We start from the raw sequence: 72,089 nt of genomic DNA on the forward strand, positions 1-72,089 counted from the left end.
ATAACACTACAATTCTTCCAGTTACTTCCCTGGGGCATTGTTTGGTCTTCATAGTAGTCATCATATGGTTTGTGGTCATAAGAAACAAGCTGTATACACATTCTATTTGCATCTATTTGAGTTTTTATAATCAAGTGTTTTCTTCATGGAGCTGCTACACATCCTATAAACTAGATGCTATAAAGTAAACCTACCATTTGAAAATGGTCATTCTGACCCACACATATCTGCACATACTGTAGCTCTAGATGACATGATGCAGGAACATATCTTCTTTAACCACAGAAATCGTCCGTTTTGTTGTAATATTGAATCTTATATTATGCCATGTGCCCATTCTTTATGTAGAAAAAATAGGGCTAGTTGGCCATAAGATTAGGTTCACACATCAAAACAATAATATTCAACAAGGAGAAAGAGAAGATGATGTGCCCATTCTGCTCTTCTAGGTGCATCACACAGGCCGATCTGTATAGCATTAGCATAATTATTCAGGCATGTAGTGTGCCGTCCCACCTGTCTGGAGCTGTCCCGCCTCTTGTGATGTCACCAAGCGCTCGGGATCTGTGTCACATTGTGCATCGCATCTTTGAGATAGTACAAGACTTTGTCAGTAGTTTGCCGCTGCATGAACTGAATGCGTGATGCAGGAGGAGATTGCAGAGGTGGTTGATTATAATTGTAGAGGGGCCACTCCACTAATACCAATGAAGATAAATGTTTTATTGAGCAAGAACCCTCTGACACTAACGATTTATATATATATATATATATATATCATTGTTGTCATGGGTATGTAGACATATGCATATGCAACGCCTCTGCCAATACATGGGCAGAGAAGTAAATGCGAATAAGGCCCTCAACCTGTTAGAACCCATCTAGTGAGTCTGATCAACTCATAAAGAGGTAATGCAGTAAGTCTCAGGCAATCAGCAGCTGTAGATTCTGCCCGAACAGGCAAGAGTTAAGTGGATGTGATTCTGTCTACCAATTGTATTGCAACATGTACACTGGAGTGTGATTGGAGAGTTAGCCACCACCTGACCAGGATAACAAAACCCCTGGACAGGGAGGGGCTAGGTCTCTTAGGCCCCAGGTCTTTCCAGAAACCTCTGAGAGCACAAGCTCATACCACAGGCCTCTTAGGCCCCAGCTCTCCCCTGAGAGCACATCCTGTCACATAAACAGAGAAAGGAGAGAAACAGTGTCAGTCCACCATCATGGCTGATACTCAGCTAAACCCAGGACAAAAGCTGCAGCTTCCACAACTGGACACAGCTCCATCCCAGCATGCATCTACTACCAGACTGGTGAACCAATTCCTGAGGACCACTCTTCATAACCACTTCAGTAATCCAGAATCTCCAGTAATCCAATAAAGAACCATAAGTTATTTTGCACAACATTGCCTCCGTCTGATCCCTGTATATGGCTGCCTACCACCACGGGCGCCCTGTCCGTTACCCAGGGACCTATCTTACAGACACTCAGGGGTTGCCCCAGGGGGAACCAGTACATCAGCCTCTCCCTTCATATTTCTTGCACACACCACCTGCTGGAGACCTGCTTGGCTGTTGGACAGCCCAACGGTCCCCAGCCCTCCGGTCCCTCTCATTGCCTGGAAATCAAGGTGACTCACCAAGCTCCACCCATGCATGAATGGTGCGAACCCCGCCTGCTAGCTCAGTGGCGCAGGAGAAAATAGAGCCCGCCACAGCTCTTGACAGGAAGAACTTTGACTCCATCCTCTTGCGCGAAATGGACTTCTTGCCACACCTTAACACAAAGCCAGAATTTCTGTGGATGCTGAGCAGAGAGGTCTTCAGGATATCTGGTCCAAGAACTTTCCCCTCCTCTGAGGAACCGGAGTTCCTGGAAGCACTGGAGACTGTCATCATGACCTGACCAGGGGGAGGGACCCTCCACAGATGCTCAGTGGGAAGACGTTGAGATGCCGGCATTCAATGCCCCCTTTGTGCATCAAGATGCCCAGAAAGTTTAATCCTTGCCATCTGAAACAGTGCCTGTTACGCAACAAGAAGAGTCTACGCCACCTGCAGAAAAAGATCTCTGGATGAGTCTCCAGGCTGATAGCCACGCCACAGGAGAAGTGATGGACTATGTAAAACTCTGAGTATGCATCAGGACCTACTAAACTGGAGAAATCTAGATCCCATTACCTATGACCGACTGTACCAGATTGAGATCCCCAGGAAGGATGCAAAGATAGCGCTGGATATGTGTCACGACCAGTCCGGGCACTTTGGCACTCAGAAGACTGAAGCTACCCTCTGGAAGCACTTCTACTGGTTGAACATGAAGCCCGACATCGAGGCCTGGTGTCGGGAGTGTCCAGACTGTGCCATCGCCTGGGGAGAGCGACACTATCAGAGGGCCCTACTTTTGTGAGTCAACGTCCTCTGGAAATTTTGGCCCTGGACCATGTGAAATTGGAGCCCAGCAGGTCCATTCATACCTATGCAATGACTACACCAAGTTTGTAGTCGCAGTGCCAGTCAGAGACTTGTCCACCAGTGATCAGGTCAGAAGTATGACCTATCCTCTCAGTGTGGGAGATCAAATTATGTTATGTGTCTGTGTGCATCTGGAACTACAACAACCAGACAAAGAGACGGTTATCTAGTTCCCAGACACTCGCTGTCAACAAGATAGCTTAGTTCCTTTATTCAGTGCCTCTTATAATAAGCATATAATAAGCATAAGCCTATTGTGGTTTCCCACGTCACAGCACAGCAGATATTATCTAAAAACAATTCTTAGTGTTTTGCATCTTTAATGTTCTTCACTTCTTTATTTCTGCAGCTGCAGACTAGGGGGAAGTATGTGGGGATCCTGTCGTCTCGCAAACTGTAGCAATTTGAACAACATCCTCAAACAAACCAAAAAAATAAAATGATTTGCAAAGAGATAAGAAATATGTTTTCTCTCATTTAAAGAGTAACCCAAGCATATAAACTACACTAGAGGTTCTTGGTCAGTTTATCAATATTCTTATGACTCACCAGGACCACCGCAGCAGCCCTGTGGAAGAGCTTCATCCTCCCCTATGGCTGTCCGGATAAAATCCTCATGGACCAAGAGCTGTTTACCCTTTATGGCTGTAAAAAGTTGAGGACCACAGCCTACCATCCGAAGGGTGTGACAAAATGAACCAGACCCTCATCAACATGCTGAGAACCCTGACCCCTGCAAAAAGGGCTGACTGGCCGAAGCTTTTACCGGAGCTAGAGTATCTAGCAACAACATTACCCATTGCTCCAAAGGATACGCTCCCTACTACCTGATGTTTGGGAGACATGGCCATCTCCCCGCGGATATGGCATTGGACATGGAAGCCCCCAACTCCCAATCTCTGCTCCCCCAAACCGATTGGGTTCAGGAACACTGGTGGTGCCCGCTGGATGCCAGGAAGATTGTGGATTTTCAATTGGAGGAAGCCCAAGACAAGCAAAAGAGAGACTTTGATCACCATGCCTGTGCAGAGCCTCTTGCCCCTGGGGAACGAGTGTGGCTGCGAAACAGCCATCCCACCAGTAAATTAGATGGGCTTTGGGAGCGTTACCCATACCTAGTTAGGGACAGTCTCTCCCCTGAAGTCTACAAGATTTCAAGAGGAGACCATCCACCACTCCGGGTACATAGGGACCGGCTGAAGAGATGTCTAAGATCCTTTGCCCCTGTGTTCAGTCCTCTGACCCAAACTCCCAGTCCAAGAGACCCTCTGTGTTTGTCCACCCCCAGTTTTCTTGAACTTGTGACTGTACCTCAGTTTTGTGTGTGATTGTTTCCACCCAGTGAGAGATACTCCAGAGAGGTCACCATCCCACCCGTAGTCCCCGATACTGCTGCCCTTGGAGGATGACCCAGTTCCAGAACCTGTTGCCCCCATCGCATCTGAGGGACCTGGGACTCCAGCTCCAGTGCCTGATTCAGGAGAGGATGATGAGGAGACTAATTTTTTCTCAACAGGAGCTCCGGAGGTCTCAACGGGAGACAAGAGGGAAGACTCCTGCAGCTGTCCCAGTAGAAAGTACCAGCTGTCCCAGTAGAAAGGTCGCAAGCCGAAAAGGGTGCGCTTCTCAGACCCTGAGGTCCTCACACCTGTGATAGTGATAGTGAATAACCCCTGATGGGCTGTTGCCCCTAACAGGTACTTTGCCTATTGTAAATATTCTGTCTGCTGCTTTACTCCCAGTTGGGCTGCGCCCATATACTCTAAAAGAGCCAGAGACTTTTCTGACCTATTCCCCTATTTGTTATAAGTCAAGATACTATCCTTAATTTTCTTCTCATTGTGCAATGCTAGCACCACCACTGCTGAAGCAGAGTCATCACACCAAAGGATTCTGTGTCGGATCATTCTTGTACTGTGTCTTTTTGAAATCCTGAACGTAGGCTTACGTCTAGAACCTGAGCTCAGTCATTGTGTGGCCTCTGTAAGCCGCAGGTCCTTAGGAGACTGGGGTGTTCGAGTAAGTAGCACCTAGACGCCATACACCAGGGTACGACCGTCGGACAGCAAGTATACTATGTCTCATGTGTATTGCATGTACCATTTATGTCTATCATATTGTCACCTGAAGAAGAAGAGTGAAGAGTTTTCGAACAAATTTTCAGGCCTTGGTACAAGGAGTGGATTACAGGACATGACACCACTGTAAACTTAATTTATTGACCAGAGCCAGGCAGCTGCTGCTAAAGCAAATAAAATAATGGGATGTATCAAGAGAGTAATAGATTCTCATGATAAAGACATAGTTTTGCCCTTATATAAATCCCTGGTCAGACCACACATGGAATATTGTGTACAGTTTTCGGCACCAGTGTATAAAAAGGACATAGTAGAGCTGGAACAGGTGCAGAGGAGAGCAACCAAGAATATTACATAATTTGGGATTATTCAGTTTAGAAAAAAGACAACTGAGGGGAGACCTCATTAGAATGTACAAATACCTGAACGAATAGTACAAGGATCTCTCCAAAGATCTTTTTACACCTAGGCCTGTGACCAGGATAAGGGGGCATCCTTTACGCCTAGAGGAGAGGCGATTCTACCATCAACATAGACAAAGGTTCTTTACTGTAAGAGTAGTGAGACTATGGAACTCTCTGCCGCAGGAGGTTGTTATGGCGGACTCTATGTACATGTTCAAGAGAGGCCTGTTCAAGAGAGAAAATATCAAGGGTTATGGGAATAAAACATTTATTTAATTCTAAAAGGTTGGACTTGATGGACTTGCGTCTTTTTCCGGCCTTATATACTAACAAGCAGTTGGTTTAAGGGCATTAGCTACCAACTGTACCTTATTCATTCATTTTTATGTACCTAGTCTGACACCAAGCCAGGTGCCTGTCTCCAGGACCGTGGGTGGTTTGTCTCTCCTACACTGCACATAGCCCGCACTTCCATAAAAGTGCAATTTACACCCCTACATACTGTAATGTGCATGGACCATCTGGAGGCCATGTGCTGCTGGCCAGCTTTGGTTGTCTTTTCCCATCCGGTACATAGCAGAGCCATGGGCGGCTCTTTCAATTACCTAGGGGGTATAAAACACCACTGCCAATATATGGGCAGAGGAGTAGTTGCGAATAAGGCCCTCAACCTGCTAGAACCCATCTAGTGAGTCTGATCAACTCATAAAGAGGGAATGCAGTAAGTCTCAGGTGTAGATGATCAGCAGCTGTAGATTCTGCCTGAACAGGCAAGTGTTAAGTGGATGTGATTCTGTCTACCAATTGTATTGCACCATGGACACTGAAGTGTGATTGGAGAGTTAGCTACCACCTGACCAGGATAACAAAAACCCTGGACAGGGAGGGGCTAGGCCTCTTAGACCCTAGTTCTCCCCTAAGAGCACATCCTGTCACACAGACAGAGAAAGGAGAGAAACAGTGTCAGTCCACCATCAGGACTGATACTCAGCTAAACCCAGGACAAAAGCTGCAGCTTCCACAACTGGACACAGCTCCATCCCATCTACTACCAGGCTGGTGAACCAATTCCTGAGGACCACTCTCCATGACCACTCCAGTAATCCAGAATCTCCAGTAATTTGGAATCTGTTCCGAAATTGTATAGACATATATATATATAAATCATTGGTGGCAGGGGGTTCTTGCTAAATAAAAGATTTATCATCATTGGTGTCAGTGGAGTGGCCCCTTTCGTTGGTGGGATAGTATGAGACTTGGGCAGTAGTTTTCGCAGGTGGCTGCTGTGCGAACTGAAGATGTGATGCACAATGCGATACAGCTCCCGAGAACTTGGTGATGTCAGCGGCTCACTGGAACAAGGAGGGAAGGGTGGGGGGAGGCGGGACGGCACACTATGGGGCAGATTTACTTACCCGGTACAAGGTGCAGAAACCTCAAGTATAACTAGAAGAAGCAGGGCCTCATGGCAGACTTCTAAATGGAGACCCCCCTGCCCTATCAGAAAATATACTCATTTGTATATACATATATATATATATATATATATATATATATATATATACACACACACACACAAATCTGTCTCAGTAGCTGCTGACCACATGGGAATAAAAAATGAGAGATCCCTAGTCCTGTTGTTCTGCTGTCCCCTCCCTCTCCCGCAACATTTCTTATTCATCCTATACTGTGGAAGACGTGCACTGTTATATACATATCATGCTGTGCAATGTGCACCATAATATGTGCATTGTCCATTCTTTAGTGTGTCATTTTGGATTATGGGGCCCATAGCAGTGGCTATGGCTGCTACCCCTGTAGGTACATCCCTGGTGGAAGCCAATAATCTTCATTTCTTTCACCACAGAAGGAGATGTAAGGTTTGAAGTAGGAGTAAGCGAGTGTAGCCTATTTCCTGCTTGAGCCCCACACTCTGTCCCCCACACAGTGATATACAATCCACTGTGTGGCCCTTCTTCTATTATTTAAAAATATATTAAAAGAAGCTCCTCTCCCCCAATTTAGTTATATACTAGTCCAATAGTTTAATAAAAATCCCACCACTATATAGAGATTCTCCCACATGTTTAACTATATACAGAACCCTATACACACATGTCCTCCCAGATGCCCCTATATACAGCTCCCACTCACTTCAATTACATATAGTACCCCCTTCATTTAATACAGTCTCCTCCTATATTTATATTATATACAGCCCTGTCCCATATTGATATAATGCCTCACCCTCAAGTTATATTATGTATAGCACAACCTGATTATATAATAAGTACTTAAATATGTTATGGCTAAATTACCAAAAAAAAAACCACCCTGGGTTATATAAGCCATATTAGCCTCCCTTATTATTTAATATGCAGTCCCCTTACATTAAATACATCTCCCATTATTATATCATATACAGCCCCCATTATTATATTATATACAGCCCCCATTATTATATTGTATGCAACCACCTTATATAATATACAACCCCCTTATATTATATACAGTCCCCTTATTATATTGACCACATTATGGTCTCATATTTTGCCACCTTCTCAGGACTCGGACATCTGCTGCCTGAGGCGAGATTCTCATCTTGCCTCATGGCAGATGCGACCCTGGTAACACTGAAGGAACTTTTGTGTTTTCAGTTACAGAAGCTAGGGTCACCCACAGGGCGGTCAAAGACAGAAGTAGATGTACCAGTACAAGGAAGACAATTCAAGTTTAAGGGACAAGTCAGGAGAAGTGGCAATAACAAAGTAGAAGTCAAATTCAAAGTTGATACAAATGTATCCAGTTCTGATAGTAGTTCTCTACAATACTTTCATTTGGAGTGCCAGCTTTTAAACTCACAGAGCATTACTTAGACTCAACATAACTGCGATTTAGCAGAAAAAAAAAAGAAAAGTAGTTGAAGGAAAGCTGTCCCGATGATTTCGATTTGGCAAGCTCTGTGTAGCGCTGCGTAATGTGTGCGTATATAAATAAAGAATTATTATTTAGAACCACACACTTCCGCCAACATATTGTGCAAGATTACAGCCCCCCTTTCACATTGTAGCCCCATTGTAGACACCTTCACGCAACTTTGTAATCTGAATGCAGGTTACATCTGTATTTTAAACAGTATGCTTTATTTCATATCTCCCAACCGTCCCAGCAGTAGCGGAACTTGAAGCTGTCTGTGTGTTGTTTCGATAGGGTCATAGAATGAATTCAAATAAACGCATACACCACTAGATGGCAGTGCACAGCAAGACAAAGAAACTTTCTCTTACCATTGTAGGATATTACTGGGTAACCCAGCAAGGCAAACAGACCAAAGGGCAGGTGGAAAAAAAGCTGTGGTAGGCATTTTTTACTAGTTATACTTACATCTACTAGTTGGCTTTTAGACATATGTGTAATAGATCTTCATCTAAAGACGTGAAGGATGTCTAATTCGCCTGCCCAAATCTCCAAAGCCAAAGGTAGGCCTTGTTTGTAATGCCATGTGTTACGGTGGTATAAATGTACAACACCAAGTGGCTGTGCAGGGAATTCCAGTCTGTGACATCTGAGCTGCCCTCTAAGATTCACACCAGGCGCAGATAAAATTAGCTCTGGATATTTTAATCAGAACACAGCTTTTCAGGGTATTCCCACCATGGTCATTCTTGTTTTTGACAAAATTTGAATGGGTAAAAGATCATGAGTTCCAAAATGCTCAGTATGTATATGGCTCAGTTATATACATAGAAAACAAAAGCAGTACGGGCAAAATTGGAACTTAGGTTCATCCAAAATATTGGTGATTTAATCTTGTGATATAAAATATTATAAAATTAAAGTAATTCGTTCAGCCTAATGCATTAACTTTGGCCCACATTTATCAAAAGCAAGGAAAACTGGCTGAGGCCGCAGTCACACCTTCCGCTAGCGTTGCGTTCGTAACGCGAAGCTAGCACACAGGGGGGTCGGCCTCGGCTCGATTGCATATGCGTTTCCAGAGAAACGCATGTGATTGGGTCATGGATCGCATGCGTTTCCCAGGAAACTCATATGTGATCGGGCCAAGGCCCGCCCCCCTGTGCGCTAGCTTCGCGGCCTGAGGGTGCTGCTAAATAGGGCGTTCTTGGACCGTTTTTAGACAGACTGAAAACACAGGCATTTAAAAACGCCTGCGTTTTCAGTCCGTTTAAAAATGGTCCAAGAACATCACGTGTAGCAGCACCCTTAGTCCAGTCTGCTGCACAGATGTGTAGGGTGCCCCAGATAATTGATTACTGGTGCATGGTCTTCAATTATCTGGCGCACCATGCACTCTCACCTTTTTTTCGCTGCTCCTAGAATGCACAGCATGCAACACGATTACGTCAAGTCACTGTAATAAATGTGTGGCAAACTCCAACTAAGCACTATCACGCCCCTTTTAGGAGCACAGTCTTGTCAGATAAAGTGCAGCCGCAACACAAAACTTCCACAAACACTCTCTAAATACATATTCACACAGATTACATGTTCTTTCCAGAGCAAAGTCAGACAGAAAAGTTTACATAGCTCTTACATGGAATTTACACTAAACGCAATGTTAATATAAACCCATTGTAACCGCTATTTAAACGTTGTGTGTGAACGTGGCCAAATAAAACGCACAAACTGCAATTGTGGCAAAACTGCTTCAAAATTGTAGGGGGTTGGGGGATCTGTATTTGCGGATCAATTACTAGGTAACACAGAATGAAGTGACTGGAACAAGCCAATGACATAATTTGCCACCCTTCTGTATTTTATATGGACCGTAATTAAGTCTGACATACAGGTGACAAAGGGGCCCTATTTATGTCCATACGGGGGAGAAACAGGACACATACAGAGGACGGATAGGATCATCCCTTACATTGTTTCAATGCTGAATTTTATCCATTGACAAGTCATGTGCCATAGAAAAACATACTACAACAGGCATGAGCACATCTTCTGCATCCCTTTTTAATTACATATTTATACACATATATATGCATATTACATATTTTACATATACTTGTTTATGTGTATTACTATTTTTTATGGAATGGTATCATCTATTTATCTTGAATTTTGGATTTTCACAACTCTTCCCTTTTGGGGAGTGTGTTTGATATATGGGCTTATCAGGGTCCCATATATGGGTCTTAGGTAACATGTACTTTGGTACAGTTTAGGTGTTTTTAATGTTTGGAATTAATTGTGAGGTGTAATTATCAATGAAATAAAGTTGTTATTGTTTTTAGTGTGTTGGCTAAAATTTACATTGAATAGCACTTTATATTCTGCAGATGTGCAGGTTCCTCTGGTCAAGAGTTGGTATTTATACATCACACATAGATACCTTGAGAAGAGGAAAGAATTTAGTCATGGATTGTATTTAACCAAATGACCAGCAGATGGCGATGCTGCTCCTTTTCGCTAGCTGACGTTGTAAGGAATATAAGCTGCTAACAAGGACCTGGGATTTGTGCAGTTATTATTGCAGCCTCTGCTCGGGGATAGATTGAGCGTGTCTGTCTGGGGTCCTTGCATAAGGCAGCGAGGCAAGTGAATGAATAGGCAGAAGGTATTTATGGCTTCTCCGCAGCAATGTGTTGTGTAACTAGTCCTGGTTGTGCTGTTATGTGGAGGGTGACAGAAGGTTACCCTATACAACATGTATTGTGCTGTTTCTCCGTGTGGCATTATAAACTACAATTCTGGACATGGACCATATGGAGTAACGTATAGATGACAACAATAGTAAATGAAAGGATACTAACAATAGCCCCTGGTGAGAGAGCTGATCATGCTGGAGAAGTTATATATGTGTGTGAATGGAGACTATGATGGAGCAAGATGCACTACATGTACAATGTCTACCCAAACATGTCCCACAGTCTAAATACACAGCAGCATATATACACGCACCATTGTATCACAACTACACACAACGTATGATACATTTTGTTTCCAGGTCTAAAGTTCAAATACAGTCAAAGGCGATATGAGAAAATGCCCCCAAATCGCCCAATGTAAACACACACTTAATAAACTATTGGGAAAATAGATGGAGTATGTTACCTAGGATTTGACATAGGCTGTGTACTATAAAGGTGCCCCCTGATCTAGTCACAGCCATGTTGTCCGCCAATAAAGTGGTATCTACAGTTAATCTATTTTGTCTTTGTGCCATAATAAACATTTTGCTATCTGTATTATGACTGTACTGTAACCTATTGGAATAATATCAACTTTGGATTCTGTATTCACATCTGTTTGGCTCAGTATAACTTCAGTGGAGCATTTTGAGCATTCGGAAGGTATTAAATATTATATTGGGAAAAGTACATATTCTTTCTGGTTTTGTTGTCTAGACAGCACCTTCATGTCACTGAAGGTCAAAGTGTAACAAAACTTGCTAAAAGCCAAATTACATAAGTAAATTGTATACATAGTAGTAAAAATTGCAATATACCGTACTTTGTCCAATTTTTCCTTTAGGCTTTTAACCCCTTAACGAATTCCAACAATACCTTCATGTACACAATACCTACAATCATGTTGCTGGCTATCCTATCCTGAGATTTCGCCCCCCCCCATAACCTGTGTTATTTTTTCCCTCCTGAAAGGTATGCAGGCCTCTCTTACCTCCAAAAAATACCCCCACCAAATATGTTTCCCCTAATCCTGTCCCCAGCCCCTTTTATATTTATTCAATTTTTATTAAAATTTGTGTGTGCAAACTTAGTTTTAATCGATCCGACCTCTTACCAAATAAGAGGTTGGATCATCGTACAAGTCTCCTAGCAGTCGGCCGTATTCATGAGGGGACCGGCCGACACACCCTCTTCACGCCCCTGTCAGTCTGGGTCCTGTAAGAATCGCCGGCTCGCGGCCGGCTCTATGCGAGGCGCTGACATTGGCTGCAGAGGGGCTTATTCACAACCAAACATTCAACCGGCATTGTAAATAAGCCCTTCTGCAGCCGCTGTCAGCATGCCGCATCGCATAGAGCCGGCAGCGATTGCGCAATCCCTTCCACTGCTTGTCTTAATATGCATTAGCTGCAAGAAAGCAGGACAAGGGTTAAATCTCTGGACCTGTTGTTTCAGTTAACTAAAGTCACTAATAAGGAGGCACATGAGCTGTAGAACCTCCCAATACAAGTGACAGCCGAAGCAGAACCGCCCAATACACTCGCCAGGTACTACAGAAACCCCCCCCAATACACGCTATTTGCCACAGAACCTCCTAATACACGCGACAGCCGCTGCAGAACCCCCCCAATACATGCGCCAGCTACTACAGAACCCCCCAATAGACGCGCCAGCCTCTGCAGAACCTCCAAATACATGTGACAGCTGCTGGAGAACATTATAATACACAACTCAGAGCCCCCATTTATCAAAGTTTCTGCGTCAGGTTTCTGTCTGACTGTCCACTAGAGAGAACGTCTTTGGATCTTGCACAGGTATTTATTTATAAAGTGTCTGCATCAGTTTTGTGTCGCAGCTGCTCTGTGTCCAACAAGACAGAAAAATGTGTACCTATAGGGGCTGTTACTGCTTAGTCTGACCTGCTATTACATATCTCAGCTGCGGCAGAATATTAAAATTAATGCAGAAATGCAGTGGTGGGAGAAGATATGTGGGGATGATGCAGAGAGGGTCTGTATGTGTTTTAAGGACAAAGTCGGGAGAGCTTCATAGCTGCTCCTGCACATAGGACACTAAATGGTTAAGGCAGGAAGACACTGGGGGGGTGGGAGGACTTATCTCTGGCTGATTCTCAGTGGGGCTGCTTATGTGTAATGTGTCATTCGTGAACGAGCCAGATCTAAGAGCCGGCTCTTGTTTGTGAACGATGTGAGCTGGTTCACTTAATCCCGCCCCTAACCGTCTCACCACGCCCCCTTAAACCAAATAGAATTGGCTTAAAAGTCGAGTGGTGTGGGGTCATTGACTGGCCTGACGCTCCCCATTATATATTTAATAGGGAGCGGTTCAGGATCCAGCAGAGCTGGCTTTTCTTAGTCAGCAGAGCCTATTGAGCCAGTTCACTAAGAAGAGCTGTAATTCCCATCACTTCTGATGGGAGTGGCTGCAGGCAGGCAGTCTCCTGGTCTCCCTTTCTCTCTCACATGGAGAAAGGAGAAGGTGCCCTCCCCAAAATTAACCCTCAGTACCCCTGCGCTGTCCATTACATTCAGGGGCATAGCTACAGCTGGGGCCACAACAGCTGCCCGGGACACGCCGACAAATATGGGCCCCTGTTCCTTGCGGGCCCTGTAGCAGTTTTGCTATGGCTGTAGTTACGCCCCTGAATGTGAGGGTTGACTGTACACAGGACAGAGCCGACCTGCACCTCAGCTCCTGCTTGCTAACAAATCTGCTAATTACTGAGCAGAGAAAGGAGTGAGCATGGTGCATAGCTCTGCCCCTTTACCTCTTGTTCACCCTGAAGACCGTCCTGATATCTTCTGTTTGACTCTCCTGTTTTGCCTTCAGAGTGCAGGGCTGAAGGGGCTGAGACAGGCCAAAAGCAGAGAATTACCTGGAAAACATCTTCAAAAATGTAATAAATGTATATTAAATAATTGTTAGTTCTCAGCTATTGCAGCCATAGAAAAAACTATATAAATTTTACAGTCACGCTTCAAATAGCAGCATACAAACCTTGTACTGTCTGATTTGGAAGCCATAAAGCCATTTGCCTAAATTTTCTTTTTATTGATGTGTGACTCCTTATATTATCTGTGCTTGTTCACAGACATGAACTACGCACGTTTCCTGACAGCTGTGAGTGCAGCCAGGCGGGCCTCGCCTATAAGAGCAATGAGTAAGTATATATATAAATCAATAGCTTAAAGGCTTTAGGCTTCATTCATATGTCACATAGAGAATTGAAGACAAGCCAGACAAATATGTAAAATGTACAGATGTTCCCAAATTCAGTGGTCTATACACCATCTTTGCTCCTAATTATCTGAATGTTACAAACATAAAACCATAACATAAAGTTCTACTGAAAACCCAAAATGAATTTATAGGAATTTCACATCTGAAAAGTAAAGGGAACCTGTCAGCAGAAATTCACCTTAAAGCCACTACCAGTATGTTCCCAAGCAGGTTAACGCATTCCAGATCATGGAAACTTATGACATCACAGTGGAACTTTATGACATTACAATAGGGATGAGACTATGGCTAAGAAGTGGTACACTTTGAAATGCTGTGTTAACTGGTTTTATTAACATAATAAAGGAGTAAATATTTAAACACACCTGTGAACATGTTGCACAGGAAGCACATGGAATGTTTGTATGATATTGTCCAAGTGGCTTCAGGTCTGCAACAATGCACCAAAGTGGATGCTTAAGTGGTTGGGTCGAGCTGTGCTATTTTTCCTCGGCCAATGCAATGTTATGGTGGAACCCTATGATATGACATTGGAACTTTATGACATTCCAATGGATCCTTCGTACAACACAATGAACATTATGCCATCATAATGGAACGTTATGCCATTACTATTGAAAATTAGAACTCGCAATTGAACCCTATAACATCAGAGTTCTGACTTGATGATGGAACATTATAACATCACAATGGAACACTATGACATCCCAGTGGAACATTTAACATCAGAACAGAACATTGTGACATCACAATGGAACCCTTTGACATAACATTGTAACCATATGAGTTCACAATGGAACCCTATGACCTCACAATGGAGCACCATGATATCACAATCAAACAGTTTGACATTACTATGAAACCCTATGACATCACAATCGAAAGTTCTGATTTTGCAATGGAGTATTATGACACTAATAAGAACATTATGACAGTGGATCATTTATGACATTACACCAGTGGAACATTTATAACATCACACCAGAATGTAGTGTCATAACATAGGAACCCTTTGACATTACTTTCGAACCCCATGACCTCACAATGGAACCCTATAACATCACAATACAACCTTGTGACATCATTTGGAACATTCAGACAACGCAATGGAACAATGTGACTTCGCAGTGGAACATACTTGGAACCCTATTACATCACAGTAACTGCATCACAATGTAACTTTATAACATCACAACAGAACCCAGAAACTTCATGATGGAACCCTGTGACATCACAATGGATTTCTTTCCGGAGAGCAAAATTATCATGTGTTATATGCAAAAAAACATTTGTTTAATGTCGTAGTATGGGCTTGATGGACCTACGTGTTTTTCCAACCTTAAATGCTATGATATTATCGATGGAACCCTATGACATGATCATGAAACATTATCACATCACATTGGAACACTATGTCACCATGAAATATTTTGACATTTCCATGGATCATTATTACATCACAATGGAACAATATGACATCACAGTGGAACCCTTTGTCAACACAATGGTACATGGCCCACAGCCTATTATTTTTATGGGCCAGTGAGGTTCAATCATCTAGAAAATCAACTTTGAAGTGATATATATTAGTTTTATAAAGTCCCAGAAGCAGAAATCTCAGTGCCAAAGTCAAGCTCTCCCTACCTTAGAATGCCCCCTTGTGTGTGCCTCCCTTGCATAAGGGGACATCAGTAACCTGATCTCCTAGAGTTGGGTGAATTATGTCAACCAAAGCAGAGTGGAAAATCTAGGACAAGGAGATCTTTACTTCAGAGGTGAGAAAGCCTCCTCTCTGTTTCCTTATACAACCAATTTACATCTCACTTCAAAATTGAATATCTGGATGATGCCACCACAATGAAAATAACATTATCTCCTATTATATTGTTTGACTACTTACTGGTAGTTGTTTATTAGGTCAATTTCTGCTGACAGGTTTATTTCAAAGTTATATCGCTATCCCCGATCCACAGGATAAAGGTTAAAAATGTGATCGGTGGTGTTCTAACTTAGTAATGGAGCGCCACGACGAGCATGTATCCTGCAGCTGCTTCAGCTGACAAGGTACTTTACAAAACAGACATTACTTTGCCATCTTGTCACATAAGACTGTTAGAAGAGCTGATTGATCTGCTCTGGAGAAATACAAATCCACCGGGTCACAGTTCTTAATAGCTCCTGCAGTATCTTACACTTTTATGGGACGTTGTAACTTTTATTGTATGAACATAAATGTAATTTGTGGCCCTGAGATAAAGACATTTGCTCAAAAAAATTGACCATTGGGTATTTAATAACAGAAATAAATGGAAAGTGGAATGAGATTTGCATTTTCTTTTTATCATTTATGTATATAAAAATCTCAAGATGCAAAAAACATTGTTTAGAATTAAAGTGTCCTCGTAAGAAATACCATGGAGGTATATGGGGAAAAAGAGAGAAAAGAAAAAAGAGATGGTAGTGCTACCTAGTGCAAGGTTATCCTTTTAGGAGATGAATATTTAGGAAACATAGAGGTATCAGACTAACCTTCAAGAGTTGTGCTGATCATCAGGCACACCTCTGGTTTTCCCTTATAATAGCCTCGTCATACCGCTGGTGTGGCTTTTGGCCCGTGGGGTATATTACACTGAACCAAATGTATAGTGGTGCTTTGTGTGGCGCACCGCTATTGGGAAAAAATGGACGTATATGAATGGTGCTGGCACATTCTTTTAGATTAAAGTAGGATCCGTTTATTTCCAGAAGACAAGTAAAAACAAGACAATGGGTTTCGCACCGTTTTTTGTTTTAAAACTCTTTTTATTAAACTTTTTTTTAGACAATACAAAGCAAAATATCATTATTGTTACTTGTTCTGTACATGTAAGATAATATTGGGAACTGAAACAGGTGGGTGGACCCCTCCTTAGGAGCCGCTCATCCACCCATACTTCTGGCTCCAAGCTTTTTATTTCGCCGGGGGGGGTAGACATTTCCCCACACACAAGTCGGACTATCATGTCCATAGAAACAAGTTACTAAAACATAGAAGGTTTCGCACCGTTTTTTGGTGCTTCCTCAGGTATGTATCTGATGATGTATGGTGGCTGGTTTTTTATTTATATTAGTTATGTATTTTAAGCAATTTTTTTAATTAAAGTATAGAATTTTGGACCTGTATACTCTTGATTTTGTTTGGTTTTGTATCATCAGATACAGACCTGAGGAAGGTGCGAAACTCGTTGTCTTGTTTTTACTTGTCTTCTGGAAATAAACGGATCCTACTTTGCGCCGTCTGGTCTATATGCTGTCCGTTCTGGGTAAGGTCCATTTTTATTATGGGCTTGCCACAGGGAAGCAATTTCCTTGCCAGGCACAGAATAGACATGTACCTGCCAACCTGAAATCTGGTGAACTAGGCACACAGACTAATCTTCACAATGATGGTCATACATCTTTAACACATATGAGTTCCCCCATTCCCCCTCTTTGCTGCCCCCTTCTCCCCCACTGCTGTTTTTTTCTACCTTTTCATATCTCTTTTCTAAATCACCCCCATTTTTTCTTGTTTTACTTTTTTTCTTTATTTTCCCCTTCTCAATTTCTAGGGAGGGCCCATACTTTTTAAAGTGAGTGGAAGCAGAATTTTTTATTTATTAAAGCACATTGGTAATTGGTATTAAAAGACTATGGCTACATAAGGTGTAAAAGGTGTGTTTTGATGACAGGTTCCCTTTAAGAGCTTTGGGCCAGCAAATCTGTGGTACTCCTCTGAACCTGTAAGAACTCTAGCATTGCAATTCCTGAATTGGAAAGCTTTTCACTTCACTTCTAAATTTCCACTGTTTCAACTTATTTTGCAGCTGATTTATTAATGAGGTCTCCGCCATCAGTCATATCACTTGCAGGGGGAGCTCCAAATCCAGACACGTTTCCTTTTAAATCAGCTAGTGTTGCCTTGAATGATGGGACATCCATTGATATTGGGGAGACTTTGATGAAGAAAGCGCTACAGTATTCTGCAACACCTGGGTAAATTCATTAAAAATTATATTCATTATTTTATTTATATATTTATTTTGTTAATTTTTATACTTCTCAACATTCAAATGTCAGCACCATGCAATGGATTGGGGCTATGTGAAATTGAGGAAGTTATTCGAATGATGACATATTTAGGAAACCAAGCTCCTGTTCATCAACATGCTAGTTTTTGTCAATTGTAGCAAACTGCAAGGCCCTGAATTTTTGAAGAAAGAGGCCACAGTTTGACTCTGGTAGTTCTATATGTGCATATGTTGCACTGTTCAACCTAGTTGTTGGAAAAACAATGACCACTGTGCTTTCAGTAGTGGGGTAGTGTAATAGAGCTAAGTATGTAATTAAATTTTGTCGCACAGTTACACCAATGAATACTAAACCCTGAACATAGTTTCATACACTGGGCAGTGGCTAATAATAGCTCTGCACCACTTTTTTAATAAGAATATTACTGAATTTCTCTATGCCACTACCAAGCATATGCATCCACAAAACTCACAGGTAACACTACCCACCAGAAAATATCAGCTTTCTACTCAAAAAGCCTAAATCAATTGTCATAATGCCATGGTATGATTTCAGATGTGTGTAGACCATACTTTAGCTGTACTGGTTCAAGGTGAGAAGGTTTACACCCCTCCAACTAGGAGAGTTGACAGAGTTTCCAGAGGTGGATCTTGAAATGTTATTTCTATAAAGACAGTCCCCAGGTTACATACAAGATAGGTTCTGTAGGTTTGTTCTTAAGTTAAATTTGTATGTAAGTCGGAACTGTATATTTTATAATTGTAGCTCCAGAAAAAAACATTTTGGTCTCTGTAACAACTGTATTTTAAAAATGTTGGATTGTGATAAGAACCAGGATTATAAAATAAGGCTTAATTACAGACACCTGTGATAACTTTTACAGCTGTTTATTGTAGCCTAAGTCTAAAGTACAATAAATTACCACCATCCAGAGGTCCGTTTGTAACTAGGGGTCGTCTTTAAGTCGAGTCTTCTTAAGTAGGGGACCGCCTGTAGTCCGCTTTAGCCAAAGGTGCATTGATTTTCAAATATACTTAAGTTATACATAATTTTTTTATAAGCTAGGCATACTCTAGCAGGGGCTGCTGCCAATATACTGGGGGCAAGGGCTGCTGGCTATATACTGGGGGCAGGGGCTGCTGCATATATTCTGGGGCAGGAGCTGCTGGCTATACACTGGGGCAGGGGCTTTTGGCAATATACTAGGGGACATGTGCTAGCTTTCTATATACTTGGGGCAGGGGCTAGCTGGCAATATACAGGGGGCAGGGGCTAGCTTGTTATATACAGGGGGCAGGGGCTAGCTGGCTATATACTATTTTCTAGATCTCTGCTTGCTACTTCCTGTGGATGGAAATCTGTCCCTGGTCATGTGACGTCACACAGGTGCACGGCTCGTTATACCACACAGCTATGATTTCTGTGCACCTGTGTGATATCACATGACCACGGTTAGAATTCTATCCACTGCAAGTAAACAATGAAGCTTCCGATAGAATGACAGCTAGCAGAGATTTACAAAACTGTGAGGAACTGTTACTAAAAAATATACTGGAAAATTGTACAACTTTTCATCATACAAATAATAACATTTATTTTCTAAAACGTTAAACACCCCTTTAACTCAATTCTTTAGAATTATTGAAATGTGGTACATTGTAATAACTGGGCAGTCATAAGCAGATTCTTTGGACAACTGAATAGCATCATGTAACAATTGTCAGCTATTTCAGAAGAAAACAATTGTTATCATTGTATCGACAAGACGCAACCACGTCAAAAAAGTGCTGTGTACAGTTGGGAATCTGTTCCTTCTGGAATAGATATCTTGATTTGGTTTAATCCGACATAATGTCATTCTGCTTCCTGAAAGTCATACTTAGTGTTTAGGGGACTACGTTACAAGATAGTAAAAAGAGACATGGTTTTCCTTGTCCCACCTTGGAAAACATATTTGCATATTATCATTATGACAGACACTCATTGTTGAGTTTAGCAAATTTGTATCTTTTGAAATCTCAGAAGAATACTTTTGTAAAGCAGCTTGTATCTTTTTATTCATCTTGATATTTAGCGTACCAGAATTGGTGTCCTGGTTAAAAGATTTGCAAAAACAGCTGCACAATCCACCAACACTTACATACAGTCCTGATAAAGGACAGATGGCCATGTGCGTCACAACTGGCAGCCAGGAAGGATTGTCTAAGGTAAGATAGCGGATCATAGACTGCAAGTTACTGTGCGCAGGGCGCTCATTCAAGTGAATTCATCTGACCGTGTTATCATTTAAAATAATGTCATATTTTGTCTGTGCAAGTAACTAACTAATTATTTGTTAAGTGCAATGGAATATGATGTGTAGAGATTTATTAGTATAAGATGGTATGTCAGTTGTTATTTTAGTATTCTCTTTTGTATATTAACTATGAATTCAAATGACAAAAATAATTTTTATTTAAATAGTAAAAATATTATGTTGCAATGTGCAAAGTAGTGTCCTCTAATTGAATGCCATGAGGGTTCATTTCTGAATCACTCACCACTGATGAAGGTTACTGTCACATGAGAGGCCCTTTGATATAAATGAAAGGAAATCTAAACCAGGGGCACTTACTCCTAGATAAAGACACAGTGACTGTGGTAATCTTCTTATATTTGTTATTCACTGCCTTCTTCCTTCTACTGTAATATCAAGTTTTAAAATTATGTATATGAAGGGCTACTGAGGCGGTTCCCAGAGGCCATCATCGATGCAGATACACGGACGGTTATAATGTGCAAGGAGAGTTTTCCCCCCTCCACTGTGTGTTCACACCTCCTTGTTTTGCATTGAGATTATATCATTAGCATAACTTGTTTTTTTTTTAAAGTTGATTTTATAAGGAACAAAGCCATTGATAAAAGATATAAGGATATTACCACATGGTCACGGTGCCTCGATTTAAGAGTAAGTGCCCTTAGTTTATCAGGCTTGATTTTCATGATAGATTTTCTTTAATGGCTGAGTGACATTATTGGTAGGGTTTAATCTTTCTCTGATCACATCTTTTAGGTATTTGAAATGCTTGTAAATCCAGGGGATAACGTTCTAATAGATACTCCAACTTATTCTGGAACTCTGGCAGCAGTGAGTATATTATTTTATGGTGCCTTCCTTTCTTCGCTTCCATAATGTATAGAATCTAGAAGGTTTATGGCATAGTGTAAGGAAGATCACTTACATCTCACAGTAGGGGGGATGGCAGCTCACAGTACAGTGTAGGGAGGATCACTTACAGCATCCTACAGAATAGAGTGGATCACCTACAGCAGCTCACAGTACAGTGTAGGGAGGATCACTTACAGCATCCTACAGAATAGAGTGGATCACCTACAGCAGCTCACAGTACAGTGTAGGGAGGATCACTTACAGCATCCAGTGGATCACCTACAGCAGCTCACAGTATAGTGTAGGGAGGATCACTTACAGCAACTCATAGTATGGTGTAGGGAAGATCATTTACAGCATCCTACAGAATAATGTAAGGAGGATCACTTACAGCAAGTCCAGAATAGTGTAAGGAGGATCACTTACAGCATCCTCCAGAATAGTGTAAGGAGGATCACTTACAGCATCCTCCAGAATAGTGTAAGGAGGATCACTTACAGCATCCTCCAGAATAGTGCAAGGAGGATCACTTACAGCATCCTCCAGAATAGTGCAAGGAGGATCACTTACAGCATCCTCCAGAATAGTGTAAGGAGGATCACTTACAGCATCCTCCAGAATAGTGCAAGGAGGATCACTTACAGCATCCTCCAGAATAGTGTAAGGAGGATCACTTACAGCATCCTCCAGAATAGTGTAAGGAGGATCACTTACAGCATCCTCCAGAATAGTGCAAGGAGGATCACTTACAGCATCCTCCAGAATAGTGCAAGGAGGATCACTTACAGCATCCTCCAGAATAGTGTAAGGAGGATCACTTACAGCATCCTCCAGAATAGTGCAAGGAGGATCACTTACAGCATCCTCCAGAATAGTGTAAGGAGGATCACTTACAGCATCCTCCAGAATAGTGTAAGGAGGATCACTTACAGCATCCTCCAGAATAGTGTAAGGAGGATCACTTACAGCATCCTCCAGAATAGTGTAAGGAGCACTTTCAGCAGCTCACAGCACATTGTTGGGAAGATCATCTACAGAAGCTCACAGCACAGAGTAGGGAAGATCATGCACAAGTCTCTGTAGCGGAAAAATCTACAACAGCTTACAGGAAACAATAGTCAACTGGAACAACATTTTTAATGAAGTCCTAGGAACATATTTTTTAATCCATAATAGGTGGAAGCAATAGTTAAAGAAACCTCAAAAGTGTACATAACATTTTACATAATTTACTTAATAATGTTATTTATCTAACCGTTCAGTTAGCATGAAAAAAATGTAGATAATACTATATTAGTGTTCACCTACTCAAACCATTTGATTTGCAGGTAAAGCCACTTGGATGCAATCTCATTGGTGTTCCTACCGATCAACATGGTATTGTTCCTCAGGCCCTTAAAGAAATTCTTTCTAGATGGAAACCAGAGGATGTATCTGTGCCTGAAAAGAAATCCCCTAAAATTCTTTACACTATTCCAAATGGGGGAAATCCCACAGGAGCCTCTTTAACCACAGAACGCAAAATAGAAATCTACAAGGTACACAACAATAAGAAAGTCTTGTAATCTACATACTGACAGTCCTAAGAAGACACTCTAACATCATAGTGTGTGCAGCACAGTCAGTCCCTGGGTTACATTTAATATAGGTTCTTTATGTTGGTCCTTAAATTAAATTTGTATGTAATAATAAAATAATTCCTTTATTTACTGCATGTACTCGTTTATAAGCCGAGTTTTTCAGCACATTTTTTTGCGCACAAAGGCTTATACACAAGTAAATTGAAAAAAAAAAAACATTATACTTACCCTCTGGCGCCTGGATCCTCGACACGGTTCCCGGCGGCTCTTTTTCTCTCTTCTCTAGCCGGCAGAGTCACGTCCATGCGATCTCCCGGCCGCCGTACACTATGTTGCGGCAGTGTCGCCGCTGATGATGTCATGGCTGTATACTACATGGGGCTGGCTGTATACTACATGGGGGCTGGCTGTATACTACATGGGGGCTGGCTGTATACTACATGGGGGCTGGCTGGCTGTATACTACATGGGGGCTGGCTGGCTGTATACTAAAGGGAGCAGGCAGGCTATTTACTACAGGGGGCTTGCTGGCTATATACTACAGAGGGCTGGCTGTATACTGGGAGGCTGTGACCAGTGCATTTCCCACCCTCGGCTTATACTCGAGTCAATTTATACTCGAGTATATACAGGTATATAGCGCACACAGATTCTGCAGTGCTGCACAGAGCTTGCCAAATCGCTCCCTGTGCAGCACGATGCCTCAGTGATTATCACTAGAGCGTTGCAGCGCTGGGGTCCACAGTTCAAATCCCATCCAGGTCAAAATTTGTAAAGAGTTTGTATGTTCTCTCCGTGTTTGCGTGGGTTTCCTCCCACACTCCAAAACATACTGGTAGGTTGATTAGATTGTGAGCCCCATTGGGGATAGGGACTAATCTGTCAAGCTCTGTGCAGCACTGCACAATCTGTATGCGCTATATATAAAAAGGAATTATTATTATTATTGTGATTCAGAACCGGTATACAGGTATTATGTAATAAATGGAGAAACCTACATGAGTCTCAATAGTCATATTTTTCTTCTGTTTCTATAGATTGCACAGGAATATGACTTGATTATTGTGGAGGATGATCCATACTACTTTCTCCAGTTTAATAAGGTGAGGAATAGGAAGTCAGAGATGGTGTAAGTTTAATTTTTATTATGTTTTTTTATGCTTAAAGTGTACATGTGGAGTTAATGTTCTCTACGGACAACACACAAATCTATTAAATTTAATTATTAGATTCTCATGGCCCAACAACATATACATAATCTATTATAGTCACTTCAGCTGACATATAATGATCATTAGGGTTTATTTACACATTGGCTGTATGGCACTGATCAAATAATTTTACATACATACATGGCTGATCTATTTTTTTTTTATGTACTGTATATATTCGAGTATAGGCCAAGTCTTTCAGCACAAAAAATCTGCTGAAAAACCTCACCTCAGCTTATACTCGAGTCAAGAAAAAAAAAGCTGTGTACTCCCCTTTCGACCCCCCCCCTCCTCTCAGGCAGGTCCTCTTCTATACACCGATGCTCCGGCATTGGATCCATTTCCAGGCTGTCCGTCACAGGGTTCGTGAAGTCAGCCACTCGCTGACATTCTACTATGTGCGCCAGCTGTGAGCAACGCTGTATAAAAGAGGAGCTGTCAGGGGTGTCGGAAGGTGAGTACATTGTTTGATTTTTTTTTCTTACAGGCATTATATTGGTGGCAGGGGTGGCAGGCTATATACTACAGGGGCTGGCAGGCTATATACTACTGGTGGTTATATACTACAGGGGGCTGACTGGCTATATACTACACGGGGTTGGTGGCTATATACTTCAGGGGACTGACTGGCTATATACTACAGGGGGCTGGCAGGCTATATACTACAGGGGGTGACAGGCTATATACTACAGGGGGTGACAGGCTATATGCTACAGGGGGTTGGCATATGGAATAATTGATAAAAATAGGACATGTCCATTTCTTTTGCTACAGACATGTGTACACCAAACAATTTGAATCAGTATACTTTGAGTGGCAACGTTACTATTGTACTAATGTTCTGTACTCTGAACGGGACATACAGTCTGCACACAGTCTATACTCCACCTTTTTCCCAGAAGGATTATAATGGTGTGCCATTAATGGCAATGATTTCAATGAATTTTTGTCTTGATGTTTGCAAGACAGAATCTGTAAAAGGGAAAAGCAAATTAAGAAGGGAGGAGCAAGGATAATTAGAGCCAAAGTTAGAGGACAAAGAAGCACTTTGCTCTGATAATATAGATTTATTACAAAGTTTCTTGTAGTCGCTAGTACTACTTATTTGTACAGAGATTTTAAACTCTATCGTTTTTCTTTTTACATTCCTTTCCCTAGCCCTGGGCACCATCATTTCTGTCCATGGACGTTGATGGGAGAGTTATTAGAGCTGACTCCATGTCAAAGATCCTTTCTTCAGGGTAAGATGGTGTTTCTTAACTTCTTCAGTAAAGATTTTATTTTCAGTAATGAATAACTTGGTTTGTGAGTTGTGTAGTTAGTATGTAATGATAGACCCCAAATCTAATAACAAGGCACAAATAAATTAGCATTTTTAGAAAACGAAAACTATGATCTATCCTTCTTTTTTTTTTTATCTATCAGACTGAGGATTGGCTATTTAACTGGTCCCAAACCGCTAATAGACCGAATCATACTACACATGCAGGCATCAACATTACATACAAGTGCCTTTACTCAGGTAATTGTATAAGGTTTGCTTTCAGCAGCCTCATCTCTCCTATACTGCCATTTATGCTTATTCTTTCTATTCTTTCTTTCTGCCATCTATGCTTATTCTTTCTTAATCTTTTTTAATTCCCCATCTGGGCATTCACATTTTAATTAAATTCATTTCCCATATGTAAACATTTCTTCAGTTGGATGTTATTTTAAAAAAATGGTCCTGTGTGAAGATAATTTCTCATAAATGTAGCCCCTTAGAAACAAGAGAGCTTCCTCGGATACGACCACCTCACACTTTGTGTCTATAGCAGTGATGAGTGTGTTCCTGTGTTTGTGTGCATAGTAGTGGTAAGTGTGCTCCTGTGTGTATAGCAGAGTTGAGTATGCTCCTGTGTGCATAGAAGTGCTGAGTGTCCTTCTGTGGTATATAGCAGGGCTGATTGTGTGAATGTATGTAGTAAATGTGAGTGCTGTGTATTGTGCTTGTATGTGACCAACAGGGAAACAATTTAATTGGTGTAAAATATCTTTTTTTCTTTCTTTGGATGACTAAATCTGAGGTGGATCTTATTGTAAGGTGTGTAGTATAGTCAGCATCGTGCTTGATAGTTGGTGAGGGGTGTTTTTGCTCATAAGCTCTGTTTGTTTTTTGCCAAGGTGTGCACTATGGCTAAACCTCTTCACTTTTCTCTTGTTTCTCCAAAGGGCATAGTTTTAGAAGTCTTGAGGTTTTTTCAGATACACCTTTGCAAACTTGTTATCTGTTTTGCCATGTTCTTAAAATAAGAGTCTTTCTCTTCTATACATTCGGATTATAAAGCAAGACACAGGGAACCCTGAATGGACTTCAATTGTTAGAGAGGAAAAAAAATAATTGATGGAAGATGTTTCCAACTTCAACAACCCCAAAGATCTTTGTTTCCCTCCCCCCACACACCTCTGCTACCAGAGTCTGAATAGCCTCGGTGATCACAGTGTTCCTCTTACTGTGACCATTGTCCATGATTATTGTAGATTCTTACATGCTTCTCAGCAATACTTTCTACATATAAATGACACTATTTGGTTACACAGCAGAGGTAACAGTGCACTAGGAAATAAAAGCACACTTCATATGGTGGTTATATTTGGAGATCCTTATATGCAGTAATTCCGACATCTCACTCACAATGTGGACTTCCATTGTTTTGCAGGTAATGATTCTACAGCTGCTACAGAAGTGGGGTGTAGAGGGTTTCCTGGAGCACATTGAGAGGTATAGTCTGAGGAATGTAAAAACATTGTCCATTGCTCCACATGTTTTAGGATGTTTTAGCTATGCAAGAATATTATTACAGTTTAAGACACCTGCATAGAAAAATAAAAACTTGACTGCACTCCTAAATCCTGATCTCTAGTAAGAAAGTATATTCTTTTAGTTGTAATTTTAAGCTTTATTAGCTACCACAGGGTTACACAGTCTGGCAAGAAACATTTAGGAAGCCGAAATAGAGGGAAACGATAACAGAGTCCCTTTTTCACCCATCGTCTCGCTCTACATTATTAATGGAAAGTTTTTGCACTTCGTTACCTATTTTGAAGTTTGATTCTGTTATTTTATACCATTTATCCATCCCTAAATTTGGCAATTTAATTATTCCAGAATATAATACAAACAAGTGGATTTACCTATGCAAGTAGTAATCCTGAATTGAATATTATGAGCTTTGTATCTTTTATACATTGTGGAACAATTAGACTTTATGTAACACACTGTTAAAGGGGTTGTCCCAGCTTTTAAAAACATGCTTTCTTCCAGAAACGGCACCACATATGACCAGAGGTAGTGTGTGGTAATGCAGCTAAGCTCTATTTATTTCTATGGCGCTGAGCTGCAAATTGGCACAAATCAGTTAAAGGTGTGGTGCTGTTTTTGGAAACCAGCAGCTACGATTATCAAACCTAGAACAGGGTACTGTCACAAGTACCGCTAGTGCTGAGTTTACAAATACAGCTAAAGTGTAAGGGGTGATCACATATACATTTCTATGCAAACACAACATTTGATAACCAGAACCAGGTTCTGGTTACTGATGGCATGCATTTCCATAGAAACTCATGCCCCGTGCACTAGTGCTGCCTTCATAATTCTCTTCTCAGCTGTTGTGATGCGTTTGAAAACATTTGAAAGTTTCTAAATATATATGTATAAATTGAAGTTTTCTTTTTTGTGTGATTTGCAGCGTCATACAGTTCTATAGATCACAGAAAGATGCCATGCTAGCGTCTGCAGATAAATGGCTAACAGGTAAGTGAATTGGTCAAAATAGTATGTGCTGAAATGAAGGTTTTCCTAGAGTACAAAATCGCCTAGTGTGAAATATTTTTTTTTAATATTACATGAAAAAACATCATCGTAAATTGTCAAGATTTAAAATAATATTTTTTACTGTCACTATTGTTGTTTACTTATCATTGATGTTATCAAGAAAGACACTTACTGAATGTTTTTATGTATATTGTTGAAGGGGTTTTCCCCCAAAAAAAATTAGACCTTATCCATAGAATAAGGCGTAACTTGCTAATCACAGTGATAAACGAGAAATCTACCCACGTCTGACCTTTTGTCAATCCCTGAGATGAACGGAGCAGACGGTGGCGCCTGAGCCGGCTGCCCCATTCATCTCTATGGAGCTATCCAAGTAATAATATTGCTTTTTCCAAGTCTTTTCATTCACAGATTCAAAAGACAAATCATGATTAAAATAAAAATTTTGATTGTATATTGTCAGCTGTATATGTAGCTTTTATTCTGTTCTTTGCTTTGTAAGGTTTGGCAGAGTGGCACAGTCCTACAGCAGGAATGTTCCTGTGGCTGAAAATCCATGGAGTCCAAGATACACATCAAATGATCATGTTAAAAGCAATAAGCAAAGAGGTAAAGAATGCATGTTTAAAGATGTTTACAGCTAGTGGTAAGTTTCTATATCAGATGAGTATTCTGATCAAAGGGTATTCTGCTGTGGATAAATTAAATACCAACCTGTTGGGTTTTTGGTAGGGTTTGATCCACTACAAGAAGGAGCTTTTTTCAGCACAGGACAGTATAATGTGGACACCTGTCTATTCTCGTACCGTATTATCCAAAGTGCAATAAATCCTATGCTGTTGAGCTATTGGCAGCTATTAGGGGAAGTGGAATAGTTGTAATTTAGTTCTCTGCAAACTTATATGCTGACCCCTCCACCTTATGATTGACAGTTCACCTTGTATTTAGATTTATCCATTGAATTCGACTTCCCACTGATGTTAGACGTGTGGGTTTCGAGTCTGCAGCAAAGTTTTTTGAAGTTGCTGCAGTTTTCTTCTGGGACTAGGTCTCCGGCTGTAGCTGACCCTAGGGAGGAGGGAGATGCAGTTTATTAACGCTTCTTCTTTCTCCGATTCTCACAGCACCGTGCTGAAGAAATGAGGAGCTGGTCAGAGGGGCTGAGTCTGATCAAACCCAGTCCAGCTCTAATCTCGCATCTGCTCCCACAGGGTGTCATTTTCCTTTGTAAATGGGGCTCTTATAGATGCCGCAGTTGCAGATGAGAACAAAAAAATATATATATAAGTTTTTTATCACCTCATGGCAGACATAAAAAGTTAAAACACACACAAATATTACATATTAATATTTTAAATATTTAAAAATAAACATTACTATTCCCTAATAAAATAAATCCTCTACAACACTATAAAAAACATCTCCATCGTCGCCGTTTGCCCCAGACTACACATATTTTATTTTAAAAAACCTGTCATAGGGAATTAATTTACAATGGTCATATATAGTTAATTTGAAAATTGAAAAAAATATATACCGTAATATGCATTACAGAGATAAAATATTTTTCTTGTTTTTGTTCCTAATTACAATGAACCGGTGATCAAATGACCTTGGGACAAAATAAAAAAGTTTAAAAAAAAATAAATTAAAAAAAAAGAATAAAAGTCCTCTGAAGTCCCATTCCATGCAGTAATCAAATAAAATGTGAAAATCCCCAAAAAACACAACACATATCACCATGTCCGTAACAACCTGTACAATAAAATAAAATTATCACTGAACCCGTACGGTGAATGGCGTGAAACAAAAAAACACCTCACCTACTACAGTTACTTTAATCCTTAACCCCCCAAAAAACATTTCTTCAATGCATTGTTATTTTTAAAAAATGACCTTTATTCCCATAATATTCTGCAAATGCCCCCTAGTAACGACCCTCTATTGACACTCGTCAATAACGGCGGCTGCGCTGGTGCTTAGAGTGAGACTGCTCTGAACGCGCCTAGAATATGTGAATACGCTTAGCTAAGACATGCGTAGTTCACGTATTCCTTGCCTCCTCGTTTGCTAGATCACGACGGCAGCAGGGCATGCGCAGTAACTTTACAGCTGTCTTGATCGTTTGAGCTTTACTGCGGGACAGCTGTGTACCGCAGCAAGCCGGTACTAGTAAGTTCTCTTCATCTAGTAGTGCTGGCTCGCTGCAGTACACGGCTGTCCCGCAGTAAGGCCTGATCGATCAGGACAACTGTGAAGCTACTGCGCACGTCCAGCAGCCGCCCTGATCTAGCGTACGAGGTGTATGTGAGCTGCACATGCGCTAGCTACGCACGTTCACATATTCCCGGCAGGTTCATTTGAATCGCCTGCACGGCCACCGCTGCTCGTCAGCAGTATATAGTGTTAACAGTTGCCCGTTACTTGGGGTAGTTAAGCCCCATTTACAGTATCTTATGGGAATGTAGATAACTTTTTTTTAAACAATGCATTGAAGAAATGTTTTTTGGGAGGTTAGGGATTGAATTGCCTGTAGTAGGTGAGGTGGGAATACCCCTTTTTAAACTGCTTGCACGGGTATTTAAGAAGTGTCCGCACCACAAATGTGTTACAGTGATGAATAGTGCAGGCACTACACAATTGCAAGGGGCGTTTTGCTGTTTAGTCGGACCGTGCGCCACTTTTATCATGCAGTGTCTGACAGAATTGTGTTGCATGCCCATGTTAAAGGTGCACCATAAAAAAATTGGCGCACTCTGTCAGAGCAGTGCAAGGAGCGTCAAATTCATGAAAAAGGGGCACAACATCTCATGAATCTGGCACACTGCACACTTCACAAGCAAACTGCACATAGTTTGCACTGTTTTTAATAAATATTGACCTATGTGTAACAAATGGTAAATTGTGAAAGATGCACCTGGACACACTTGTTTCTTCACACCCTTAATATCGGTGGATGTTATATGATGATTGTTGTGCACAATAAAGTCTGACTATTACAGCCCCTAGGAAGCCATTATTATACTTGGTGCAGACTGAACTTTTAAATGCAGAAAGAATATAATTCATGGAACGCTGAATACCCAAACTTGCCATATACATATGTATATTAAAGGATATCACCAGAACAAGGATTGTAAACCAAACATACATACATACTTATTGGTATGCGCCCCCTCTGGCAGGCTCTAATGTTCTTCTAGCTTCTTATGCCTTTTTTATAAGAAAAAAAAGGCTTTAAAAATTATGCAAATGAGCCTGAGGGGCTCCAGGCTCTATTAACTCCTATGGAGCCTAGAGCCCCTCAAACTCACATGCAAAATTTTAAAGCCTTTTATTCTTAAAAACCAGGGTATAAAAATAAGAGCAGATCCTGCCAGAGGGGGCGCACACCAGTATGGCAGTGTGCTTGGTCTACAATCATTGATCTGGTGATAGATGTCCTTTAACCCCTTAACGCTCTGCGCCGTAGCTCTACGGCGCAGAGGTATAAGGGATGTATGAAGAGGGCTCACGGGCTGAGTCCTCTTCATACAAAGGTGGGGGTTTTTGCATAATGCATAAAACCCCCACCGCTAATAACCGCGGTCGGTGCTAGCACCGATCGCGGCTATTAACCCCCCCGTTGCCGCCGGCAAAGTCGCCGGCGGCATTTAAAAGACGGGCGCCGCCATCTTTTTTTCGATCGCCACGCCCCCGAATGTCATCGGGGGGCGGCGATCGGTTGCCATGGTAGCCTCATGTCTTCTTTTGACACGAGGCTATCTGGCAGCTGCAGATTCGTTACAATGAGCCAGTGGCTCATTGTAATGAATGTGCTGCAAAAATGCCATATATTGCAATACAGAAGTATTGCAATATATGGTAGCAGCGATCTGACCATCTAGGGTTAATGTACCCTAGATGGTCTAAAAGATAGTGAAAAAAAAAAGTTTAAAAAAAAAAAAAAATTAATAAAATATTAAAAGTTCAAATCACCCCCCCTTTCCCTAGAACGGATATAAAACATAATAAACAGTAAAAATCACAAACATATTAGGTATCGCCGCGTCCCAAAATGCCCGATCTATCAAAATATAAAAACGGTTACGGGCGGCGGTGACCTCCGAGACGGGAAATGGCGCCCAAACGTCAGAAATGCGACTTTTACACCTTTTTACATAACATAAAAAATGAAATAAAAAATGATCAAAATGTCGCACAGACCTCAAAATGGTAGCAATGAAAACGTCGCCTCATTTCGGAAAAAATGACCCCTCACACATCTCTGTGTGCCAAAGTATGAAAAAGTTATTAGCGTCAGAAGATGGCAAAAAATTTTTTTCTTTTTTGTACACATTCGTTTAATTTTTGAAAAAGTATTAAAACACAATAAAACCTATATAAAATATATCACCGCGATCGCACCGAACCAAAGAATAAAGTAGGCGTGTTATTTGGAGCGAAGAGTGAAAGTCGTAAAAACTGAGCCCATAAGAACGTGCGTTTTTTTTTCAATTTTTCCACATTTGGAATTTTTTTTCAGCTTCGCAGTACATGGCATGTTAAAATAAATAACATTACAGGAAAGTAAAATTTGTTACGCACAAAATAAGCCCTCACACAGGTCTGTACACGTAAAAATGAAAAAGTTATGGATTTTTGAAGTTGGAGTGCGAGAAATGAGCCGAAAAACCCTGCGTCCTTAAGGGGTTAATATTCATATCATTGTGTTTTGTAGGTTCTTCTAGTTCCTGGATCAGCATTTAATATTGACAGCTCAGAGCCCAGTTCTTATGTGAGAGCCTCCTTTTCTCTCTCTACTCCAGAACAGATAGATCAGGTAAGTTAAAGGAAACCTACCACTTGTAGTGGCAGGTTTCCGATGAAAATACCGGGCACCAGCTCAGGGTGAGCTGGTGCCGGAGCTTATTTTAGTTAGTGTTTTAAACCGCGGTATCGCGGTTTAAAACACTTTTTAAACGTTATAGCCGGCGCAGGCAGGTACGCGCTCGGCGATTACCGTGCACGCGGCTCTCATTCACTTCCTATGTAGCCGCGTGCACGGTAAGCGCCGAGCGCGTACCTGCCTGCGCCGGCTATAACGTTTAAAAAGTGTTTTAAACCGCGATACCGCGGTTTAAAACACTAACTAAAATAAGCTCCGGCACCAGCTCACCCTGAGCTGGTGCCCGGTATTTTCATCGGAAACCTGCCACTACAAGTGGTAGGTTTCCTTTAAGTGTTATTTCACAAATACACAGATGACAGATTGTTTTCGTAGTGGTCTACCAACCAATATGTTATGTAGCCTTAGTCTTTAGTAATGTAAATTAGTAAATAACTTTTGCCTTTTTATTTTTCATTCTGTAATACAGGAAATGTAGATATCAGTAGTACTTCCTAGTGGACACCTGTTACCTGATGTACCTGTTTTTATGCTATGATCTTTGCATGTTCAGTCTGAAACCAAAGTTGACCATGCGGGTTGAATTAATATAGGTCAAACCCACCAATTTGGGTAGGACCAGCCAACTGTCTAATGTGTGTGTTTGTATCCTGACTTTCTACCAAGAAAAAAAATCACATTGGTTTCCATTTTTGCATTTTTTTTGGATAAAAAAAATAACACTACTTGCTACTCCCCAGTTTCAGCCAAGGATGAGAAATGTTGACTGGGCCAAAAACCCAGTAAAGTGTGGTTTAATATTTCGTTCATTGTACAGAGAGAAGCTGAAAAAAAATTGCTAGAATTGCCAAAAAACAAAGTTGCACCATATTCCTATAAGGTTATTTTTTGTAACTTTTTTCTTTTAATGTTTTCATACTATTATTTCAGCCCTGTAGGTTTATCACTCATGCAATATAGTAATATACATTTGCTAATGACAGCTTTGTGAGCCTTTAAAGGAAACCTACCACTTAGAATGGTCGGTGTAAGCAGTAAATACCGAGCACCAGCTCAGGATGAGCTGGTGCCGGTACTTACTTCCGTTAGTGTTATAAACCGTGGTATCGCGGTTTTAACACTTTTTAAACTCTACAGCAGAACAGGCTTCGGCGTTGCGTGCGCACGATCGTGCGCGTGCCTACATAGGAAATGACGGAGACGTTGCGCGCGCACGGTCGCGCGCAGCGCCGAAGCCTCTTCTGCTCTAGAGTTTAAAAAGTGTTAAAACCGCGATACAGCGGTTTATAATACTAGCGAAAGTAAGTGCCGGCAACAGCTCACCCTGAGCTGGTGCTCGGCATTTACTGCTTACACCGACCATTCTAAGTGGTAGGTTTCCTTTAACAGGCAACCAAAATGACATCACAGAGGACCATGACTGGCATGTAATGATGGCAAAGTCCAGGTAAAGCACTGTTAGGAGCCACAGTCGAACCAGATGACACCTGCCCTGAAAGTAGTTAGGTTTTTATTCCCAACTAGACCAAAATCTACCCATAATGTTTTTTTTTTTAATTTAAATGTCAGAAACCCACTCTAATTTGGTTAACCAGAAATTCTGTAACACACTTGAAGGAAACTGTCATGGTGATTAATATAAATGTAATCCAAGCACACCAATATGCAATTTAAGAGTTTTAATTAGACATACGGCTAGCTTCACGTATGAACATTTTTGGCTGAGGTAGCAGCCTGAAATCCAAGCCCAAAACACAGAAATTATATTGTTGAATAGATGACTGAGAAATAAGTGGCTATACTTATAGTGAAGAGATTGTTGGACACAGTATACAATTCAGTGGGTAGAGACAGTAAATGTCTATATCATCACGTTTTAGCTATAAAATTATCCTTAAAGAGGACCTGTCACCCAAATTTTTGGCACTAGGAGCTGCTTACTAAAGTAAGCAGCTCCTAGTGCTTGAACAAACGCCGCAGTGTTAGAGTGATAGCGTTACCGGAAACCTCTGGTAACGCTATCTAACACTGCAGCGGGGTACAATATTATCATCGGCGCTGCCTCTTCCCCGGACCGCCCGCTCACTCCATAGGCCGGCAGTGACTGCCGCGTGCCAGGCAGCAGTCACCGCCCCTAGCCACGCCCCAACCCCGCCCCCTCATGAATACGGCGGGAAGCTTTGTCCAACGATTACACTGTACCTCGCCGCAGTGTTAGATAGCGTTACCGGAGGCTCCTAGTGCCGAAAATTTCGGTGACAGATCCTCTTTAAGTTATGAGTAAATATATCAGTATAACAATACAATTGTCACTCGGATGGAGAGTATGCAGGACAGCAAATAGCACCTAAACCTAAGATTATACCATGTCTCCTCGGGTAGGTATGGAATATGCATAAATATATATAGAGGAGTCTAACCAAAGGCTGTCAGATAATGAATGAGAATAAGCAGAAGCGTGGGTGCCTGGGTAGAGTTTAACTGTACTCTAGAGCAGTGATGGCTAACCTATGGCACTGGTGCCAGAGGTGGCACTCGGAGCCCTTTCTGTGGGCACTCAGGCCATCACCAGAGATGACTCCAGGTATCTTCCTGCAGTCCCAGACAGCCCAGGACTTGCTGTGCACAGAGCTATTTCATAGTGACAGCTCTACCTGGGACTATTTTCTGCTTTATTGGGGTCCTCAGGTGCTGGTATCAATGAAAACTGTGACAGAGAAGGGAGTATAAATCACAAATTAAATTTCTGTGTTGGCACTTTGCGATAATTAAGCGGGTCTTGGTTGTAGTTTGGGCACTCAGTCTCTAAAAGGTTCGCCATCACTGCTCTAGAGTGTTGCGCGTGATGCTCAAGGATTGTGCCACTGTATATGAATGTAGACAGTGGTGTGGAGAGCGTGTTGTGCTCAGGGTCGGAAGTTGCATAATCCGCATACTTCTGGTTCTCGTGCGTCTAGGTATCAGATGCCAGGAAGATGTGGCGCAGAGTGTTGGTAGTGCCGGCAATGTGTAAGAGGAGTGAGGGAGTAATATGATGAGAGGAACATCAGATAGAAAGTAATATGGTATCAATTGGGGATTGTGTCTGCATGTTATGATTGAAGAAAGGAAATATGAAGGCGGTAAAGTATATAAAGACAAGTAAAAGTCGGCAAGGAGAATGAATAATGATGAGAATAAAAAGGGGGGAATAAAAGGGATGAAATGAATGGAGGAAAGGGGTCGCCTGCTATATCTTACCAACCCCCCGAGTCAGAGCTCACTTGAAAAAAAAAAAAAACAGAACAACAGTCATTATAGTACAGAACATTATCCTAGAATATGGTCTGGCAGGTATAGTAATCCTTTATGGGAAAGGATTTTCCTGTATGGGGATAGATCCGGATAGATGTTGTTCATGTGATGGAACTGGTCAAGTGTGGTCTCTGTGCCTACCCAAATACAGAAGATGTCATCTATGTATCTTTTCCAGATGAGTGCATGTTGTTGAAACCCTGGATGTGGATAGATATATTGGGGGTCATTTACTAAGGGCCCGAATCGCGTTTTTCCGCCGGGTTACCCGAATATTACCGATTTGCGGCGATTTTCCCTGAATTGCCCCGGGTTTCTGGCGCACGCCATCGGATTGCGGCATGCATGCGACGGAGATCGGGGGCGTGGCCATCAGAAAACATGACGGATTCGTAAAAACGCCATTTTTTTTTTTTTTTTAAAGTGTCGCTTGACACGCGCTTACCTGCACCCAGGATAGGATAGTGAACCTCCGTGATCTCCAGCGGACTTCAGCGCAGCAGCGACATCTGGTGGACATCGGGCGCACTACCTTAGTGAATCCCGGCCGGACCCAAATCAGCTGGATCGCGACAGAACCGGGTAAGTAAATGTGCCCCATTGTCTTTAAACAGAGTCCATATAGCAGTTGACGTCAGGGGGAACAATGTTAGAGCCCATGGCCGTCCCTAGTTTTTGAATATCAAATGGGCTTGGAAGAGAAAATAATTCTCCTCCAGGATCAGGTATAGTAGGTTGATGTAAAATGAAATGTGTGAAGGTTGTGTCCTGTGTTGTTGAGCATCTCTGTGACTGCTGCTATGGAATGCTGAATGGAGGTATAGAGGCGAAGGTAGTATGCCAATGTTGTTAATAATGGAAAGAAAAGCTGAAGTGTCAAGTAGGAAAGATTGTCTCTTTTTTATTAATGGAGTTAGGACTTTCTCCAGTAGGATAAATAGTAGGTGGAGGAAACTATCGGTCTACCCGGTAGTACATGTATCAATAGGTCCCAGAGTGGAGTTCCCACTATTTACAGTGGTGGATGGAGAGTTCAGAAAGTGTACCTGAAGTCTTATGGACCTAAAAAAATGTTGTATGTCCAAATCGAGTTGAAATGTATCAAATGATACGAGGGACAAAAAGGTATTTGGGGGAGGTGTCATACCTGTGATCTGGTAGTCATTTGGAATTTGTCTCCTCCCTCTCCTCGTCTTCTTCTTGTTAGGTTCCTGGAGTGGCGGCTAAAAAGGTCCCTGTATTACATTTCATTGTAGCTCTTCTGACCGAAGTCTGAATAAGATGTGTCTCTTAAGGTAGACCAACTTTGTTTATATAAGTTGTAGGAAGGAAAAGTGTTTCGCCACCTGTAGACACGGTGGGTACGGTAATCCACCATGTGTCAAAGAAATTTCTTCCATTTGCTTACCTCTACTCTGTGGCAATGATCTGTTGAGGGTCTTGTTAAGGCGGTTCTTTAGGATTGTGAAATCTTCTGATGAAAGATGGGAGATGGCGAGTGTCATTAAGTCGAAAGCACATTTGTTCAATATTTGTTCAAACTGAACGCAGTAGTCCTTATTATCACGAAATTTGATAGGGTGAATGGGGACACCTAGGCTGCTAGGAATTTGTTCGACCCGTAGGTATTCAGCTAGTGTGGCACTATGTAATTTGGAATTCATTTTAAGCTGTAGGCCTTTTTTTCCAGGTTTTAAATTCTGTGCATGGATTCTACAAAAACTCACTTGATACTGTAACTTGTGACACAATTTAATCAATTTGTACTTGATTGGATGCAAACATGGAGCTTGTGCAACCTAATAAAGGTCAGAATATGTTCGATACGATGCAATTATGATACCAAATTATCAAACATATATCGAACTGCTCAAAAAGAGAGAATCCTATTGGATCCATCCCTTACTGAGTATGTTACCAAATGGACTGAACCGTGACTATGATTAACCAACTAGGATAATGTCCTGTACTATAATGATTGTTGTTGTTATTCAGTTCTTTCTGCTATCATCCTTATTCCGTAGCGCTTTACAAATCATAGGGGACATATACAACTATATTACATTACAAAGAACAAACAGTCATATGGAACAATAGGATTGAGGGCCCTGCTCACAAGAGCTTACAGACTATGAGGATGAGGGGGTGACACAAGAGGTTGTATAATGGTCCAGCCATTCTTTATAAGGGAGCAATATAAAATAATTTAATAAATAATTTACTAAACAATGATGTTGCTGCTTGAACCATCCATCAGCCGCCATCTTATTTATAGGGTCCTTGGTGAAAAAGACTGCAGAGAAGCCTGGAGCTTGGTATATATCAGCTGTTTGCCAGATAACAGATGGGAGATAGGACATAGGATGGATTAGTAAAGGGAGAGTTGACATTTCAAGCAGTTAGCGAGTGTGATAGGTTTGCCTAAAGAGATGGGTTTTAAGAGCACGTTTGATGCTTTGGAGGGTGGGTATTAGTCTGAGAGTCCAGGGAAGGGCATTCCAGAGAATTGGAGTAACTCGGGAGAAGTCCTGGATACGTGCATGGGAGGTTCGAATTAAGGTAGAGATTAATCTAATGTCACTGGCAGATCGAAGAGCACGGGAAGGGCGATAGACTGAGATGAGAGAAGAGAGATAGGTAGGTGCAGCATTATTCAGAGCTTTGTGGATTAGGGTTATTATTTTAAAGTGAATACGGAAGGAGACAGGTAGCCAGTTCAGTGATTGGCACAAACTGAAGGCATCCGTGTAGCATTTGGCCTGAAAAACCAGCCTGGCTGCTGCATTAAGAATAGATTAAAGAGGAGAGAGTTTAGTGAGTGGAAGGCCAATTAGTAAGGAGTTACAGTAGTCTAGTCGAGAGTGGAATAAGTGCAACAATTAGCATTTTAGAAGTTTCAAATGTCAGAAACCGCCGGATTCTGGAGATGTTTCTGAGATGTATACGGCAAGAGCGAGCAAGAGATTGAATATATGGTGAAAAGGAGAGGTCAGAGTCCAGCACAACCCCAAGACAGCGGGCCTGCTGCATTCTCCTACTTTCCGACTTTTACTTCTCTTTATATACTTTACCCCCTTCATGTTTCTTTTCTATCATAACAACATGCACACACAATCCCCATTCGATACCATATTACCGTATATACAAAAAATGTGCTGAAAACCGTCCCCTCGGCTTATACACGAGTCAGTCAGTCAGTCAAAATTACTTAAAAAAAAAATAAACTTATATACTCACCCTCCGGTGGCCCCGATGCGCAGCGCTGCTCCCCCGATGTCCGCGCGGCTTGTCTTCAGGCATCCGCGCCCATCTTCTGTCTTCTGCAGGGCGCCCGGCAGAAGAAGGAAGATGGGCGCAGAACCCTGAAGACAAGCGGCGTGGACATCGGGGGAGCAGCACTTCACATCGGGGCCACCGGAGGGTGAGTATATAAGTTGTTTTTCTTATGCTGGGGCAAGCTGTATACTACTGGGGGCAAGCTGTATACTACTGGGGGCAAGCTGTATACTACTGGGGGCAAGCTGTATACTACTGGGGGCAAGCTGTATACTACTGGGGCAGGCTGTATACTACTGGGGGCAGGCTGTATACTACTGGGGGCAGGCTGGGCTGGGCTGTATACTACACGGGGCAGGCTGGGGTGCTTTATACTACTGGGGGCAGGCTGTATACTACTGGGGGCAGGCTGTATACTACTGGGGGCAGGCTGTATACTACTGGGGGCAGGCTGTATACTACTGGGGGCAGGCTGAGGTGGCTGTATACTACTGGGGGCAGGCTGAGGTGGCTGTATACTACTGGGGGCAGGCTGTATACTACTGGGGGCAGGCTGTATACTACTGGGGGATGCTGTATACTACTGGGGGATGCTGTATACTACTGGGGGATGCTGTATACTACTGGGGGATGCTGTATACTACATGGGGCTAGCTGTATACTACATGGGGCTGGCTGTATACTACATGGGGCTGGCTGTATACTACATGGGGCTGGCTGTATACTACTGGGGGCAAGATGGGCTGGCTGTATACTACTGGGGGCAGGCTGTATACTACTGGGGGCAGGCTGGGGTGGCTGTATACTACTGGGGGCAGGCTGTATACTATAGGGGGCTGGTTGGCTGTATACTGGGGGGTCTGTGACCAATGCATTTCCCACCCTCGGCTTATACTCGAGTCAATAGGTTTTCCCAGTTTTTGGTGGTAAAATTAGGGGCCTCGGCTTATACTCGGGTCAGCTTATACTCGAGTATATACGGTACTTTCTATCTGATGTTCCTCCCACCATATTACTCCCTCACTCCTCTTACACATTGCTGGCACTTCCAGCACTCTACACATGTGCCACAACTTCCTGGCGTCTGTAGGTACCTAGACATGCGGGAGCCGGAAATATGCAACTTCCGGCCCTGCACACAACACGCTCTCCATGCCACTGCCTGCATTCATACTCAGCAGTGTGCTCCATTTGCATCACACGCCACATTCCGTAGTACAGCAGTACTATATCCAAACGCCCACGCTTCTGCTTCTCTCCCTCCATTACCTTACACTCTTTGGCAAGACTCCTCTATACCTCTGTATATGTCACTATTTCTTTACAGCCCTGCATATTCCATACTTACCGCAAGAGACATTGTATTACCTTTTAGGTTTAGGTGCCATTTGCTGACCTGCATACTCTCCATCCGAGTGACAATTGTATTGTTATACTGATATATTTACTCATGACTTAACGATAATTTTAGAGCTTAAATGTGATGATACACACATTTACGGTCTCTACCCATCGAATTGTATGCTGTGATCAACAATCTTTTGTATTGTTATACTGCTATATTTACATAAGTGTAATTTTGAGCCTATTGCTATAATTATAGTATGATATACATATCGACTGTATCTACTCACCAAACTGTATACTTTGACCAACAATCTCTTCACCATAAGTATATCCACTTATTTCACAGTCATCTATTCAACAATATAATTTCTGTGTTTTGTGTTTGTATTTCAGTATTTGATAAAGCCTGCTACGTCAGCCAAAAACATTCATATGTGAAACTGGCCGTAATTAAAATTCTTAAATCTCATATTGGTGTGCTTAGATTATATTTATATATTAATCAAAACATCTTTATTGTAGTTTTTTAACATTTTTACAGACATACTGTTACACAAAAGACCAAAACAGTAAAACATCCCATTCCCCCCTCCCCTGCCCTTTTCCCTACAGTAGACAGATGGGAGCCTGGTTTTTGGCAACCACAATATCTGATGTGCACCAATACACATTGAAGATTGTCATGGTGATTTGGGACACATAACCAACTACTAGTCATGTACCTGTGATTTACTCCCGCAAATCACCTTATATGAGCAATCTTCATGGGTACAATTGAAAAAAAAATTTATCCATGCACCTGGAGATCTGGCTACCTTCCTTTATCTATTTTTCAATTTATCTGGCTTAAAACCTCTGCTTCATTGCACACATGCTGTACCTGTGGCCAGCCGGGTCATACTAAGTCAGCTTCTTTTGCAGCATTGCTCAGGTACCGTAAGCTCCATACCAAGGTGAGTATAAACGTGAGTGGTTTAGTGTCCAAAAATGAAAAAGGAGTTTTCCCATGAAAAAGGAGTTTGCCAAATTTCAATCCACTAGTGATGTTAACGCAATAAAGATACATTTACCCCTTACTTTACAGTTTTATTGGTCTTTAAGCTCCTATCACTCAATAATGGTCAGTGTAAAATCCCAGAGTGTTGGTGGTGCCATAACATACACTGTCAGCTCTGCTGTGCCTCCCTCACCCTCCACTGGATAAAGACCTTATCTGCCTGTAGCTTGTAGCTTTACTCTCCTCACAATGATGTTGCTTGCCAGCAGGAAGTCTCTGTGTGAGCTCATCTTGGAATGCAAAAGTTGGACTGGAGGCAGAGAGGGGCTCAGTTCAGTGTCAGACAGGAGAACAAAATCTCCTGCCGACCCTAGACTTCTCATGATGACCGGTTGGAATTATCTGTGAAATGCTGTATTTTTAACAGTGAATTAAGAGTGTGTTATTTTGTTATCCTGCGTATATTTAAGAATCTTGTCTTAGTGGGAACACACCTTTACCTATGAAATTAATACGTCTTATGTATGCTATTTTCTTACTTTATTCATAAACTATGTCACTATTTTCACCCATGTAGGGACTGGAGAGACTGGCATCTCTTATCGTTGAAGAAATAAAATGAACCTGATATTTATCAGATGTCACTAGATTCTTGGAGAAAGTCACATATGAACACCTGGCTAGAGACTGTAGTGTTACTTTCAACACAGATGTAACGAAGGTTTATTTTATATTATGCTGCTGAAATCTGTTCTTTTTTAGAACATTTACAACTGTAGGAAATAACCAAACTGAAAATGAGCTATATGTAGCATTTATGATTTGTTAATGTACAAAAATGTATAATTTGCACAAGGCTAGACCTTTTAAGAACTCTCATTAAATCTTATAAAAATATTTTAAAAAAATATGAAGCAACAAAAGATTTTGGTATCTACAGTATTCTGTGGTGTTTGTGCCTAATATGTCTTTATTGATTTTCTGTAAGGAATAAAAGCGGAGAGCTAGAGGAAGGGGCATAAATAAAAAACTGCATGATCAGTAGAAACCGGGCGGAGGGGAGGGGGGGCATAAAACCTTCTGTACCTGCTCAAAAAAACATGGTACATGCTGCATTTAAAAAGTGTCTATGTAAATCCTTCTAGATATTCTGTAGGGACAGGTAGCACAGAGAAAATAACCATTTGGCAGAGACAGAATGATCACTAACCAGTGTTTATACCCAAATACAGATTCCCAAAAAGGTCTCAATTTTGAGCAGCTACAGCAAACATGGATAATGGTTCCCCACTCTGTTTCACATTGCTCTACAGAGTTCAGAAACCGAAGAGTAGAATTGTAGTAGAAGTGCTGGACACTGATAACAACATAGGAGAGGTTTCTAATTGTTTTCTTTGGCCTTACTGGCTATATGCAGTTTGTGACAATGCAAAAAAAACACAATCCCACTCCTCATCTGTGAGAGAAACCATAATTTACATATTCCAAAGCACACAAACGAAGTGTCTCTGGGTGAAATTTCAATATTAACAGGCCGTAAACCATGGGAAATGGTCAGGTTAGGGGCGAGGTCTGCGTAAGAGTAGTCTGTATAGGGTAAATTTAGATGAAAAGGGAGATGGTGACAAGAACCGGTCTCAAGTCAGTCAAGGAAGGAAGGGAAGATACCTTGTGGATATTGTGGACCTGTGTAATCTCACTGGATGATTAACATGGAAATCTAAAAAACCTGTTGCCCAGGAGGAAACGCTGGATACTGAAAAAAAGTAATGAGGGGGCCTTGCCGAGTAGTAACCACATTCTTGGCCAGGTATGAGTCACAACCTTTGTGGTCTATGAGAGGAACGAACATCAGAGGCCATAGTTTCAGATTCAATTCCCACCCCTTGTTAGGTTGACTGGAAATTCTATAGCTTCACCAATCTAGTAGAACAGCAATGGAATGATCTAGTTTCACATTTATTTTGTAGAAGAATAAAAAACAACAAACAGAGGGCAGCGCCCTGGGCAATGTCGTCAAGCTGAATGCAAATGTATAAAAACAGGTCCCCAATGGGGTGCTCACCATAAGCCAACCTGGCTGTTGTGCTTATAACCCTTTTAAGGGTAGGTATGCCATGGTTTTCTCAATGCTGGATTTCTGGACCTGTTCTCAAAATAATTTATTGGGTTGGTTGCATGTGCTACATAAAGCGACTAGGCTAAAAATGGGGCGCTGACCACCAGATTGGACTATCAACGACAGTAGGCACTGGCTCAACTCCAAAAGAAATACATTTATTTACATGGACACATTTTTATAAAATTGACATATAATAAAACTTTTAAAATATGAAAAGTATAAATTAGAGCATATAACAGTCCATCTGACGCGTTTCATGTTGGACAACCCTTTCTCAAAGGTAGGCCTGGCAAAGTGACATGTGTTGTCTATAGTACTGAGATTTATAAATCTTATTGCATAAAAGGAACAGATAAACTCATTAATTGCATACAATATTTCATGGTAGGTGGGAGCCAGTTCATTGAAGTGTTGGCTAATATACACAGTAATATGCAAAGTAGATAAATAATAAATTGGGTGCGCGACAAGGAACAGTTTACATCAGTGAGGAAGACGCGGTGCATAGCTCTGAATGCCGTGGATGTGCTGTGCCGATTCTGTGCCATTCTGCTATGATGTCACCAAGTTCTACTGTCTTGTCACAGAGTTCCGCTATGATGTCAACGAGTTCTGCTATGATGTCACCGAGTTCCGCCGTGAGGTCACCAGATTCCGCTGTGAAGTCGCCGGGTTCAGCTATGATGTCACCGAGGTGACAGTCCCGCTGTGATGTCATCGAGTTCTGCTGCTGTTATGTCACCAAGTTCTGCTGTGAGGTAATTTGATTCCACTATGATGTCACCAAGTTCCAGTGTGATGCCACCGAGTTCCTTCGTGAGGTCAACGGATTCAGCTGTGATGTCATCGAGTTCTGCTTCGATGTCACCCAGTTCCGCTATAATGTCATTTGATTCCACTATGATGTCACCGACTTCCGCTGTGATGTCATCGAGTTCTGCTTTGAGGTCACGAGAATCTGCTGTGATGTCATCGAGCTCTGCTGTGTTGTCATCTAGTTCCTCTGTGATATCTCTGAGTTCCTCCGTTCACAGGATTCTAACTAATGTGATGTCATCAAGTTCCGCGTGAGGTCACCGGTTTCTGCTGTGATATCACAGAGTTCTGCTATGATGTCACCAGGTTCCACTGTGATGCCACAGAGTTCCGCTGCGATGTCATTGAGTTCCGCCGTGAGGTCACCGGTTTGTGCTGTGATATCATAAAGTTCTGCTATGATGTCACCAGGATCTGCTGTGATGTCATTTCATTCCGCCGTGATGTCACCGAGTTCCGCTGTGATGTCATTTGTTTCTGCTGTGATGTCATTTAATTACGCTATGATATCACCGGGTTCAGCTGTGTTGTCATTTGATTCCACTGTATTGTCACCTATTCAGATGTCATAGAGTTCCGCTGTGAGGTCACTGAGTTCTGCCGTGAGGTAACTGGATTCCGGTGTGATGTCACCGAGTTCCCCTATGATGTCACTGAGTTCCGCTGTGATGTCAACGAGTTCCGCTGTGATGTCACAGATTTCTGCTGTAATGTAATTGAGTTCCTCTGTGATGTCAACGAGTTCCGCTGTTATGTCACCGGGTTCAGCTGTGATGTCATTTGATTCCGCTGTGATGTTACCAAATTTTTCTGTAAGTTCATTTGGTTCCACTGTGATGTCACCGAGTTCTGCAGTGTTGTCACCATGTTCTGCTGTGAGGTAACCAGATTCCGCTATGAGTTCACCACATTCCACTGTGATGTCACCGAGTTCTGCTATGATGTCATCGAGTTCCGCCGTGTGGTAACCAGATTCCGCTTTGGTGTCACCGGGTTCCGCTATGATGTTACTGAGTTCTGCTATAATACCACCATGTTCCGCTGTGATGTCATTTGATTCTGCTGTGATGTCACCGAGTTCCGTTATGAGGTTACTGGGTTCAGCTATGATGTCACTGAGTTCCGCTGTGAGGTCATCAGATTCTGCTGTGATGTTGTCGAAGTTCCGCTGTGACGTCATTTGATTCGGCTGTGATGTCAGCGAGTTCCACCGTGAGATCACCAGATTCAGCCGTGATGTCACTGAGTTCCGCTGTGATGTCACCAAGTTTCGCCGTGATGTCATCCAGTTCCGCCGTGATGTCATTGAGTTCTGCTGTGATGTCATTTTATTCAGTTGTGATGTCATCGAGTTCCGCTATGTCACCGAGTTCTGCTGTGATGTCATTTTATTCAGTTGTGATGTCATCGAGTTCCGCTATGTCACCGAGTTCTGCTGTGATGTCATTTTATTCAGCTGTGATGTCTCCGAGTTTCGCTATGATGTAACCCAGTCCCGCTATGGTGTCACCGAGTTCCTCTGTGATGTCACTGAGTTCCACCGTGTGGTAACCAGATTCCGCTGTGGTGTCACCGGGTTCCGCTATGATGTCACTGAGTTCTGCTATAATACTACCATGTTCCGCTGTGATGTCATTTGATTCTGCTGTGATGTCACCGAGTTCCGCTATGATGTTACCGGTTTCAGCTGTGAGGTCACTGAGTTCCGCCGTGAGGTCATCAGATTCTGCTGTGATGTCACCGAAATCCGCTAGGATCTCACCAAGTTCCGCGGTGATTTCCCTAAGTTCCGCTGTGATGTTACTAAATTCCGCTGTGATGTCACTGAGTTCCGCTGTGATGTCACCAAGTTTCGCCGTGATGTCATCCAGTTCCGCTGTGATGTCATTGAGTTCTGCTGTGATGTCTTTTTATTCAGTTGTGATGTCACCGAGTTCCGCTATGTCACGAGTTCTGCTGTAATGTCATTTTATTCAGCTGTGATGTCTCAGAGTTTCGCTATGATGTAACCCAGTCCCAGTAACCGAGTTCCGCTGCAATGTAACGGAGTTCCTCCGTGAGATCACCGTGTTCCGCTGTCATGCCATCGTGTTCCGTTGTGATGTCAACTAATTCCGCTATGATGCCATTTGATTCCGCTGTGATGTCAACGAGTTTCCCTGTGAAGTAACCGATTTCCGCCATGAGGTCATTGGATTCCGCTGTGATGTCACCGAGTTCCCCTGTGAAGTAACCGATTTCTGCCATGTGGTCATTGGATTCCGCTGTGATGTCAGAGTTCTGTTATGATGTCACAGAGTTCCACTGTGATGTAATTGAATTCTGCTGTGATTTCACCGTGAGTTCCTCCGTGAGATCACCAGATTCCGCTGTGATGTCAACTAATTCTGCTATGATGCCATTTGATTCCTCTGTGATGTCACCAAGTTCTGCTGTAAAGTCTTCAAATTCTGCTATGATTTCACCCAGTTTCTCTGTGATGTCATTTGAATCCCCTGTGATGTCATTGAGTTCTGCTGTGATGTCACTGAGTTCTTCTATGATGTCACCGGGTTCTGCTATGATGTCACCAAGTTCTGCTGTGATATCACCTAGTTCTGCTGTGATGTCACCGAGTTTCGTTACGATGTCACCAAGTTCCGCTTTGATGTCACCAAGTTCCGCTTTGATGTCACTGACTTCTGATAAGATGTCACCGAGTTCCACTGTGATGTCAACAAGTTCCCCTGAGATGTAACCGATTTCCGCCATGAGGTCATTGTATTCCACTGTGAGGTCACAGAGTTCTGCTATGATATCATTGAGTTCCGCTGTGATGTCACCGAGTTCCCCTGTGATGTAACCGATTTCCGCCATGAGTTCATCGAATTCCGCTGTCATGCACTGCTGTGCGGTCATTTGATTCGGCTGTGTTGTTATCGAGTTCCACCGTGAGGTCACCAGATTCCGCCGTGATGTCACCGAGTTCCGCTAGGATGTCATCGAGTTCTGCTGTGATATCACTTAGTTCCGCTGTGATGTCACTGAATTCCGCTGTGATATCACTGAGTTCCACTGTGATGTCACCAAGTTTTGCTGTGATGTCATCCGTTACCATGTCACAGAGTTCTGATATGATGTCACCGAGTTCCGCTATGATGCCACCGTGTTCCGCTGTGATGTCAACTAATTCCGCTATGATGCCATTTGATTCCGCTGTCATGTCACCGAATTTAGCTGTGATGTCATTTGGTTCCACTGTGATGTCACTAAGTTCCTCTGTAAATTCACCGGATTCCACTGTGATGTCACCGAGATCCGCTATAATGTCAAGGAGTTCCACTGTGATGTAATTTAATTCCGCTGTGATTTCACTGAGTTCAGCTTTGATGTCATCGAGTTCTGCTGTGCTGTCACCTGGTTCCGCTATGATGCCATTTGATTTCGCTGTGAGGTCAACAGATTCCGCTGTGATGTCACCGAGTTCTGTTGTGATGTCATCGAGTTCCGCCATAAGATCACCAGATTCCGCTGTGATGTCACTGAGTTCTGCTGTGATGACACTGAGTTCTGCTGTGATGTCACCAAATTCCATTGTGATGTCACCGAATACTGCTGTGATGTCACCGAGTTCCGCTATGATGCCATTTGATTCCGCTGTGAGGTCAACCTTTTCTGCTGTGATGTCACCGAATTTCATTGTGATGTCACCGAATTCTGCTGTGATGTCACCGAGTTTCGCTATGATGTGATCGAGTTCCGCTGTGATGGCACCGAGTTCTGCTGTGATGTCACTGAGTTCCGCTGTGATGTCATTTGTTTCCGGTGTGACGTCATTTGTTTCTACTGTGATGTTACTACGTTCCGCTGTGATGTCATCGAGTTCCACTGTGAAGTCACCAGATTCCACTGTGATGCCACTTAATTCCACTATGATGTCACCGGGTTCAGCTGTGATGTCTTTTGTTTCCGGTGTGACGTCATTTGTTTCTACTGTGATGTTACTACGTTCCGCTGTGATGTCATCGAGTTCCACTGTGAAGTCACCAGATTCCACTGTGATGCCACTTAATTCCACTATGATGTCACCGAATTCTGCTGTGATGTCACCGAGTTTCGCTATGATGTGATCGAGTTCCGCTGTGATGGCACCGAGTTCTGCTGTGATGTCACTGAGTTCCGCTGTGATGTCATTTGTTTCCGGTGTGACGTCATTTGTTTCTACTGTGATGTTACTACGTTCCGCTGTGATGTCATCGAGTTCCACTGTGAAGTCACCAGATTCCACTGTGATGCCACTTAATTCCACTATGATGTCACCGGGTTCAGCTGTGATGTCTTTTGATTCCACTGTGATGTCACTGAGTTCAGATATCATAGGGTTCTGCTGTAATGTCACAGAGTTCCGCTGTGAGGTCACGGAGTTCTTCTGTGATGTCACTGAGTTCCGCCGTGAGGTAACTGGATTCTGCTGTGATGTCACAGAGTTCCCCTATGATGTCACTGAGTTCTGCTGTAATTTAATTGAATCCGCTGTGATGTCAACAAATTCCGCTGTTATGTCAGCGGGTTCTGCTGTTATGTCACCAAGTTCTGCTGTGAGGTCATTTGATTCCGCTGTGATGTCACCAAATTCTGCTGTGAGTTCATTTGGTTCCGCTGTGATGTCATTGAGTTCTGCTATGATGTCACCAAATTCTGCTGTGAGGTAACCAGATTCCACTGTGAGTTCACCGCATTCCGCTGTGATATCATCCAGTTCTGCTGTGATGTCACCTAGTTCTGCCATAATATCACCAAGTTCCACCGTGAGGTCACCAGATTCCGGTGTGATGTAACCGAGTTCCTCTGTGATGTCACAAGGTTCCGCTGTGTCATTGAGTTTTGCTGTGATGTCACAGAGTTCCGCCGTGAAGTAACCAGATTCCGCTGTGATGTCTCCGGTTTCCGCTATGATGTCACCGAGTTCTGCTATGATGTCACCATGTTCCGCTGTGATGTCATTTGATTCTGCTGTGATGTCACCGAGTTCTGCTATGATGTCACCATGTTCCGCTGTGATGTCATTTGATTCTGCTGTGATGTCACCGAGTTCCGCTATGAGGTCACCAGATTCTGCTGTGATGTCATCGAAGTTCCAATGTGATGTTAAGCAGTTCCAACTAGAGGTCACCGGATTCCGCTCTGATGTCACAAAGTTCTGCTATGATGTCACCGAGTTCTGCTGAGATACCATTGAGTTCCACTGTGATGTCATTGAGTTCCGCCGCAATGTCACCGTATTCTGCTATTATGTCATCGTGTTCAGCTGTGATGTCACAGAGTTCCGCAGTTAGGTCATTTGATTCCGCAGTTAGATCATTTGATTCCGCTGTGAGGTCATTTGGTTTCGCTGTGAGGTTATTTGATTCTGCTGTGATGTCATCGAGTTCCACCGTGAGGTCACCAGATTCCGCCGTGATGTCACCGAGTTCCGCTGTGATATCACTGAGTTCCACTATGATGTCACTGATGTGATGTTACCGGCTTCCGCTGTGATGTCACCAAGTTCCGCCATGAGGTCACCAGATTTCTGCTGCGATGTAACTGAGTTCCTCCGTGAGATCACCTGATTCCACTGTCATGCCATCGTGTTCCGTTGTGATGTCAACTAATTCCGCTATGATGCCATTTGATTCCGCTATGAGGTCAACAGATTCTGCTGTGATGTCACCGAGTTCCGCTGTGATGTCTTGGAGTTCTGCTATTATGTCACAGAGTTTTGCTGTGATGTCATTTGATTCCCCTGTGATGTCACTGAGTTCCTCCGTGAGGTCATTTGATTCTGCTTTGATGTCAGCCCTAATATCATCAGGTTCCGCTGTGAAGTCACCGGGTTCCGTTGTGATGTTACCGAATTCCGCTATGATGTTACCGAGTTCCCCTGTGATATCACTGAGTTCCTTCTTAAGGTCTTCCGATTCCGCTGTGATGTCATCGAATTCTGCTATGATGTCATTTTATTCAGCTGTGATGTCACCGAGTTCCGCTGTGATGTCACCGAGTTCTGCTGTGATGTCATTTTATTCAGCTGTGATGTCACCAAGTTTCGCTATGATGTAACCCAGTTCCGCTATGATGTCACTGAGTTCCTCTGTGATGTCACTGAGTTCCGCTCCGATGTAACTGAGTTCCTCCGTGAGATCACCTGATTCCACTGTCATGCCATCGTGTTCCGTTGTGATGTCAACTAATTCCGCTATGATGCCATTTGATTCCGCTGTGAGGTCAACAGATTCTGCTGTGATGTCACCGAGTTCCGCTGTGATGTCTTGGAGTTCTGCTATTATGTCACATAGTTTTGCTGTGATGTCATTTGATTCCCCTGTGATGTCACTGAGTTCCGCTGTGATGTCACTGACTTCCTCTGTAAATTCACCGGATTCCACTGTGATATCACCGAGATCCGCCCAGATGTCACAGAGTTCCACTGTGATGTCATTTAATTCCACTGTGATTTCACTGAGTTCAGCTGTGATGTCATCGAGTTCTGCTGTCATGTCACAGAGTTCTGCTGTGCTGTCACAAGTTCCACTGTGAGGTCACCAGATTCCGCTGTGATATCACAGAGTACCGCTGTGATGTCTTTTGTTTCTGCTGTGATGTCATTTGTTTCCGCCGTGATGTCACCGAGTTCCGCTAGGATGTCATCGAGTTCTGCTGTGATATCACTTAGTTCCGCTGTGATGTCACTGAATTCCGCTGTGATATCACTGAGTTCCACTGTGATGTCACCAAGTTTTGCTGTGATGTCATCCGTTACCATGTCACAGAGTTCTGATATGATGTCACCGAGTTCCGCTATGATGCCACCGTGTTCCGCTGTGATGTCAACTAATTCCGCTATGATGCCATTTGATTCCGCTGTCATGTCACCGAATTTAGCTGTGATGTCATTTGGTTCCACTGTGATGTCACTAAGTTCCTCTGTAAATTCACCGGATTCCACTGTGATGTCACCGAGATCCGCTATAATGTCAAGGAGTTCCACTGTGATGTAATTTAATTCCGCTGTGATTTCACTGAGTTCAGCTTTGATGTCATCGAGTTCTGCTGTGCTGTCACCTGGTTCCGCTATGATGCCATTTGATTTCGCTGTGAGGTCAACAGATTCCGCTGTGATGTCACCGAGTTCTGTTGTGATGTCATCGAGTTCCGCCATAAGATCACCAGATTCCGCTGTGATGTCACTGAGTTCTGCTGTGATGACACTGAGTTCTGCTGTGATGTCACCAAATTCCATTGTGATGTCACCGAATACTGCTGTGATGTCACCGAGTTCCGCTATGATGCCATTTGATTCCGCTGTGAGGTCAACCTTTTCTGCTGTGATGTCACCGAATTTCATTGTGATGTCACCGAATTCTGCTGTGATGTCACCGAGTTTCGCTATGATGTGATCGAGTTCCGCTGTGATGGCACCGAGTTCTGCTGTGATGTCACTGAGTTCCGCTGTGATGTCATTTGTTTCCGGTGTGACGTCATTTGTTTCTACTGTGATGTTACTACGTTCCGCTGTGATGTCATCGAGTTCCACTGTGAAGTCACCAGATTCCACTGTGATGCCACTTAATTCCACTATGATGTCACCGGGTTCAGCTGTGATGTCTTTTGTTTCCGGTGTGACGTCATTTGTTTCTACTGTGATGTTACTACGTTCCGCTGTGATGTCATCGAGTTCCACTGTGAAGTCACCAGATTCCACTGTGATGCCACTTAATTCCACTATGATGTCACCGAATTCTGCTGTGATGTCACCGAGTTTCGCTATGATGTGATCGAGTTCCGCTGTGATGGCACCGAGTTCTGCTGTGATGTCACTGAGTTCCGCTGTGATGTCATTTGTTTCCGGTGTGACGTCATTTGTTTCTACTGTGATGTTACTACGTTCCGCTGTGATGTCATCGAGTTCCACTGTGAAGTCACCAGATTCCACTGTGATGCCACTTAATTCCACTATGATGTCACCGGGTTCAGCTGTGATGTCTTTTGATTCCACTGTGATGTCACTGAGTTCAGATATCATAGGGTTCTGCTGTAATGTCACAGAGTTCCGCTGTGAGGTCACGGAGTTCTTCTGTGATGTCACTGAGTTCCGCCGTGAGGTAACTGGATTCTGCTGTGATGTCACAGAGTTCCCCTATGATGTCACTGAGTTCTGCTGTAATTTAATTGAATCCGCTGTGATGTCAACAAATTCCGCTGTTATGTCAGCGGGTTCTGCTGTTATGTCACCAAGTTCTGCTGTGAGGTCATTTGATTCCGCTGTGATGTCACCAAATTCTGCTGTGAGTTCATTTGGTTCCGCTGTGATGTCATTGAGTTCTGCTATGATGTCACCAAATTCTGCTGTGAGGTAACCAGATTCCACTGTGAGTTCACCGCATTCCGCTGTGATATCATCCAGTTCTGCTGTGATGTCACCTAGTTCTGCCATAATATCACCAAGTTCCACCGTGAGGTCACCAGATTCCGGTGTGATGTAACCGAGTTCCTCTGTGATGTCACAAGGTTCCGCTGTGTCATTGAGTTTTGCTGTGATGTCACAGAGTTCCGCCGTGAAGTAACCAGATTCCGCTGTGATGTCTCCGGTTTCCGCTATGATGTCACCGAGTTCTGCTATGATGTCACCATGTTCCGCTGTGATGTCATTTGATTCTGCTGTGATGTCACCGAGTTCTGCTATGATGTCACCATGTTCCGCTGTGATGTCATTTGATTCTGCTGTGATGTCACCGAGTTCCGCTATGAGGTCACCAGATTCTGCTGTGATGTCATCGAAGTTCCAATGTGATGTTAAGCAGTTCCAACTAGAGGTCACCGGATTCCGCTCTGATGTCACAAAGTTCTGCTATGATGTCACCGAGTTCTGCTGAGATACCATTGAGTTCCACTGTGATGTCATTGAGTTCCGCCGCAATGTCACCGTATTCTGCTATTATGTCATCGTGTTCAGCTGTGATGTCACAGAGTTCCGCAGTTAGGTCATTTGATTCCGCAGTTAGATCATTTGATTCCGCTGTGAGGTCATTTGGTTTCGCTGTGAGGTTATTTGATTCTGCTGTGATGTCATCGAGTTCCACCGTGAGGTCACCAGATTCCGCCGTGATGTCACCGAGTTCCGCTGTGATATCACTGAGTTCCACTATGATGTCACTGATGTGATGTTACCGGCTTCCGCTGTGATGTCACCAAGTTCCGCCATGAGGTCACCAGATTTCTGCTGCGATGTAACTGAGTTCCTCCGTGAGATCACCTGATTCCACTGTCATGCCATCGTGTTCCGTTGTGATGTCAACTAATTCCGCTATGATGCCATTTGATTCCGCTATGAGGTCAACAGATTCTGCTGTGATGTCACCGAGTTCCGCTGTGATGTCTTGGAGTTCTGCTATTATGTCACAGAGTTTTGCTGTGATGTCATTTGATTCCCCTGTGATGTCACTGAGTTCCTCCGTGAGGTCATTTGATTCTGCTTTGATGTCAGCCCTAATATCATCAGGTTCCGCTGTGAAGTCACCGGGTTCCGTTGTGATGTTACCGAATTCCGCTATGATGTTACCGAGTTCCCCTGTGATATCACTGAGTTCCTTCTTAAGGTCTTCCGATTCCGCTGTGATGTCATCCAGTTCCGCTGTGATGTCATCGAATTCTGCTATGATGTCATTTTATTCAGCTGTGATGTCACCGAGTTCCGCTGTGATGTCACCGAGTTCTGCTGTGATGTCATTTTATTCAGCTGTGATGTCACCAAGTTTCGCTATGATGTAACCCAGTTCCGCTATGATGTCACTGAGTTCCTCTGTGATGTCACTGAGTTCCGCTCCGATGTAACTGAGTTCCTCCGTGAGATCACCTGATTCCACTGTCATGCCATCGTGTTCCGTTGTGATGTCAACTAATTCCGCTATGATGCCATTTGATTCCGCTGTGAGGTCAACAGATTCTGCTGTGATGTCACCGAGTTCCGCTGTGATGTCTTGGAGTTCTGCTATTATGTCACATAGTTTTGCTGTGATGTCATTTGATTCCCCTGTGATGTCACTGAGTTCCGCTGTGATGTCACTGACTTCCTCTGTAAATTCACCGGATTCCACTGTGATATCACCGAGATCCGCCCAGATGTCACAGAGTTCCACTGTGATGTCATTTAATTCCACTGTGATTTCACTGAGTTCAGCTGTGATGTCATCGAGTTCTGCTGTCATGTCACAGAGTTCTGCTGTGCTGTCACAAGTTCCACTGTGAGGTCACCAGATTCCGCTGTGATATCACAGAGTACCGCTGTGATGTCTTTTGTTTCTGCTGTGATGTCATTTGTTTCCGCTGTGATGTCACCGTGTTCCAATGTGATGTCATTGAGTTCCGCCGTGAGGTCACCAGATTCCGCTGTGATGTCACTGAGTTCCGCTATGATGCTACCGGGTTAAGCTGTGAGGTCAGTGTGTTCCGCAGTGATTTCACAGAGTTTCTCCGTGAGGTCATTTGATTCCGCTGTGATATCACCGAGTTCTGCTGTGATGTCACAGAGTTCCGCTGTGAGGTCACCGTGTTCCGCTGTGATTTCACTGAGTTCCTCCGTGAGGTCCGTGATTCTGCTTTGATGTCAGCCCTAATATCACCAGGTTCCGCTGTGAAGTCACCGGGTTCCGTTGTGATGTTACCGAATTCCGCTATGATGTTACCGAGTTCCCCTGTGATATCACTAAGTTCCTTCTTAAGGTCTTCAGATTCCGCTGTGATGTCATCCAGTTCCGCTGTGATGTCACCGAGTGATGTCACTGCTGTGATGTAACTCGGTTCCACTATGATGTCTCCGAGTTACGCTGTGATGTCACTGCGTTCCACTGTGATGTCATTTGTTTCTGTTGTGATGTTATTTGTTCCGCTGTGATGTTACCACGCTCCGTTGTGATGTCATCGAGTTCCGCTATGAGGTCACCTGGTTCCGCTTTGATGTGATTTGATGTCACCAAATTCTGCTGTGAGTTGATTTGGGTCCGCTGTGATGTCATTGCGTTCTGCTGTGATGTCACCAAGTTCTGATGTGAGGTAACCAGATTCCGCTGTGATGTCAAAGAGTTCCGCTTTGATGTCCACGAGTTCCACCATGATGTCACCGAGTCACTGTGATGTCACTGAGTTCCTTTGTGAGGTCTTTGGTTTCCGCTGTGATGTCACCAGAATCCGATGTGATGCCATCAAGTTCCGGTGTGAGGTCACTGAGTTTCACTGTGATGTTACTGATTTCAGCTGTGATGTCACAGCTGATGTTACCGAGATCCGCTGTGATGTTACCGAGTTCCGCTGTGATGTCACAAGGTTCCACTGTGATGTCATCGAGTTCCGCTGTGAGGTCACCAGAATCCGATGTGATGTCATCGAGTTCCACTGTGAGGTCACTGAGTTCAGCTGTGATGTCAGTGAGTTCCGCCGTGAGATCACTGGATTCCGCTGTGATGTCACCAAGTACCCCTATGATGTCACAGATTTCCCGCTGTAATGTAATTGAGTTTCCGCTGTGATGTCAACGAATTCCGCTGTGATGTCACCGGGTTCTGATGTGATGTCACAGAGTTACGTTGTGAGGTCATTTGATTCTGCTGTGAGGTCACCGACTTCCACTGTGATGTCAACGAGTTCCGCTATTATGTCACCAAGTACCGCTGTGTGGTCTTGGGGCTGAGCCTTAAAGAGGACCTGTCACCCAAATTTTCGGCACCAGGAGCTGCTTACTAAAGTAAGCAGCTCCTACTGCTTGAACAAACGCCACAGTGTTAGAGTGATAGCATTACCGGAAACGCTATAATGTCATCAAGTTCCACTGTCATGTCCCCGAGTTCTGCCATGATATCACTGAGTTCTGCGGTGATGTCACTGGTTACGTTGTGAGGTCATTTGATTCCATTGTGATGTCACCGGATTCTGCTGTGATGTCACCAACTTCTGCTGTGATGTCAACGAGTTCCGCTATTAGGTCACTAAGTACCGCAGTGAGGTCATCCAAATTTCATTCAAATTTCCCAAATTTTCGGCACTAGGAGCTTGAACAAACGCTGCAGTGTTAGAGTAATAGCTTTTCCGGAAACCTCCGGTAATGCTATCTAACACTGCGGCGGGGTACGGTGTAATTGTCGGACAGCTCGCAAAGCTGTCCAACGTATTCATGAGGGGACGGGGTTGGGGCGTGGCGGCAGGGGGCGAGGCGGTCCGGGGAAGAGGATGATGATTACATTGTACCCCGCCACAGTGTTTGATAGTGTTACCGGAGGTTTCCGGTAACGCTATCACTCTAACACTGCAGCATTTGTTCAAGCACTAGGAGCGGCTTACTTTAGTAAGCAGCTCCTAGTGACGAAAATTTGGGTGGCAGGTCCTCTTTAAGCTATAAAATGGGTGCATCCTAAGGGAGTTAAAACATTAAATGTTTTATAATGTTTTCATACACTTCGAAATCAGTGCATTGTTTTCAAATTACCAAAGAAATTTTCTTCAAAATGAAGTAAAGTATGAAAAATAAAGTGCAATACAATGGGGCTTATTTACTAAGGGTCCCGCGGCCGCATTTCCATCCGGTTTCCCAACTTTTCGGGAATCACACCGGGGATTGTGACGCACGCGATGGTATTGTGTCGCAATCGCGCCGGCTTTCAAGCAACACAATTCAAGGGGGCGGGCCGTTGGAGTGTGGGATTTAAAATTCAAATTGTGTTGCAAGACATGCGCTCACATACACCGGGATGAAGAAGGTGAACTCCGGCGGAACTGATCGGGAAAGCGACACATGCAGGATCTTGGGCGCACAATCTTAGTGAATCACGGCAGACCTCATCCTCGTTGGACAACGCACCTCGGGGATCGCGCATGGACCGGGTAAGTAAATGTGCCCCAATGTATCCAAATGTTAATTGAAATAATCAAAATTTTAAAGAATGTTGAAATTTTTCTCTTTGAACATTCACAAAATGGTTTGCCAGAAACTTACATGACACACCATATTTTTCCAAGCTAAAAGCTTTGAATCTGGAACCATAAACCTTTTTAATGGTTTTATTGTTTTTTAAAATTGAATATTTTAAATTTAAATCCCAAAAAATAAAAATAAAATCTGTAAATTGAAACTTGCACGTAAAATGTAAGTTTTTAAACATATATGTTATGGTTGCAACTCTGTCTTAGTATCCCAAAAAGAGGTTAATAGTTTGACTTTTAAATTACCACTAGTTTAAATTCTGTAATTATAAACTTAACTTCAACTTTTAGTGTATCTATAGGAAAAAAGCAGATAAAGAGGAATCAGTTTGCATTGGCATACTGCCAATGGCGCAGTGTATGATCATTATTGATTTTTAAAGAATACAAATACACCTTTATCCTTATAAAAAGACATAATAGAGTAGGGACAACATATATATGCAATAAAATTTTGTAAACAAATTTCAGTAGTGCAAATGCTTGCAGAAAGAAACACCAACAATCTGAAGATCAAAATTGGATGGTGGAAGAGCTGTTACTGTTTGCAACGGAGAAGGCGGATTGGAAACACTCCAAACATCTGGCTACTCACGCTGCATCTCTAATAAACTGGGCTGTGTGTTTTACGGAAACGGGATTGGCAGACTGCAGTGGTCCCCTCCGTTCAAAATGTGATGGATGACTTGACTCCTGGCTTGAATAATTTGTCATATTTGTTTGGACATGTTGTGCAGCAGGATGTGTTGCTGCTTCATGTCTTGGAGGTAGAACTGTGCAAATGGTCATTACCAGTACATTTATCCCTGGTATTACATGACAAACAAGCATTATCTGGGACAAGAAAAAAAGAAATGAATCTCAGCTCACCATGTGTTCATGAGTTCAAATGCTGGTTAATTCAAGCGGCCGGTGCATGGACATGCTGTGTGGGGGCTAGTCAGGCCATCAGATAAAATCCACTTTTATTGAAAAAAAAACATTTAAAAACATATAGTGACGTCCTATAACATAACAGGTCTGGCGCGTTTCGGACTGTTCACGGTCCTTAGTCGTAGCCTACTGAGTTATTACGACATAGGGTATTTAAACATACGGTGAAACTCATCTCTGCCACTATCACATGATCATATTAACCCTTAAGGCACTTGACATCGTTTTAACAGCAAAAATTACACATGCATGCAGTGAAAACAGACAATAAGGTGAAATTTAGCATTATCTGGGCCAAATTAGTTGCAAAAGTCCTTGTCCCGGTCATTGTCCAGGTTAACGTCTGCACTCTCCAGCTGTCACCCTTTTAAAAACATCATAGGCATCCTCCCTGCCCAACCTTTGTGAAAGGGTTCAACACTTGCATGTGGTGAGTCAGACAGTTTGGGCAAAATAGTCCCCTCTATCTTTACGGCAGGATTTTCTTCCATTGGGTCATCAGAGCTGTGGTCAAGTTCAGCATTGTGCTTGGCTCCGCATGTGGAATGTGTCCTTGTGTCCTAATTTTTTTAAAAAAGAAAACAAGTTGGATTATCTTTTTATCAAAGTGTGATTTAATTTTTACACCTACTAACTAATATGACAAAGTCTTTTTTTGGAAGATCAATCTGTGTGCGTTCATATATTGCAATTTGCTTGGATTGCATGTCTAAGTTTTCACAAATCATGGCTAAATGCACACACCCGTGTACCTACAATGCAACCAGGTCCATTGCAAATTTTACTGCATCTAATGCAGTAATGAACTATATTTCATTACGCCAATGGTCCAAAAAAGTTTGCAAATGTTTTTCAGTCTTTACTGGTCTATTCAAAAGTACATTGCCAACTGTATTTGGATAATGGAGCCAACTTGATAGGTCATAACTTCACCCACCCCACCCACCCCCCTTCCTCGGCCACATATTTATCTGGATCTCAAGGACATTATGTAAGTTTGTTAATTATTATTTAAATAACAAATCCGAAAAGGCAAAGAATACACATTAGGCATACAGTCATGGCCAAAAGTTTTGAGAATGATACAAATGTTAATTTTTACAAAGTCTACTGCATCAGGTTTTATAATGGCAATTTGCATATACTCCAGAATGTTATAAAGAGTGATCAGCTTAACAGCAATTAATTGCAAAGTCAATATTTGCCTAGAAAATGAACTTTTTCCCCCAAAACAAATTTCAACTTCATTGCAGGCCTGCCTTAAAAGAAGCTGCTAACATAGTTTCAGTGATTGCTCCAATAACACGGGTGTGGGTGTTGATGAGGACAGGGCTGGAGATCAATCTGTCATGATTAAGTAAGAATCCCACCACTGGACACTTTAAAAGGAGACTGGTGCTTGGCATCATTGTTTCTCTTCTGTTAACCATGGTTATCTCTAAAGAAACACATGCAGTCTTCATTGCACTGCACAAAACTGGCCTAACAGGGAAGAGTATCGCAGTGAGAAAGATTGCACCTCAGTCAACAATCTATTGCATCATCAAGGAATTCAAGGAGAGAGATTCCATTGTTGCCAAAAAGGCTCCAGGGCACCCAAGAAGGACCAGCAAGCGCCAGGACCATCTCTTAAAAGTGTTTCAGCTCCGGGATCAGGCTACCAGCAGTTCAGAGCTTGCTCAGGATTGGCAGCAGGCAGGTGAGAGTGCATCTGCACGCACTGTGAGGTGGAGACTCTTGGAGCAAGGCCTGGTGTCAAGGAGGGCAGCAAAGAAGCCACTTCTCTCCAGAAAAACATCAGAGACAGACTGATATTCTGCAAAAGGTACAGGGAGTGGACTGCTGAGGACTGGGGTAAAGTCATTTTCTCTGATGAATTCCCTTTCTGATTGCTTGGAACATCTGGAAAACAGCTTGTTCGGAGGAGACAAGGTGAGCGATACCACCAGTCTTGTCTCATGCCAACTGTAAGGCATCCTGCAACAATTCATGTGTGGGGTTGCAGTTTGGTGATCAACAATGCCTTTTCCAGCATGATGGAGCACCTGCCATAAAGCAAAGGGGATAACTAAATGGATCAGGGAACAATACATAGAGATTTTGGGTCCATGGCCCAGAAACTCCCCAGATCTTAATCCCATTGAGAACTTGTGGTCAATCATCAAGAGACGGGTAGACAAACAAAAACCAACAAATTGTGCCAAAATGCAAGCATTGATGTGCAAGAATGGACTGCTATCAGTCAGGATTTGGTCCAGAAGTTGATTGAGAGCTGCCAGGGAGAATTACAGAGGTCATGAACACTGCAAATATTGACTTGCTGCATTAACTCCTTCTAACTGTCAATAAAAGCTTTTGTTACTCATGATATGATTGCACTTGTATTTCTGTATGTGATAAAAACATCTGACAAACACATATAAAAACCACAGATCATGTGAAAATAGAATATTTGTGTCATTCTCAAAACTTTTTGCCATGACTGTATTATGTGGTAGACATTGATGTTATTGTACAAACACACTCTTGTCATGCGTTGATGTACCATGACATTGGCTGACATAACACTTTGTTGTAATGTCAGAACACATTTAACAATGACATTAATCAAAAGGCCCAATACAACAAAATATTTAATATGCTTTGGCAATATGTCAAAACAGAGTCATATATGTCGGGACTATGGGCAGGGCCGGCTCTATGGGTAGCCAAAGTGGGCAATTGCCCAGGGCCCCATTCCCATTCTTCTTTCAAATGAATCTTGAATTGTTTTTCTAGGTGCTCTGGATCCAGAGATATTCAGGTTTAAAGAGAGAATATCAGGTGGCATTTTTATATATAAAAATCACTGGCAACAGCAGTTAAACAGTTAATATCTCCGTTTTCCTGACACTTAGAAACACATTTATATAAAAGAGGAGACTCTCTTCTTTCATAGGAAAAAAGAAGTGAGGTTCTATGTGTCACAGAGCCAGAGATACAGCCCCCTGAAGTGAGTTCCCCCCACCAGATTCTTAGCCAGCAGGGTACAGGGAGAATTTGCTGCACACAGGAGCTGCTGCACCTCACAGATAATGGAAATATTCACTTTATATGTTACTACATTCTGAACTATGTTCATGTTTTTAACCCTTCTATATGCAGAACTATCTGAGAACACACTTGCTCTCTTATTGCCTTTTATTTGGTGACAGTTCTTTTTGCAAAAATTGACTGATATGATGAACATTCGATCCTCTTCGCCTAACTTCGCTACATATTAACACCGCAACCCAGAACATGTCCATAAAGTTATATGTAACACCAAAAACACACACATGGAATAAAGTTATTATTTCCCACTATCCTCCATTACTTACACCCATGTTATGATGTTCTCACTCAGATTCTTATGAAGCACGGAGGGTTCTGTTATTGTGCAGATAATACATTGGCGCACATCTAAACGGGACTTTTATTATGTCATAAGAGGGGTTTATGGATATATAGTTTTTATTTGGGTGACCATTGTATAAGGAGCATATAATGATAGATCTGTGTGACGCTCACGTAGTTTGGTGTCCCCTGTAGATGTAACATTCCCTGTGCTGCATATTTTGGTGAATATACACATGTGGGGTCTGTGTGATCTAAGTATCTGGATTTGTACATATTTTAGAGGAAATTTTGAATGTTACCGTATATACTCGTGTATAAGCCGAGTTTTTCAGCACAAAAAATGTGCTGAAAAACGTCCCCTCGGCCTATACACGAGTCTATAACAAAAAAAAATTTACAAAAAAAAATAAACTTAAATACTCACCCTCCGATGTCAGTGCGGCTCCCCGATGTCGGCGCGACCTACCGATGTCCCCGATGTCAGCGCGTCCCGTCTTCTTTCTTCTCCGCGGGTCTTCTACTTTCTTCTATCTTCCGTCATGGACGTGGCCATGTCTTCTTAGTGGCCGCACATACTATGACGTCAGCAGCGGCCGCGTCATAGTATGCGCCTGCTAGAAGAAGAGATGGCCGCGTCCATGCCGGAAGAGAGAAGAGGAGCCGCGGAGAAGAAAGAAGACGGGACGCGCTGACATCGGGGACATCAGTAAGTCGCGCCGACATCGGGGAGCCGCGCTGACATCGGAGGGTGAGTATATAAGTTTCTTTTTTTAAGGGCCGTGGGGGCAGGCTGGCTGTATACTACTGTGGGCTTCTGTATACTACTGTGGGCTGCTGTATACTACTGTGGGCTGCTGTATACTACTAGGGGCTGCTGTATACTACTGTGGGCTGCTGTATACTACATGGGGCTGCTGTATACTACATGGGGGCTGGCAGGCTGTATACTACTGGGGGCTGCTGTATACTACTAGGGGCTGCTGTATACTACTAGGGGCTGCTGTATACTACATGGGGGCTGGCAGGCTGTATACTACTGGGGGCTGCTGTATACTACATGGGGGCTGGCAGGCTGTATACTACTGGGGGCTGGCTGGCTGTATACTACTGGGGGCTGGCTGGCTGTATACTACTGGGGGCTGGCAGGCTGTATACTACTGGGGGCTGGCAGGCTGTATACTACTGGGGGGGTTTGACCAATGCATTTCCCACCCTCGGCTTATACTCGAGTCAGTAGTTTTTCCCAGTTTTGGTGGTAAAATTAGGGGTCTCGGCTTATACTCGGGTCAGCTTATACTCGAGTATATACGGTAATTGCCAAATGCATCACCTTGTTGTTGAATTTCAAAATTCTATAGGTTTTATGTCGCCTTTACTTTTTATTCTGTTTTATTGCTATATTTTGCAGGTTGTGACTGTCTTAAAATTTCTTGCTGAAAAACAGATATCTAGTTTGTGAACTCTATACATATCCATCTATTACATTTAAGAGTAGTGAAGGTAAATATTTTCTGTTTGGAGAACATTTTTTAAATGTTCAAATTTTAAGTATTTTTTATAAAAATGTTTCAGTTTGAATCAAATTTGCATGAAGGAGCCTCTGCCTATAAACTCTTTAAAGGGGTTATCCGGGACCTAGATTCACCTGACTAATCTAAAGCTATGGGTGCATTAACTAACTTTCTAATATACTTACCGTTTCCAAAGTGGCTGGTTCCCCTCGGTCCGGAGCCGGTCACGTGACATCGCGTCTTCTTCTTTCTTCACTTCCGCTGACGTCACGTCCACAGCTCTCGCTTCCAAGCATTGCCGCCCCCGGGACGGATAGGCGGAGTCTTCTCCTCTTTGTCACTGGATGGGCGGGGAAGACGGCATCTGTCCGACGCATGCGTAGTAGAGGCAGCGCTTCGATGCGCCCACTGCGCATGCCCGGAATATTAATAATCTGCAATGCCGGGTTGCGCATGGCACGTCCGCTGCTGCGTATTCTCGTCCAATCACAGCCCAGCTTGCTTGCTTAGGTGCGGAGTGGCTTGCTGGGCTTGAGAATTGGACGAGAATACAGAATATTACCAGAGCAAATTACCTTATTTTGTTAAGGTATGTATATATACCTAATATGGCTTATGTAATTTTGTCTTGGGCTGTGGGTGGCCCGTGTAATGGAGGTCATTGACACATATGAGGTCCATTTAATATTTTTCTTTTGTCACATATGACATGGACCTCATATGTGACAATCCTCTCCATTACATATGTGACCACACACATCCCAAAACAAAATGTCATAACCCCATCACCCCTATGGCATGGTCCATGTTTATTAGTCATAGGTCACATATGAGCCATAACATATATGACCACCCCCCTATAGGTACACAGTGTATGGTGGAATTTATATAGTGCTTGTATGCCAGTTTCTGGTATACAAGCACTGAAATGATTGCAATTACTTGCAGACTGCTCATCAGAGTAATGGAGCAGACGTCCGGGCATGACGGTTCTGCTCCATTCATCTCTATGGAGCTGATGGAGATTGCTGAGCGCAGCGCCCAGCAATCTCTGTCAGCTCCATAGAGATGAATGGAGCAAACCGGTCATGCACAGCGGACCATTACTCTAATGGCTCCGTCGGAGGTACATGGGACCTCATCGAGCCCCTCGTTTTTTATATCTTTGGGGGTAACGGAAAATACCACCCAAAGTCGGAATTTTTTTGCCATTTTGAAAAATTTAAAAATTCAATAAAAAGTGATCAAAAGGTTGGACAGTCCTAAAAATGGTAGCATTGAAAACGCCATCTAAAGTCGCACAAAATGACACCACACACAGGTTTTAATTTTTGTAAATGTATAAAAACATTATAAAACACATTTGGTATCCATGTGATCGTACTGACCAAAAGAATAAATTAGACATTTCATTTGGGACACACAGTGAAAGCCGTAAAATCCAAGCCCACAAGAAAAGGACTCAAATGTCTGTTTCACTATTTTTACGGCATGTCGAATTTTTTTCCCCGCTTCACAGTGCACAGCATGGAATATTAAATACCATCACTATGCAGTGCAATTTGTTACGCAGATTACAGCCCTGTATGTGTAAAAATAAAAAAATTATATATTTTTGAAGGTGTGGAGTGAAAAATTAAAATGAAAAAACAGGATGAGGGGGTGACACAAGAGCTTACAGTCTATGAGGATGAGAGGGTGACACAAGAGCTTACAGTCTATGAGGATGAGGAAGACACAAGAGCTTACAGTCTATGAGGATGAGGGGGTGACACAAAAGCTTACAGTCTATGAGGATGAGGGGGGAGACAAGAGCTTACAGTCTATGAAGATGAGGGGGTGACACAAGAACTTACAGTCTATGCGGATGAGGAGGTGACACAAGAGCTTACAGTCTATGAACATGAGGGGGGACACAAGAGCTTACAGTCTATGAAGATGAGGGGGTGACACAAGAACTTACAGTCTATGAGGATGAGGAGGACACAAGAGCTTACAGTCTATGAGGATGAGAGGTGACACAAGAGTTTACAGTCTATGAGGATGACGGGGGACACAAGAGCTTACAGTCTATGAAGATGAGGGGGTGACACAAGAACTTACAGTCTATGCGGATGAGGAGGTGACACAAGAGCTTACAGTCTATGTACATGAGGGGGGACACAAGAGCTTACAGTCTATGAACATGAGGAGGTGACACAAGAGCTTACAGTCTATGAAGATGAGGAGATGACACAAGAACTTACAGTCTATGAAGATGAGAGGGTGACACAAGAGCTTACAGTCTATGAGGATGAGGGGGGACACAAGAGCTTACAGTCTATGAAGATGAGGGGAGGACACAAGAACTTACAGTCTATGCGGATGAGGAGGTGACACAAAAGCCTACAGTCTATGAGGATAAGGGGGGACACAAGAGCTTACAGTCTATGAGGATGAAGAAGTGACAATACAGATAACAGGCGTGTGATGATGTAGAAAATTATTACCGTATATACTCGAGTATAAGCCGACCCGAGTTTAAGCCGAGACCCCTAATGGGAAAACCTATTGAATCGAGTATAAGCCGAGGGTGGGAAATCCATTGGTCTCAGACCCCCCCAGTATATAGCCAGCCCCCTATAATATACAGCACTGCCCAGAATAAAAAAATAAACTTATATACTCACCCTCCGGTGGCCCGCAGCGCTGTTCCCCCGATGTAATCACGCGGCTCCTCTTCTGGCTTTCCAGCTGCTCTTCTTGCTTCAGCGTGCTTTGCGCCGCCATTGCTCTTTCCCGGACGGAGCCTAGTATGACGCGCCGCGGCTGATGTCATACTAGGCGCCGCCCGCAAGAAGAACATGGCGGCGCCCAGCACGCTGAAGCAAGAAGAGCAGCTGGGAAGCCAGAAGAGGAGCCGCGTGATTACATCGGGGGAGCAGCGCTGCGCATCGGGGCCACCGGAGGGTGAGTATATAAGTTTATTATTTTTTTAGTCCATTTTTAATTAATTTTTGGTAGTATTGACTTGTGTATAAGCCGAGGGGATGTTTTTCAGCACATTTTTTGTTCTGAAAAACTCGGCTTATACACGAGTATATACGGTAATTACTTTTTTTGCAGAACAAGGTGCTGATAAAAAAATATAAATACATAATAGCATATTGAATTCTACAGAATTATCTTTTGCAATACGCAGTATTAGGTTCTGTCCTGTCAAGACCAACATTTTTTACTTTTTTCAGACCTATGTGCTATTTGTGATCACCACGTTGGTGCATTTGGCGAATCAGACAGTTGTTTCCGTCATCTGATTCAGAAAATGCGTCAAAGAACTTGAACACAGTTTTCAGGTAAATGGGAAAGGATAACAGATATTGCCTGCGCTGCACTCTCTTCTCTGTGTCTCTGTCCGTATAGAGTAGGATAAATAAGTATTTGATTACAGGCTTGTTTAGCAAGTGTTCTCACCCACAAAGCATAGAATCACTCTGTCAGACACTAGCCTTCCACCGCCACTAGATATAAGCTCAGTCCAAGGCATCATAATCAAGACCAACGTTTTTTTACTTTTTTCAGACCTTTGTGCTGTTTGTGATCACCACGTTGGTACATTTGGCGAATCAGACAGTTGTTTCCGTCATCTGATTCAGAAAATATGTCAAAGAACTTGAACACAGTTTTCAGGTAAATGGGAAAGGATAACAGATATTGCCTGCGCTGCACTCTCTTCTCTGTATGAAAAAACGGAAAAGAAGCCGCAATCCATTGTGCAAAAAACTATTTATTTTATTCCACCATAAAAAAACATCAATAAATATTCCACCACAAAAAACAAGTATTGAGTACTGCTTCTTTTTAATTTTTCCAGAAGTTCATTTGTGCTTTGGCACCCACCGATAATTTATTCAAGAGACCTGCTCCGTTTTTTCTATTGTTTGACGTCTCTCTTCTCTGTGTCTCTCTCTCTCTACATAGAGTGAAGAAAATCAGTATTTGATCTAATACTTATAGTAATACAAATAAACATGTATTTCATGCAATAAAATGCTTATTATTTTACAATAATACAATGTGATTTCTGCATTTTTTTTAGATTCTGTCTCTCACACAGTTGAAGTACACCTAAAATAAAAACGATTGCTAGATTATTTGAAGGTGAGAAAACTTGACATATATTGCATGAATTCTCAAATTTATTAGGATTTAAGTTGGTTATAAATTAATAGGGTTCTAATCTTTTTTTTTTTGCATTCTAGTTATTACATTGCAGAATGCCATCCTGCATTGTGAAGGGTTGTAGAAGAAGTTGGAGAAAACGAGATCCCAACGTTAGTCTTCATGTGTTTCCAAGACAACCTGAAAAAATAAGGCAGTGGCTCATGCAAACTGGACAATATGCTGACGATCTTGAAACCATGGTCAAGAAAGTCCATGATGGCAAAATCTATGATATATATAGAATGTGTTCGTTACATTTTGCACATGATGCTTATACTTACCATGAAGATCGACGTACCCTAAGGCCTAATGCACTTCCGACAATATTTCCCACTGCTGAATATAGACCTCAGCTTACAGAAGCAGCCAATGTTTCAGAAAATATAATGGTAGATCACCATAAAGCTTATTTCTCCAAAGTTGATCTAATTACACCATGTGTAACTGACATGACTGTTTCCACCACCAGCGTGTCATATACAACATCCTCATTATCAACCAATGTCACTACAACAACAGCAGTGGGATCACAAGTGTTCTGTTCGACAATCAATGTCGTTCCAAGGCTTCCTGTCCCAGAAAGCTCAGAAATTGTTTTTGGCAAACGTAAAAATAAAACACATCACATTGTGGAAAAAAAGAGATGTGAACTCTCTACCGGAGCCTTTGCCAGCACCTCTCATTTGGGTGTCCCTTCTAAAATATTTTCAGACAAAGGAAACAACACTGAAGAAATCATAAAGAAAAGACACTTTGCTGTGAACACGGATCATTGGAAACACAAAAAAAATAGTCACATTCAAACCCATATCAACAAAAGGCATAGGAAAGTGCAATGTGATATAAGAACAAAACTGGAATTTGCTGTGGATTACGAAGCTACAATTTCAATTTTCAACCCATCTAATCTTACCTGCGAATCCAGCAGTAATTCTGAGGATGAAGATAATGTAATGGAAGTCAACACTACTTCACAACTTGAAAGTGGTCCAATATGGAGCTCTACTCCAATCAAAAAAACCAAAACCGCATCCATTCCCAGTGCACTGGTAGATCATGATTATGCCTGCCAAAAACATCATTTTAGAGAACATCCAAGTTCAGGTGAAGAATGTCACGATATACCTTTATCTCCAATAGAAGACAGCATGGCTCCAATTTTAGAAGAGTCTGAGCAGCCATCAAAAGGACCATCAAATGAAGTATTACAGGAGGTTTCACAAGTGACGGAACCAACTACCACATTAGGAATGGAAACGTCAGATGAAACTTTTCAAATATCAGAAAGTGAGGAAGAGGAGGATGAAGATTTAAGTGACCAAGAGTTGCTAACTGAAAGAGAATTTCAACCGTTATACTTTGGCTGCAGTGACCATGCAACAGAGGAGAAGTTTATAGTGTTTGAATGCTCATTTAGAAAACTGTTAGCTCTCATTCCGTGTCAAGCCTGAAAAAATTGCAAAGCTTCAATTGTGGCATACAAAAAACTGTATATAGGAAGCATGATCTCTTTTCACGTAAAGTGTGAGAATGGCCACGAATCTAAATTATGGGAAACACAGCCGAAACAAGGAATGCAGCCATTGGGCAATCTCCTAATTTCTGCTGCAGTTTTGCTAAGTGGATCCAGCTTTTTAAAAATGATGTCGTTCTTCAGGATTTTAAACCTGAAAGCAATTGGTAAATCAACATTTTTTAAAAATCAAACTCGTTATTTATTTCCAGCTATTGATTACACATGGAAAAAAGAGCAAAGTATCATTCTTTCTGAGATAAGCAATAGACCAGTTTGTTTGATAGGGGATGGTCAAATGGACAGCCCAGGCTTCTCTGCCAAATATTGTGTTTATTCCCTAATGGATCATGACAGCAAAAAAATTGTTGCTTTTTCAGTGGAGCAGCTTGTGCCTACAGTGTCATCAGTGGGATTAGAAAAAATTGCCTTTGAAAAAACACTTCAGTTTTTGCTGCAAAGCGGAATTAACATTGAGATAATTGCAACCGATCGCCATGTCTCGATTAGGAAGCTAATGCGTGAAAAATATGGATCGATCATGCATCAATTTGATGTCTGGCGCATGGCAAAATCCGTCGGAAACAAGATTTTGAATGCCTCCAAGACAAAAAACGGGGCCATTCTTTCGCACTGGATACAGCCCATTAAGAACCATGTGTGGTGGTGCTCTCGTACATGTAATGATGATCCGGACCAACTTGTACAAAAATGGAAATCGGTCATCCATCATGTACAAAATGTCCATGAGTGGGAAACAGAGGAGCCATACCAGGCCTGTCTCCACCCACCATTAACCCCTGAAAAATTACAGGATACAAAATGGCTTCATCCACTTTCCCCAGCTTTGGATGATTTGAAAGATATTGTCCTTAACAAGAATTTTTTGAAAGATTTGCGTCAAATAAGCAAATTCTGCCACACTGGGGAGCTAGAAATATACCATATAAATATACTAGAATAAATCCTTGAGGTAAAGTCAGGATGCTGAGTAACGCAGGTAATATTGTGGCGCTGTCTATCCATTGCCTGAAATTCACAGCAACAGATGCTTTCCTCAACTGTAGTCATCTTCTTGCAACTGCCACATTTGCACCACCGATTATTTTGTAGCCTGCCCTCTGTGTCCTCCATTAGTTGGGGACGTTCCTCGTCAGGACCCCACTGAGGGTCGTCCTGAAAACACCATGGGTTAAGACGATTCTCCTCATCAATAGGCTCTCTTAGGCGTTGCAATAGGGCTTGGAAACTCTAGAAAGAAAAATGGAGAATAGCTGTGAATTATGATGATATATTTGAGTTGCATTGCTATGTACATAAGAAATAAAAAACACCCTCATACTTACCACTGGGTTGGTACTCACAGCTGCAGTAGCACCATCTGCTGATTCATCTTCTGAGCTTTCCTAAAGTAGAGAATGAATCTTTTTCATTTACCATTTCTTAAAAAAAGCATGCAAAGAGTGTAAAATTGTAAAGAGACAAACCTCTTGATTTTGTTCGAATTCAACATCAGACTCTGGAAGCACAACTTCTTCATAAAGTAAGTCATCTACTTCATGGGCCTGAGAGGATGAATATAGAGTAAAAAAATATATATATAATATATAGAACAAATCAGGGGCTTAAATACAGTAGTAGTAGCCTTAGCAGCTACTATGGGGCCAGCTGTGTCATGGGCCCCAGCATCTGGCCTGGCACATGGTCTTTCTGCGGCAGGGTACCACCAGGTCATTCCGCAGGTGCGACTAGCCCGTGGTGGCTGCCAAGGTAGTAATGCAGGAGACAATTTGTACCCGGGGTGATGGCAGGAGAATAGCACAGAAAGGCACACTAGGACACTAGGAATCGCCGGAGCTGGAACATGGATCAGGAATACAGGAACTGCCTGGCACACAGGAACGCAGGATACACAGGAACGGCCTGGCACACAGGAACGGCCTGGCACACAGGAACGCAGGATACACAGGAACGCAGGAGACACAGGAATGGCCTGGCACACAGGAACGCAGGATACATAGGAACGCAGGAGACACAGGAACGGCCTGGCACACAGGAACGCAGGAGACACAGGAACGGCCTGGCACACAGGAACGCAGGATAAATAGGGGAGCTTTCTCTTCAGGAGAAGGCTTGAAGATCCGACAAGGGTCACAGGAAGGGGCAGGAATTTATATGAGACCAGCTGCAATTATCCTAGGAGACGGACTTGGCATGATCAAAAGACTATTGCGGTGCCAGGGACAGAATGCATCATATCATGGAAGATGATTTTTGCTTCACAAAATGTTGCAGAGGCAGCACTAGAATGATTAGAGTGTCAGCTCTTCTACAAATGCAACAGATATTGAATTCTGTCCCCGTTAGTGCATTTAGCACTTTACACTGCACTTCTCACGTTCTGTCCTTTGATAAATAGAATATCTATATCTATCTATCTATCTATCTATATATATATATCTACACATAGATAATTTGATAAAAACAGCATATTGATATATAATACCTAGATATAAATATATACATAGATGTGTAGTAGGATGCATATCATATAGCATAAAACTAAGAGATAAAGCCCTGCAGTTACAGATTCTAATTTACAGTATAGTATTACAGTATCATTCATAACACTTTGCTATCATTACCATTATTTTATTGTGTGAGGGATCTATTGCCTTTGCCTTGAAAATCTGACTGACACTTTGCTGAGGAAAGATGCAGTAGCTGGACAGGATGGAATATTCTCTGTGTAGGAAACAGGAAGGTGTAGTGGGCGGGATGCAGCAGAGCCTGGAAGGTGTAGTGGGCGGGGTTGCCAGCACCGTGTAGGCTGGAATGGGTGGATACATTCCCTGCTGTGTTTACAGCACAATGCACTGTGGGGAGTGTAGTTTCTGCAGCACAAAAACGTCCATACAGGAAGCTGAGATTGTAAACATTTGCAGGCTGATGTGTAACCCCATATGCAGGGAGGATTCAAAGTTTGAATAAAGGTAAGGCATGGTCATTAGGGTGATGATTGATGACTACTGGGAACATCTGGTGATTTTTTATAGTCCTGGATAACCCCTTTAATGCAATTTTAAAAATTTTATTTTTTAAACGTCAAAATTGTAAAAATTGCTCTGGTTGATAAGGCGA

At 42.6% G+C, this 72,089-nt stretch overlaps 1 protein-coding gene across 7 annotated transcripts; it reads left to right on the forward strand.

The window, feature by feature from the left end:
* Nucleotides 1-8,230: 8,230 nt before the first annotated feature.
* LOC140074712 (kynurenine/alpha-aminoadipate aminotransferase, mitochondrial-like) lies at nucleotides 8,231-42,362 on the forward strand. Of its 7 annotated transcripts, none has more exons than XM_072119848.1 (14): nucleotides 8,231-8,315; nucleotides 13,729-13,797; nucleotides 17,723-17,891; nucleotides 20,002-20,134; nucleotides 20,980-21,054; nucleotides 22,404-22,613; nucleotides 23,693-23,758; nucleotides 25,025-25,107; nucleotides 25,292-25,388; nucleotides 26,566-26,627; nucleotides 27,595-27,659; nucleotides 28,183-28,289; nucleotides 32,401-32,502; nucleotides 42,060-42,361. In XM_072119848.1, exons 2-14 carry the CDS (start codon nucleotides 13,731-13,733, stop codon nucleotides 42,102-42,104), a joined length of 1,281 nt encoding a protein of 426 aa, XP_071975949.1. In that variant the 5' UTR covers nucleotides 8,231-8,315; nucleotides 13,729-13,730; the 3' UTR covers nucleotides 42,105-42,361. The 7 variants fall into 7 exon arrangements, with proteins under 7 accessions (XP_071975949.1, XP_071975931.1, XP_071975920.1 ...); XM_072119830.1 differs by having other exon boundaries at nucleotides 8,301-8,438; nucleotides 17,753-17,891; nucleotides 42,060-42,362; XM_072119819.1 differs by having other exon boundaries at nucleotides 8,301-8,438.
* Nucleotides 42,363-72,089: the final 29,727 nt, after the last annotated feature.

The sequence above is a fragment of the Engystomops pustulosus genome, chromosome 1 (genome assembly GCF_040894005.1).
Source record: "Engystomops pustulosus chromosome 1, aEngPut4.maternal, whole genome shotgun sequence".
Classification (NCBI taxonomy): Eukaryota; Metazoa; Chordata; class Amphibia; order Anura; family Leptodactylidae; genus Engystomops; species Engystomops pustulosus.

Bases quoted from the DNA above. Each gene is read 5' to 3' on its own strand.
- LOC140074712 (XM_072119819.1), top strand. From the start codon at position 8,402: ATGTCTAATTCGCCTGCCCAAATCTCCAAAGCCAAAG. The intron at 13,798-17,722 runs GTAAGTATATAT...CTTATTTTGCAG, and splicing joins CTCGCCTATAAGAGCAATGA to CTGATTTATTAATGAGGTCT. The intron at 22,614-23,692 runs GTACACAACAAT...CTGTTTCTATAG, and splicing joins GCAAAATAGAAATCTACAAG to ATTGCACAGGAATATGACTT.